The following is a 72,089-nucleotide window of genomic DNA, read 5'->3' as shown; positions in this document are numbered from 1 at the left end:
AGATTATTGTGTAAAAGTGATAGTTTGACATCTTACACAAGCCTCCTCATTGTCCTTGAGTTTTACACTCTCATGTCAATATATTAACCCCTTAATTTTATTTGGTGTTAATAAGAAGTGTGAATTTAGGATTATTTGTGAAATTAAATGCCATAATACTTGCATAGACTGTTTCTCTGCCTGGGGTTCAGAATAGAAATTTACATTCTGGTGCAAACTCAGAATTTTATCCGTGATGGATGGTGCTGATCTCCATGTCTGTTCCTTTATTTAACACCCTGTAGTCTAACAGGTTCCTGGCAGCCATTAGACAGAAAACTGGAAACCCCAGATAATTACTTCTGAAACAGTGATTTACTGCCGTATGGAGTTCTGCTCCACGGACAGCCACTGCCAATGGGTCTGAAGATGACCACATAAGTGGTCGAAACCAGTCACCACAAACAAATTCAAATTGTGATCGAGAACGATTTAAAGTAAATTATCCAAAATAAATATAAAGTAAAAGAGTATCTCATTAGCCTCCTCTCCTATAATTAATCATAATGTTTGGACTCAAGGATGCATGTACTGGATAACAGTAATGTTCATATTAAACAGATATTTAACTTTACAGTTATATGAACAGCTGATGGTGTTCTCTAAAAGTTATAAAATGGTTTGTATGAACTATTAGAGGAAACAACAGTTGAGTAAAAAAACTATTTTTAGCTTTCTGTACTCATAGTTCCTTCCTCTGGGAAGATGAATACATTTGGGAAGACTGGGAATGAGGGGAGTGCCGCTCAGACCAGAAGTTGAGAGAAACCCACCTGTATTGAACACTGATGCAATTCATTCTGGAGTACCACTTGAATTTTTGGGATCCCCACCAGGTCAGTTTAAGGAAGAAACCAAGCAGTTCAGAAGTGGACTTTTAGATTTCTTACTGGTAGACTCAATCAACATGCAAGTATTATGGAGATGCTTCATGAACTCAAATGAGAAAACGTTGGACAAACATGTTCCTTACATGGAACACTATTGAGAAAATTTAGAGAAATGTCATACAAGGTATCCATCACCACATACTGTATTGTAGCTAGCAGACTATGGAAAAGAACTATGAGTGAATGTCTAATACATTAAAACATACAGTATCACTCTGAAACTTTGTGATTTATTTCAAATGTTTTGTTACACGTTTCACTGTAACTGATAAACTGTGATTACCAGTGACCTACATCTATAACAGTCTCATGATTTGGAGATGTGAGTATTGTCTAGACCTATTAATCTATTAATAATTTCTCATTCAGAATTGTTTATCACAATGCCATATGAACATAACCCGGATTCTGAAAAACTAGATAAGGTATAGGAAGATGCAGTTCATGCATAACATTGACGTATAGTTCTTTGTTTACACAACAACGACCAAAATTGAAGCATAACACATACTTTGCCAGAAGAACAATGTTGGGACACCCCCTCCCCCTGGAAATCTATGGACTTCTCTATGAAGTTGTCTGAGGCCTAGGTTAGTTGAAGGGCGATAATTTCGTTAGTTGTGGAACTCGTAAAGTTTGAGTGCGGGATAATTGTTGTGGTGACAAACGGACATATGGCATTGCCTAATATTTACGTTTGCATTATATTTGAAGGTACCACATTTATCGCACTTCTCGCATTAAAACCTAAAAGAACAAGGTAAAGTCAGAAAATATAGTTAATGAATAAGCATTTAAAGCATATTTTGATACATATTATGAACAATATCATACATAAACTGCAGAAAATGCAAGGAATATGTATGTAACGTTTACATTTATTTGGACCACTTTTCCGCATTTGCCACAGCTGCAACTGGGTTAGTCTGTCACCGCATTTGTGATTATTCACATTTGAACCAGGTTTTTACATTTAATTGCCAGCGGGAGTGGCTGTGCGGTTCTAAGTGCTACAGTCTGAAACTGAGTGACCGCTATGGTCGCAGGTTTGAATCCTGTCTCGGGCATGGATGTGTGTGATGTCCTTAGGTTAGTTATGTTTAATTAGTTCTAAGTTCTAGGAGACTGATGACCTCTGAAGTTAAGTCACATAGCGCTCAGAGCCATTTAAACCATTTTCTACATTTAATTCCCATAAGTTAAGCTCCATTGAATAATCTGGACCTATTTGACGTTCCAAAATAACATCTGTGTGCAGATCTTCATGTAATGGCTTTTTAAACAACAGGTGAGTGACGTCGCTAATGTCAATAGAGCTCATTACACTTCTTGTCACCAGGCGGCACTGCTACACACGTTCTGTCTCACTGATTACGTCATGAGCAGACCCAATTCCTTGGCGTCCCCTAGACGCAAGTACCAACTACCGGCAGATTAATGTGCGAGAGTCGGGCACGGCGGCGGCCGGCGAATGCTATACCGACGGCCAGTGGCCGTGCTTTGCGACCCATTTTCAATTGTTTACTGCACAAGAACCAAGCATTGTACAGAGATCATAATATTTCATTTTGAAGAGAAACCCTGAAAGTTTTTTTTTTTTCATGTATACCGCCACAGCGTAGTTTGGTAATTTGCCAATAGACAGCTGTAGTCGCAAACACCCCGATCACCAGATTGCACTCCATGTGACTTTTTTTCTGTGGGGACACTTTAAAGATCTGGTGTATGTACCACCTCTACCACATGATGTAGCAGAGCTCCGGGAGAGACTACGGGAAGTGACTGCCACAGTTGATAATGCCATGCTGGGACAGGTATGGCAAGAATTCGATTACTGTGTTGATGTCTGCTGGGTCACTCATGGTTCACATATCGAATGTTTGTAAAAAAAAACTTCAGTTTCTCTTCAAAATTCAATATGTAGGATATACGTACAATATTTAGTTCTTGTGCAATAAATAATTGAAAGTGTCCCTAGACTTTATTTAAAACTTATATATATATATATATATATATATATATATATATATATATATATATGTGTGTGTGTGTGTATGTATATATATATATATATATATATATATATATATATATATATATATATAAACAAAAATTATATTCACAAGAATTAGCTGTTTTTTTTCTTCCCCACCAACAATTTTACAGGAACCACTAAAGTTGTATTCATGACATTTTGGCTTATGGTTACAATATTACTCATGAATCTGAATCATTCGAAACTTCATAATCCTACACATTTGCAGATTAAAACTATCTTGAGTACTGTGTATGAATCTACTATACACACAGCTGGAGAGGTCTCTCTCAAAGCACATACAACAATTATCCCAATCGACCTATCCATTCATTTTAAGAGACTTCAAATCTGAATGAAGGTTTCGTTTGCAATAACAATAAACAAGGCTCAAGATCATCTAGAGGGCTAAGCGAGCAGAGGGAAATGGACATAGAGGACAAGGAATAGATTTGACAGAGAGATGGGGAAAGAGTTGATGCAAAGAGAGAGGGAGGACAGGAGAAGGACAGGAGGAGATGGATAAAGAGAAGGTGAAGAGGGGATGGGCAAAGAGGGGGGGGGCAACAAGGAGTTTGAATTCACATACATATCTAGCAGTTGCAAGGGATTGCGAACTTTGAAATTCCTACCGATTTCTCAAGGTTACAGGAATGCATAAAGAATTGTAGTGAAGAGTGCACGTGAAAACAGACTGTTTGTAGTTGATGGAGAAGTAAGAAATTACCCAAAGCTGAAACGAATTGCACAACTATCGATTTTCCGTCATTTGCCACATTAGTTGACAACAGCTGGACCCTCATGTAAAATGTTATGTGATGCAGAAAGTTATAATTTTGGAAAATCAATCATAAGATACTTGTAAAGCAGGATGAATAAGAGAATGATATTAACAAATTGAGAGGGACATACAAATATTTTCCAAGTGTTACTTATATAAACTAGAAACAGTGGTGATGTATTGAGAGAGAATGAAAGATAATGCTGCATTTAATTGGTACCAGTAACAATGTAATACCCAACATCATTAGGTCAGTAACTGTTAAGACTGATCTGAGTGTCCTTTTTGTCTTGAGAAAGTATAAAATTCACCAGCATGAAATGCCCAATGCACCTGTGTCAGTAAAAGCAAAAGATATGACTGACAGTCTAATTAAATATGTTGAGTCAGTGATGTCTTAATAAGACACATCAAACAAACGTTTTGTAGTTCAAAACTTAGTGAATGTTTTAGAGCATGATTTTCCAGATGACAGGTGTTAACAGCTGTGATTAATAATTGAACAAATTCTGTTTCTCGCTAAAAATGAAAAGAGTCACAGGTATAGTGAATACCTTAATATAATTTTCAGTGAATAAATATGTAAATATGTTTGTGTCAGTCATTCACTCCCACTTCTCCTTTATGAAGAATATTTAACTATGAAGTTTGAAAAATCTTTCAAACAAAAAAGAGAATTTCCAGTTTGTGAACGAATGGTATAGATTTTGGGATTTTTTTCACATATCCTTGAATGCATCTCTCTCTCTCTCTCTCTTTGTGTGTGTGTGTGTGTGTGTGTGTGTGTGTGTGTGTGTGTGTGTGTGTGTGTTTGTCTGTGTGTGTCATCATCCAGCCATTAAGCTACTCTGTATTGATGTCATCAAACTGCATCTTGGCCAGGATCTCTAGATGCCTGTGTTTGTTGGGTAAATGGTCAGAAGACCTATCAATAGGTAGTAGAATACTGTAGTGTATTTCATCTGAGTGTAACTGAAATGTATTAAGAAACAAGATTTGAGTGTGACAAAGCTTGAATGTGGTGATAGACCAGTCACTAAACTGGATTATAAGGCAATATTCTGAAACCAATGAAAGTATAATTACGAATTATTAGTCAAATGACAGCCTGATATGTAGCATGTACCATGGTCTATGTTTCAATTTAATGCGAAAGCTGGAAAACTTAATTATCGCAATTTCCTCAGAACTCAGAATCACTTATCGATGCTTTAATTTTGGAAACGGCATAATTATGGTCAGTTTTGAGCCAGTACATGGTCATATAATCATAAAAATGATCTCCATATTATTACACTTTAATTATACACTGCCCTCATATTTTGGAAAACATTTATTGTTTTCCTTTGTTAAGAATATAAATGCAGTTAACTGGAACCTTCACTATAGCTTCACCAAAACGCAACGGAAATGTTACTATTCAGTCTAACCTTGAACTTGCAGTATACCACAGATCAGCATGCCACCACAACTAGGATATTGTATTCATGCTTGCTGACTGACACAAAGCCTAATTATAATCTTTTTAACATAATCTATACCTCAGGTTATGCCAGAAATTAGTCTGTCACCACAATCCACTCTTTCAGTATCAAATGCAGAGCACCTGCATGCAGGTGCCCAGCTACCATTAACTTTTCATTCATAGGCACTTTACGAGTATCCAATCCTTCAAGAGACTGCTACATAATTATTGACCTTTAAGACATATGTTCAACTGGAAATAGCTCAATTTATTAGTTTAGAGTTGCAAGCAGACAAGAGGGGAATTGGAAAAAGGATTCGAGTGTACTTGACAATTGTGAACTAACCAGTGCTAAAGTATATGTAAATTCAAGGTATTTTCCATATGATAAGTTACAGCTTGACTGGAAGAATAATACCGTTTTTCTACTGTCTGATATGGACACAAGGCTTCACTTTTTTACTCTGAAAGATATGAATTTGGATGCATGCTCAGTCCTAAGAAGCTAAAAGAATTAATGGATACTGTGGTGACTGAATGCTTCTATCAAACTTAAGATATTATAAATGGAACTGTAGACGAGTACACTGAATTTGTATCGTCGCAAAGCTTCCCTAAAGTCACTGCAGCATATGCATTATTGATAAACGACCATATAGTAAATTACTCACCTATTACAGGAATCACATGTGTTGTACAAATGTGAGGGTATTCCGCCTTATGTACCATATCTGACAATGATGGCTCAGAGTGGAAATATCATTGTGGATATGCAGGGGCTTCACTGTGAGTGTGGACAGTTCGTGTGTAAAGATGTTACATTTGCAGCATTCTCCAGTGAGGCATCCATGGCTTCAGTTGGCCATCGACACTCATGCCAAACACGTGTTGCATGCATGCGCTTAGTCCAGTCAGCACAGAGCATGGAGAAAAGAGTTTAATTCCCACATGAAGTATGTATATCGATTCATGTATTGGATGATTGGCATTTTACCACATACAGAGAGGCCCGCATTGGAATATGGCAAGGGAACTCTTTTCACCAGGCTCTGTGCTAACTGGCCTGAGGTGCAAGCACGCAACGTATGTCTGGCATGAGTGTCTATGGCCATCTGAAGCCATGGCTGCCTCACTGCGAGAAACTACTTGCAGTGCACAAACCTATGTACAGGCTGTGATTGACTCTGCAAGAACTGTACGTAAGTGCACAGCTAGAAATAGTGCAACAAAAAAGGAATACCGGCAGGAAGTGTTAAAACTATGAAAAATGTGGTATCTGCAAGCTGACTGAAGAAGAGCACTGGTGGCGTGGTTTGAATTTTCGAAATTATGCATATGCAGGCTGGTTGCTTTCGTACCACAAAAATATACTATCAAGCAATAGCATTTTTTCCTTTGCAGAGCATGTGATATGGTGAAATATGTGGTACAAGCAAACTGATAACTGTAAGATCACCATAAGCAGGATGGAACATGCATGCCGATACTGTATATAAATAAGACGTCCTGAATAGGTCGTCTTCAGGTTGATTATCGTTCTCTACTATTGTGCAAACATGAAGCGACAGTCTGGCAGTGCTAATAGTGACGGTGTGGTAAGCATCCTCTTTTATTGAGTGATGACGATGTACCATATGACTTTCTTCGGGGAATATAAGTATAAATATTTATGTGTTTTCTTTTTTTTTTTAAAGTACTTACAGGATGAATTTTTTCCTAGGTGATCGGAATTCCCTCACACATATGCCTGAGCAAGACAGTAACATGGCACCATTACAGCTTGACAATGGAGCTATAGCTTTCATAATGTGTGATTTGCAAGAGTGCAAATGTAAGCATACCTGTTTTATACATCTGGATGTGATTTTTTGGCTCTCATGACTGTATGCAGTTTATATGTGCTCATTTTTTTCTATAACGGCTGTTGACATAGAACTGCCACAGGTCTTGACGCCGTTTTCTAGCCAGATTTCGTGCAGGATGTCATCGAACGTTAAGGAGCGGATACATGAGTATTACTACTTATTCTACCAATAATAATTTACGTTTGCGTAGAGTGCTTATGACATAATTTTGTAGACATGCTTGATGACAACACAGCCAGTGACTGTTTCATTCTATAAGAAAATATATTAATATATGACTAATAATATCCTGATTGATGGTAATGCGACATGGTTAACATCACTTTGTGAACCACAATGTAAGTATCAGTTTGCAGTGTGTTTGTGCGTATGATACTTACCAGTCTCCCTCCTTCCTTTGCAGAAGCATTAGAGCCTTCTGGAAGCATATTTACCACAACACCAGTGTTGATGTACCCGGCACCCCAGCCTGCACCCTCGAATTGGTGTCTGCAAATTCAACAACACAGAAGAACAAGGACTAGATTAAGGAGATAGATGCATCAAAGGGAGTGTTAAGAGTATCTAAACAATGGTTTCGTATTCTGGACCATGTCGAAATGTTGCTCCTTATATGGGTAAATGGAAAGCAATTGCGAGGCGACACTATTAACGAGAGCATCATTTATGAGAAGGTGAGAATGATTTTCGCCGATCTCGTAAAGAAGACGCCAGGATCATCAGCGGCTAAAGATGTGTTTAAGGGAAGCCATGGGTGGTTTGAGAAGCTTAAGAGAAGAATTGGCATCCAGAGCGTTGTGAGGCATGGCGAAGTAGCCGGCTCTGGCACAAAGGCAGCAGAGACCTACGTCAGCAACTTCAAGATTCTCGTAAATTCTGAGGGTTATCTACCGCAACAGGTTTTTAATTGTGACGAGACGGGTCTATTCTGAAAAAGATGCTGAAGCGTAGCTTTATAACAGCAGAGGAGAATGCATTCCCAGTCACAAACCAATAAAAGACCGTCTCACACTACTATTCTGTGGCAATGCAAGCGGCGGTTTCAAAATTAAACCGCTAAATGTTTAACATTCAGAAACTCAACGAACCTTCAAGAAGTGTAAAGTCCAGAAGAGCAGGAAATGTGATGTGGGATTCCAACAACAAGGCGTGGGTGACACGTGATTTTTTTTGTGTGTGTTTGGATCAATGAAGTGTTTGTCCTTCAGTGAAAATAATATTTGTTTCAGATAAATCTGCCACGCCATGTCTTGCTTGTTATGGACAACACTCCTGCTCATTCTCCAGACCTGCAAGACCACCTGCTTGAAGAATTTCAATTCGTCGAGATCCAGTTTCTGCCTCCCAACACCACTCCAATATTCCAGCCTATGGACCAGCAGATTATTTCTAACTTTAAGAAGCTCTACACTGAAGCACTTTTCGAGCATTGCTTTCAGTTGACTTAAGTTAGTAATCTCACCCTCAGAGAGTTTGGGAAATATCACTTCAAAATCACTGTCTGCATCAAGATGATCGAAAAGGCGTGGGAAGGGATTCCCATGAGAACTCTCGGTTCTGCTTGGAAGAGGCTTTGACAGGAGTGCATTGCCAAATGTGACTCTGAGGCATTTGAGTCAGTACCTTTGCAGCCTTTAGTCAACGATATTGAGTCCTTGGCCAAGAGCATGGTACTAGAAGTTGATAACAATGATATCGACGAACTTATGGAAGATCCCAGCCAAGAAATGACCACCAAAGAGCTTATGGAGTTGCAGTGTATTTCACAGTAGGAAGTTGTCTAGAGGAGTTCTTCAGAGGATGAGGAGACAGTAAAAGCAAACGAGCAATCTCCTGGTGCAATATGAGAAATGCTGAAATCGTGGAAACTGGTTGCATCATACATCGAAAATCATCACCACAATAAAGCAGTGGCTACACGCACTACAAATTTGTTTGACGATAATGCCTGTATCGCATTTTCGCCAAGTGTTGAAGCATTGGCAGAAACAAATGATTATAGATAGCTGCCTAGTAAAAAAGAATTAGTTATGTATTGTGAATAATAAAGTACATAATAATGTATGTACAATTTTCTTTGAATAAATGGCATGAATAAGATCAAAGTTTTAGTAGCCCCTCTGCATGTAACGCATTATCATATTTTACATTAATTTATATTGGATAAATTGTTTCGCTTAGCGAGTGTTTCACACTGTCAGTAAGATTATGGAACGAATTATGCCCGCTGTGTGAGGTTCCACTGTAAAATGTGGTATCATCCAAAAATCGTGGTGCCATAATGAAGTCTGCACCTCGTGTTGATACCACAGAAAATAACGATATCTCGCTACATACTGCAACGACGAATGCGAGACGCTGGCAAAGCCACACCCTCTCTCAGCTTCGCAGCACCAGTGCAACGAGACACCGATATAATTATAGCCAAGCACAGGAAGGCTCAGCCCAGTTCGTCATCGACGATTAAGACGACATCGTCATCTTAGACAGGACATTAGTTTATTTCGCATCTAATGCTGAACTTTAACTGTGAACATTATGTACATGTACTCCAAGTGAAGAGTCTTGCTGTTTGTCTGTATCAAGAGATACCATACTTTAATATTCAGAGACAGGTGCAAATACTCTGATCATTCCAGTGGAAATGCATTTACAAAGTCAAGTAAATTTATCTTACAATAAAATGAACTAATTTTTTACATGTTCTAGTTTCCACTCGTTCTCCTCTCAGAGCAAGTAAAGAACATACATTTATACTGACGATTGTATTTTCGTCAGGTACAGCATCAAACATTAACGAAATACGACAGGATGAGAGCAGTAGAGGGCAGCATATTCGCTATGACCCAATAAAAGGAACCATCCCTGCATTCACCTTGGCGCAAGGGGAAATCATGGCAAACCCAAGTCAGATTGGCTGGAATAAATCCTAGTCCTCCCTAGTTCAAGTCCAGTACATTAAGACTGGAATAACCACCTCGCTTGGTGCACAATTGGAAGGGGAATCACAAAATACATCATCTGCATTGTGAGTGCAACATGCAGAATAAATAAATCAGTGAACAAAAAAATTTTAGAATAAGAAAACCACTGAAAAAGTGAAAACACATAAACAAATTACGCTACACCGCAGAAAAGTACAAAATGCACACTAAGACATTAAATGCAGGTAAATCGTAATACTCTGATTTAAAACATATCTCAAAAGCTAAGACACACGAGCACGTTATGTAGTACTGCTAAAAAGTATAATGGATGAACAAACAAAAATCTGCCGGCACCATAACCATAACAATTAGGCTAGCATCAGACCTAACCATCACAATTAGGTTAGCATCAGACCCCTTCTCAGCGGAGGTGTATTACACTACAGATGAAACAGAAAACCAAAAGCAGAAACATTATTTGCAAAGACGAACACAGCATAGATGGTACATCAGTTAACAGAACCAAATGAATGAAGATTACTAAATCCTACAAGCTAACATATTCATCTACACTGCAGAAAAACTTCTCAACAAGAAATGATTTTAAATCTTATCTATAAGCCATTTCTGCATCCTACCTCTTTATGTATGTTGGCACTGCGTTACAAAGAATGGCACCAAAATGGCTCACATGTCTTTGATTGTGGGTTGTTCTAACTTTTTCTATATGGAAGGGTCCACAGTTGTGAGCAGTAAAACTGTGGTAATCAGAGTTAGTTATCAGATCACCAAGTCTAGCTCTTGTTGTCAACATACATTAAGTATATGTACAAGGAAGGTACAATAAGCAAAAACAACTTTTTAAATAGGGGCTTGCACTGAGCTTTAGCCAAGCTGCATGACAAATTTCAAATAGCCCTTTTCTATAAAGTGAATATTTTATTTTATCGACTATTAATTTTACTCCAGAAAACTATTCCATACGCTACAAGGGACTTGAAGTAATCAAAATAAGCTTTTGTAGCACTATCTGGGGAGAAAACTTTAGAAACAGTTTTCCGAGGAAAACATACAGAATTAAGTCTCTGGGAGAGATTAGTTACATGGTCTTTCCAGTTAAGTTGCGGTCAGCATCCAGTCCTACAAGATTTGTGCATTGTCCCTTTCTAATTCATTTCCACCGAGTACCAGATGGACATCTTGGTTTTGATTCGTTTTTCCTGTATTTTATGTCGTTGCTTTTTTCACATTTAAGGTCAGTCTGTTGGCACTGAACCATGAATGCAAGGACTTAAGGACTTAAGTTGCAGTGGACAGAGATTTCTTAACATAACTCAATATAGCAGTAGTGTCATCTACAAACAACACGATCTTGGCTGCAATGTCTAAGGAGCGTATATACCTCTTGTTGTATCTACAATCGTCGAGCTGTCATTACTCATCACAAACTATGAGTGTTCTTAAAACACTCATATACACAGCCTTAGACGCAGATAGTTTGCTGAAAGAGCTCACCCACCTGAAGATAGTGTTCAATGAAAATGGATATTCTACTTGGCAGATTAAAACGCTATAATCAAGAACCAGGAAATGGATAAAGAGAAGAGCACGAACGCAAAATCTTTAGCTTTTCTTCCCTTTGTTGACAATATTTCGTTTACTATGAGAAGAACCTAAAATGTTCAGGTGAAAATCGTTTTCTGCCCACCGCATACGACTGATGACTTGCTGGGACCAGTAGAGGAGGAGGAGGAGGAGATTAGTGTTTAACGTCCCGTCAACAACGAGGTCATTAGAGACGGAGGGCAAGCTCGGGTTAGGGAAGGGCAGGGAAGGAAATCGGCCATGCACTTTCAAAGGAACCATCCCGGCATTTGCCTGAAAGGATTTAGGGACATCACGGAAAACCTAAATCAGGATGGCCGGAGACGAGATTGAACCGTCGTCCTCCCGAATGCGAGTCCAGTGCGCTAACCACTGCGCCACCTCGCTCGGTGGGGATCAGTAGAGGACAGTGATGCACTGTCTGCATGAAACGTTTATGAACACGTCAGCGTTTCACCTTTGGAGTTTGCTTTGGTAAGGGATCACTGCACTAGCAGTTTTCTGTGGTTTATTTATTATTATTTTAATGAGAGCTCGATACTGAAATATTGATTTCAGCCTTTCTGGATAAGCACACTGATAGATAATGTTTTTATAGACCAGGATATATTTAATCAAATTAAAACTTTTCCTGTTAAGAATGGTCTGTCTGATCATAATGCCCTGTTAGTTACAGTATATGACATAACTCCATACAATAATGCAAAACAATCCTCCAAAATAGTGTGTTCAGTTAACAATTTAACAACTGAAAATTTTAGGGAAAGCTTCCAACAGTTAGACTGCGTTGAAGTGTACAGGGAACTTGATGCTAATTTAAAATTTAACCTATTTCATGATACCTTTGTGAGTATATTTGAAAACAGTTTCCTTAAGAAAACAGTGAGATATAATTGTAAAAAACCATGTAGAAAACCATGGCTTACTAAAGGGACAAAAAATCTTGTAAACAGGAAAGGAAAATGTATCTTATAGCTAGGAGGTGTAATGATCTCAAAACAGTGAAACATTATGAGAACAATGCACTGTGTTAAGAAAAGTTATTAAAAAGTCAAGAAGTATATACATTATGTCTGGGATTAGAACAACTGATAATAAAATTAAAACAATTTGAAATATTGTTAAAAGGGAAACAGGGAACTACGAGCACAGGAAGACTGTATTTTTATCAAACTCAATGAAAAATTTGTTAACAAGAAGTCAGAAGTAGAAAACATTTTCAATAATCGTTTTTAAGTGTTTTAGAGAAAATATGATCCAGCTATTGATTAGAAAATGCAAGGCAGTATATGGAAGTGGCAATACCTGTGCAATTTGACAGAATTTAAATTCAGCCTACCTCTCCTATGGAAATTAGGAGTATAATAAATTTACTTAAAACTAAAAGCTCACAGGGAATTGATGGCATTTCGAATACAGTGCTAAAAGCTTGTTCCCAAAAATAAAGTAGGATTCTCAGCCACATATGTAGTAGCTCACTGAAACAGGGCATTTTTCCAGAGGGATTAAAATACATTATTGTTAAACCATTGTGAAAAAAGGTGATAGGTCTGATGCTAACAACTACCACTCTATCTCACCTCTGACAGCTTTATCCAAAATTCTTGAAAAAGTAACATATTCAAGAGTTGCATCACATATTTTTAAAAATGAAGCGCTAACAAAATGTTAGTTTGGTTTTCAGAAAGGCTTTTCAACAGAAAATGCTATATGTCCTTTCACTGATCAAATATTAAACAATAACTGAACATCATGCATTGGGATATTTTGTGTTCTCTCAAAGGCATTTGATTATGTGAATCATGAAATTCTTCTAGATTATCTTAAGTATTGTGGTATGAGTGGGACACTGCACAAATGGTTTAATTCATATTTAACTGGAAGAATGCAGAAGGTTGAAATTAACAGTGCAGATAATCTACCAAAATCAGCAGAGTCCTCTAACTGGGAAGGTATCAAGAATAGTGTCCCACAGGGTCCAGTCTTGGGTCCCGTATTGTTCTAAATATATAGTAATGACTTGCCACTCTATATTCATGAATATGCAAAGCTAGTTCTTTTTGATGATGATACAAGTATAGTAATCTCACCCAACAAACAAGAATTGACTGAGGAAATTGTAAATAACGTCTTTCAGAAACTTATGAAGTGGTTCTCTGCAAATGTGCTCTCACTAAATTTTGAGACAAGACAACAATTGTGTAGAGTAAATAGCATAACAGCATTGATAAATATAGACTATAAAAAGATGTCTGTTGCTAAGGCAGAATATTCAAAATTTTTGGGTGTGCACATTGATGAGAAATTGAATTGGAAGAAACACATTGATGATGTGCTGAAATGCTTAGATTCAGCTACTTATTCTATTAAGGTTATTGCAAATTTAGTAAATTAGCCTACTATGCCTATTTTCAATCACTGCTTTCATATGGCAACATATTTTGGGGCAATTCGTCATTAGAAGAGAAAGTATTTATTCTACAAAAGTATGTAATCAAAATAATAGCTGGAGCCCATCCAAGATGACCTTGCAGTCATTTATTAAAGAACTCGGGATATTCACAGTACCTTCGGATTACTTATGAAATTTGCTACAACACCAGAAGAAAGGATGATCTCCACTATTCTTGATTAAATCTCACTTTGGCACAGAAAGGGGTGAATTATGCTGCCACAAAAATCTTTGGTCATTTGCCAAATAGCATTAAAAGTCCAGATAGCCAACCAACATTTAAAAACAAGTAAAAAGAGTTTCTGAGTGACAACTCCTTCTACTCAATAGATGAATTTTTAGATATTATGTAGTAACTGTGTGTGTATGTGTATGTGTGTGTAAAGAAAACTTATGTTAAAGTGACACGTACCCACACCATTACGAAATGTCGTATTCATGATCTATGAAGCAATATTAATGTTTGTATGATGTTTCATTTTCACATTATCGGATCTGATCCATATGTAGCTCCATCAAAATCCAAAAAACCTCAGTGTCCGAATAATTCTTCTTAACTACGGTATTCGATGACTTTTTGTATGTCAAATGTAGATGACTGCTCGAAATTTAATTTAACCAGGTTCTGTGTACTCATTTTTCCCCCTTGAAATTGGTATTGAACACTAGCCTATATAGCATCTGAAAGTGGCAATCGGCATTCCCGTTAACATAGTTGTCTTCTAAACAAGCTTGAACGCTGAAAGATTTATGGTTTAAAATACGTTTCCGTTCCTTGTGTGTGCAATGCCTACGCATTTCAAAATGGGAAACGTAATCGGTTCATCATCTCCTTGCCAGAAGATTCGTTTTCACTTTTAACTCCTAGTTAATTATTATGTAGGTGAGACACAGTTTATCAGTACAATCGAATAGTAATTGAAAGAGGTAAGTTTTCATATCGAGGAAATAACAGAATTAACGTTTCACAAAAAAATTTATACCATAATTTCTTGTTCAAAGCACTAAATGCTGCAATGGTTTTTCTGAACTCGCACGTTCAAATGAAGTATTGGTATTATCAACGTTAACAACATGCGTGACAAATACGACCTTTGATGCCTTTGTTTGTTGTCGTCTTGAACTTAACCTAAAGACTTTGTTGATAATGTTATACAACTTCTTACCAACAAATAGGAAAGCTGATTCGGGCTCAGAGGTGTTGACTGCACGTGGAGAAGAAGTGCCTTGAATCTCTGAGTCTGAAAAGAGGGAGTTAGAGCCGGTATTAAGTTGAACGAGAAGGTAAAATTGAGACTACAGGTAGGTTATTAACTGTTTTGGGTATTATTAAATTTTACTGTAAGATAATCTAAATCATTTATATATATAGTTTTGTAATGTTCTTCGGGCGTATGTTTTGAAGAGGTGGTCACGAGGTACTTTGTAAGTTTTAATGGCGGATTGTGGCGTCGTGTGACTCTACAGTTGTTTAAGAAAAAGGATCTTACTAGCCTTCAGATTGCACCAGTTGTACGTTCGGGGTATCAGGTACAGTGCTAGTAGACGTTTTTATGGAAATATAATGTTAACAATTATCAAATATCGATAAGGCGGGAACATACCCCCCTTTGTTGTACGTTACCAATTGAATATGTGGCTTCTGCGTAGCAGCACGTTTTTAAGCATTGAACATGTAAAATAAGAACCTTGATCGTGTGTGTGATAGTAAAGAGACAGTTATGGCTTCTTCGTTGACTATGTTATTACAGCTCGAATGATGATATAGTGTTGTGTATTTTACTGCCTTTATCATTTTACGCCATGCTGTTGGATAGAAAAATACGTAACTAATAGTATTAAAGCCGCCTTCCAAAATCGATGCTCAGCCCGTTAAACAGCATGTCACACTAATCACCAAAAGAGTAGTCGTGGCCTCCTAAAGACTGCACTTTTAACTTATGCTGCAGCAGAAAATGTATGACAATGAACAAACTGATGGCAGTCCGTTTGCTACCGCTTATGCACACAGGCAAAAGTTTCGTTTGCTAGGTTTTGTGTAATATACAGGAGGGATTAATTCGTGTATATTAATCGATACTTATTTATGCATTTTATCAGTTTCAGTAAAACTTCTCCATATCACCTGGATTTAGTGTTTAGTGGGATGAAAAGTAGTTTCACAATGTCACAGTTGTCCACTCCACCCCCGCCATTGGATATTAACAGCATAGTAGTGTATGGAACTTTGTTTTATTATTGTGACTAATTCCTTTAGTGTTGGTCGTGTTACTCTCTCACCCAAATTCCGTGAGGAGAGGCACATGAGATACTTGATAAAAGTAATTGTGTAACACTAAAATTTTCATTTCAGTTTTCAGGGGAATCATCTGTTGTATTATTAAAATTCTTGCAATATTAACACACGTGTTACAGAATTTTTTGTTAAAGGCCTTCATGTTTTTGTGTGTTGCTGTCTGTTAATTTTTTTGATCCACATTATTTATTACTTATAAATCAACTTTACCAAACTATGTAGTAGGATATAATGATGAATAGTGGATCAGAGTAATAATTATAACAACTTGGTTATTTGTAATGAAATCAGGTAGATTAGAACAATGAAAACTCATTCTTTTTTTATAATGTAGGCATGGTGATTTGTAGCTTAGCATGAGGTATAGGTTAGGTTGTTAGTGACAGTTTGGATATGAGTTGGTGAAGGCAGTGAATGCAAATGACATCTTCGATGTGGTGACATACTGATCTGTATGTAGCGTAGCTCAGGGTGTAGGCTGAATTCAAAAATAACTGTTCATGAGTTGATGAAGCCTGGGAATGTGATGTCTTGAGAGTAACTAAAATTCTTGTTACTGTGTGTATTGAACCTGTGTTGGATTTCATTTAAGTAGTTTGTGTCCATTATTTTGATTTCATTATATGTCAAAGCAGATGAGAGGTATTGGCAGGCTCAGTAATTCCCATGTAAACACTACGTGACTGGTTCGGGCATTTGAAGATGCATTATAGTCCATTGTAGGCAACATATGCTTCATGTTTGATACACTTTTCTTGTAAATATGTAAAACTCCTATATAAATTTAGGAACACTATAAGCCAGTAGGAAAAACCTTTGAGTTTTCTGATTTTTATGTGCACATATTTTATACCAACGATGAACAATACGAAGGGAGCAATTTTAACTTATACTTTATTTGAAGTATGCCATAATACGTTTTATGGCTGAGCCAAGAACAAGAGTGCTCATATCCTTGTGGCGATGCTATAAGAGACAAGTGTGGGATCCAGCAGTTGGTACTTAAGTCTCCAATCCATTATGAGCTTCTGTGTAATATTGTGAGAGTTGTGTATGATAATCATTTTTAAAGATTTTAGTACTCACTATTGATCAGCCTGGAATGGATATTTTTTCTCATTGGACCATTCATTGTTATGTGATCAAAATAACAACGTATAATAATTTGTCTGTGGCAGATGTGCTGTTCAGATATATTATCAGATTTTGTTATATGACACTTTGTGTTTACTGTCATATCTATTAAGGAGTTTTTCCTTAATGTACACACCATTTTTAAATTACAGCAATTAAGTCTGAATGCAATAAGGGTGGCAGGGGTAACAGAGGCGTGCTTCTTACATTTAGTGCTGCAACATATGGAAAAAGTAATCAGGATGCGGATTCAGTTCCCGTTAAACTTTAATGTATTCCAGGTATAAAAGCAAATTTTTTGGGACAGTGTAACAAAAATTACTCCAGAATGGAAGTCATAAAATGGGAAATATTAACGTAGTAACTTTAGTTACCAGTTAAACATGATCCTGTTAACAGAAGTGAAGTGACCCCAGTAAAGTAGCCATTTGAACCAACTAATTGATCCAATTAGATTAGGACATACATTTTAAAATGTAAAACAGATAATGGTAAAATTGACATATTTCCACATACATAAGGAACTGACATTGATGGAAGCCATATCGGGACTACGGAAGTGTCTGGTTCCACCTGTCTGCTTTGATCCATGACATCATCAATATGGCAGAAATGGCTATTCTAAGAGTCTCCAATATGTTGCCTATGATGTCACTACATGCACATGGCAAAAAACATGAAAATACATATAAATAAGAAAATAACATCTCCCTCCAAAAATACTATCAAAGTAACGGGACAACTGGGGGAAATTAGGGGTTTTAGGGAGGGGGTCAAGCTAAATATAACAGTAAAAAAACGCACCACGATCCCAAAACACACAAAATGACGAGCAAAAAATTACAAAATCTATGAGAAACGCACTTCCCTTGACCTATATAGGTCAACTGCAGCTGACGATACCAAAATACCAATACCTACTTATAAAACTATACGAAAATTGTAATTGATCATTCCCCTTGATGTATATAAGTCAACCATAACTATTGATATGAAAAAACCAACACCTACAACTACGAAAAACAGAACCAAAGCCACAACACCTCAAAAATTTAAGTCAGACATCCCTACGTAAATTAAAATATATTGATACACAATAAATACACGAAACATTACAATTCGAGAAAAATGTCAGGGGTCAAAGCACACGGGTGGAATCAGACGCTTCCATTGACCCGCCATATCAAATGCAAGGGGAAAATGCCTCTATTAACAGGGCATCAAACCCTCAGCATTTGGTTTTGTTGTTTGGCATTTACTATTACGCCACCAATGGAACCTTACCTCTCGTATAAAAGTAAAAGTTTAATGTTTATTTCTTTAGATATTGCTTTCAGCCATATTTATGTGTTTCTCTTTTGGAGAACTACGTGTTTTTCACCTTTCTCTGTCATTAAAAAATAGATTCTGAGGGGGTAATCATCTTACAAGCAATTATGCATGACTGTTGCAAATAGTAGTTCGGTGTCAAGTTAACTTACCAGCTCAGACTTGAGCATCATTTTGAGGAATAATGCTTCCTTGTCAATGCTCCGTATCTGTTATGTGCTTATTAAGAATAAGGATGTGAGATCTGGTTTACTTCCTTCTCTTATAGAGCGCCTGCTCATAAGTTGGTTTTGAAAAATCCAGTAATGAGTTTTATGAATTGTGTAAAAATTTGAATTTAACATCACATTTCTTACGTGTTTATTGCTAGTCTTGACAGATACCCTACTTTTCTTTGTCACTGGTAAAGAGACATCTCTACAGATCTGCATATGTTTCACAGTGAACAGATCTGGCAGCATTGAAGTACTTGTACCAGACAAAAATAACTTGTAGGTACAGTGGTGGGTTCTTTTACTGTACTCTGGGAAGATATCAAGTGGATACTATTACACGTAAAATATTGGTTCAGTTTATTACAACTTAGACAAGATGAATTACTTAACTTTGTACAATGCAGTTCCACAGGGATGTAATGAGTATTTTTAACAGTCACTGAATAGTAACATATCACTTGATACTGACAAGGTACAAATCTCTTCACATGATGTATAACTGACAATAACTTTTATGTAGAGTTCTGAATAATTCAATGTTCACAATGCTAGCCTAGTTGGAAGACGATGCCATCATCTTCATTGATGATCGTGGATTGGGCTGAGCAATAATGTGTTCGATTTTGAGTGAGTGGAAGCAGCGGCTTATTGAGACTCTCTTGGGGACTATACCGACATTGCTCATTTGTTGCTGCAGCTGGCAGTGGCTGTCCTTATTTGTGGTTGCATCGTGAGGTACCAACCTTGCTTTGGGATCTTGCGCTTTGGGTGGCACCACTGTAGTTTTACTGACTTTATGAAGGTAACTTACAAACGAGCAGAAAGATTTGATTATTGACTGATATTCTTGTAAAGGCCTTTGAGAAAAGAGACTGCAGAATAGTTTGTATCAGAGTCTGCAATGTTTTGGACTGCAGATGCACAGTGCCTACGTCAGTTTCCAGTTAAAGAATGAAAGACATGATTTGTAGTATTGAAACGTGAGAACTTCGCGTGTTTAAATATATTAGTGTCAATTGCTAATACCTTTTTGATGATTTATTAATTTATTTTACAGACACAAAATATCATTCATGGCTTAAGAGCATATATCTTCACAGATCTGTAAAATTTCATAGTGAACAGATCTGATCAATTGCAAAGAGTTCTGCTAAGATGTAAAGTGCCACATGTGAAAATGTTTAAGATATTGATGTCTGGTTGCAAACCATTATTTTCTAAAAATGCACCTTGAAAGTCAATTCTGTGAAGAGAGATGATTAACAGTGATTGTAGATTGTAGCTGGTGAGCCTCTCTCTTATTGTGGTAGCCACACATTTCAATGAAGAGTGCACGCATCTCATCTTAAATGCTGAAAAGCGGTTACAAATATGAAATGTGGCACTCAGTTTTTCAGTATTTGTACAGTGGTTGAAATGTGTTTAGTGTTCTGCATGTTACATTTAATTTTCATGTATTTTGATTATTATTATTATTATTATTATTATTATTATTATTATTATGCCAGACTGAAGGGTAGTGCAGTCAGAGGCCTAAGTTAGGTTGGAAGGTGATAGCTTCATTGTCAGTTGGCATAGCCAATGAAAGTGCAATGATAAAAATCATTACACATTTCATATTTATGTTTCCACTGAAAGTGTCATTACCACTGTGGCCCAATATATGTTTTTAATACTTTGAAAAGTGTTAATAACAAAAATGTCCCAATAATAAAAATACGTATATTTCCTTGTTTTGTGTAAATTTGCATAAATGCTTGGTGTGACATAGGCCTATTAAATGAAAGACAGCATATTTACGAGGAGGAACAATGGCCTCTTTTTAGAGTAGCTGTTTTTCACCTGAAAATGTTCGTGTGTGTGTGTGTGTGTGTGTGTGTGTGTGTGTGTGTGTAGATGGGTTTATCTTGATTCACTCTGAATAAGAACACTGATACAGTCTCTGATGTCTGAAATATAATCTCTCCATTAATATTTTTTGTTAAAATTATTACCAGCATGTGTATTTTACTAATTTTATTTTATTTACTTTATGCAACATATTTGATAGCATTGGATAGATTGTTCTTCTTGGAAAATTATAGTGTCATTTAGCATATAAAACACTGACTCAACAACATATCTCCTCAGATTTATAAGGTTCTCACACATTGTTTCAGGCAGATTTGAGAGTATAAATGCCTGAATTGACTGAATTAGAGAAACCATCAACATCAAAAGGAAAAATGCAAGGTGATGACTCTGCAGGAGGCTCTGGTACCGAGTCAGATTCAGAGACATCAGTCCCTGAACTTGAAGAGGCTGGTCCAAGTGGAGGAGCAACAGTTTTCTCTCCTGGAACAGGGTTGCCAATTGACTTGGTCAGCAAAGCAAAACAAAGTCGTGGAGAGAAGAAAGCTCGAAAAATAATGTCCAAACTAGGGCTTAAGCAAGTGAGTATTGTTTCTAAGCTTTTAGAACTAACCTAACAAGGCAGAACTTTACATTAAATTCAAGAGGAAAAGCAGATGGGTACCTAACGTTCAATGCAGTGTGTACAGATGAGGCAGAAGGCTGTTGTGTTCCACGATTTGGTGGCCGAATGTCCGTGAAATACAATTTTGTATGGATTTTGTTCAGTAATAGACTGATACATATAAATCTGTGTTATAAACACAATTTCATATTTTTAAACTCAATACACAATGTGGAGTTCTACTGGATTTTTCATTGAATAATATTTTTCTTTTAAATGTGGTGTTTATTTCTATTACATAAAGCCACAAGGGACTGAGCATTCATTTGCTGGGTACAGACTTGGCGACCCTGGGGTTCCTTGAGCAGCGGACTGCTAAGCGATGCCATCCCTATCACTGTAAGCACTGAGCATGCTTCAGAGACCACCAAGCAGTGAGGCGGTGGAACACTGTGTGTCACAGGGACTGGGGATCTTGGCTTGACTGCCTGGATTGCGAAGATGCTAAAATCCTTAGTAAAAAACCCTTCAATCTCAAGGTCTGCTGCGAATCAATGAGATGCATGGGTGTTGAGGTGTAACAGTCATTAGCAGGCAACCTCTGGCGAACCTGCCACACCTCAGTTGTTATAGGTTTACCTAGGCATGTGGGGCTCTGTCTAGGTGGACTTTTTATTTCTCCAGCTGCCCCTGGGACTGGATGACACCCTCAAAATTCTGTCCTCCTCGTCCCAGCAGAAATTGCTCAAGAGGCCACATGTGACAAGCCCTCCAGATTCAGGAGTTTTTAAAAGTAGTTCAGTATTTAGTAACAGAATGCATTCTGCTCTACAGAATGTATTTTTGATAGTTAAAAGGTGAGAGGGAACTTTCGGGAAAGTGTGGCCTTCTTACATTGAAAGGATTTAGAGGGCATTGCAGGAACATTAAAATCAGTCAAGCGGTTACATAATGGTGCACTAATGGTTAAAGCCTGCAGGAATTGAAATGCCTAGGAGAGTATGGCATTGAAACTGAGCTACATACCACACTGAATTACAACAAAAGTTGTGTGACATGCAGGGATCTGGTGGATATTCCCAAAGAACCGAAAGGTGAGTGGGCCCAACAAGGAATATTTAACGTGCAGAATATCACGAAAAGGATGGATGGTGATCTTGTCAAATCCATCTTGTTTAATCTTTCAGCAGTATGAAACTTCCAGAGCAGATTAAGGCAGGTTTTCTTCGCCTCATTGTGCAGCCTGTGTCCTCAACACATGACACTTTTCAAATGTCAATACTTTGGACGTAGTGTTGTAAGGGTGTCGTGGAGAAGTCACTTAGGACAAGTGTTGTAAGGCTGCCCACAAGAGTCATTTGTTCACATCTGTTGAAGTGTGTGAGCTGCTCTGAGGCTCACCCTGTCTGTAGTCTGCAGCGTATATCTTGAACGTAAGATACTATGGCTTAAGACTATGAAGCACATCTCATACAATAAGACCAAAAAGATGTATAAAGCCGCACTGCTCCCATTGTTTGCTACTTCCTTTGCTGCATTTCTTTCACCTCCAGTGCAGAAAGTAGATGCAGCTATACAAATGGAGATTGCTAGTGTCAGCACTAGTACTTGCATTTGTCAATGCATTTGTGCTGCTGCATCTATTTCGACGCCTTCACCTCCCGCCAGAACTTTTGGAGGGTCAACAGAAGCGTCTGATCCCACGCGTCGGCTTTGACCCGTGACATAAGGGTGTTATGGTGTGTGACCGCATGACGGCGTGGAGTTTGGTTTGTGTGTGTGGCGTGTTTGTAGATGTTGTGTTGTGGTTTGTTGTGCCCTCTGGTGGTATGTTCAGGGCTTTCGTTTATGTGGTGTAATGGGTTCAGTTTGGTCTTGCTCATTATACAGAATTGTTAGTGTTGGCTGTGTTTGTAGTGGAATTCGTTTCAGTGAGTTAACAATTTAGTGGTTTTGTGTGAAGGTTAATTTAGTGTTGTTCGCTGTAGGTCGTGTGGTAATTTTAGTAAATTAATCGGTTGTTGTTTTTGTTCAGGAATGGATATGATGGATAAAATTAATAGCGCGCGTCTGAGGGAAATGATAGGAAACACCGCTTTGGAACTGATAAAGTTTTTGCAGCTGTTTGGTTTAATTGCCGAGATCATGAAGTGGTTTATTAGTGGCGAAGAAATGAAGTTGGCTAAAGTTCCGGCGTCTCGGACCAGGGACGGTTACATGTGGCACTGTCGAAAGGATGACATTTGGTGTTCCATATGGCGTGGTTCCTGATTCTAGGTCTAGGTTGAGCATGCACGAAATTGTACTGGTGACTAATTATTTTTGTTATAGATCCCCACACAGTTTTTGCGTGCATGAGACTGGTGTGAGTGAGAGGAGTGTGGTTGATTGGTTTTCTTTTTGCCGTGAAGTGTGTTCAAAGTTTATTAAGTACTGTGGTAAGTTGGGGGGGGGGGGGCATGGGGTTGTTCTGGAGGTGGAAGAGTTGCAGTTTGGGAAAAGGAAGTATGGGAGGGGTAAGTCTGTGGTTGGTGCCTGGGTGTGTGTGGGGGGGGGGGGGGGGGTTGTTGTTCCGAGGGTTGGGTGTTCTGAATGTGTTTTTAGGGTTGTGGAACGGAGGTTTAAGGCGGAATTAGTGGGGTTAATGGAGGAGTACATAGAACCGGGGTCCACAGTAATTTCAGATGCATTTTCTTCATATAGGGGGTTGGGTGAGAGGGGATTCAATCATTTAGTCGTTAACCATGGCTTAGAGTTCAAAAATTATGAGAGGGGTGGGCTTGCACAAATACAATGAGGGGATGTGGGGGGCTGTTAAGTCAGTTCTTGGGAGGGGGAAGAGGCGCTCTTCCAACCTTCAGTCTCATTTAGATGAGTACTGTTGGCGGAAGAGTGTCCCTGAGGGCTATTGTGTTTTTTGGGTTTTTTTAAGAGCTGTTAGTAAAATGTATAGGCTGAAAGTGGTTAGTTGGGGTGTTTTGGGTGGGTGGGTGGGTGGCTGCAGCTCAGGGTGGGGTGGGTGGTTTATTTCGTGTTAGTGTTTGTGAGGGGAGGGGGGGGGGGAGAGTGTGTTGGTTTGTGTGTTAGTTGTGGAGGATCTATTTTGTTGAAGCTATTGTTGAGTTGTAGTGTGTGATTGAGTTTTTTATGTTGCATTTGGTTTTTGTTTGTGGGTTTTTTATTTTAGGGTGAGGTGTGGGTGGATAAGTTGGTCGGTCGGGTATTTCTTTTGGTTGAGTATTTTTTCGTTGGCGTGTGTGCGCGGTCCTGTGTGTGGTTGTGGTGGCCAACCTAGTTTGTGGTGCTGGAACTTTTTTGTGGTAAGTTTTTATTTTTTTGTTTTTAGTGTGTCTGTTGGGGTCGAAGGAAGCGTTTTATTGCAATGTGTGGCTGTGAATGTTGGTATTGGTATCGGGAGATGTTTTTGAGCTATATAGGTCAAGGGAAGTGTTCGATCCCAATTTATGGGATCGGGAGCTGCTGTTGATCTATACATGTCAAGGGAAGTGTCAGATTCCAGATGATATTGTGTTTACTGGAATTTGGGGAGTTTTGTTGGCTCTGGGCACTATGGGACTTAACATCTGAGGTCATCAGTCCCCTAGACTTAGAACTACTTAAACCTAACTAACCTAAGGACATCACACACACCCATGCCCGAAGCAGGATTCGAACCTGTGACCGTAGCAGCAGCGCGGCTCCGGACTGGAGCGCCTAGAACCGCGGCCGGCGGGGAGTTTTGTGATGTCAGTTTTTTCGTCATTTTGCGTGGTTTTGTATGGGAGTGGGAGTCTAAATTCGCTTGTATTTAGTTTGTCCCCAGCCAAAAGCCCCCAATTTCCCACACTTGTCCCATTAGGCTTTTTGTTGTGTGTGTGTGTGTGTGTGTGTGTGTGTATTTTCGTCTTCATAATGTGTACGTAACGACTTCATATGCGCCATATTGGAATCGTGGTTTATGGTCGTTTCCACCATATTTGTGACGTCATGGGTCAAAGCAGATGGGCGGGATCGGACGCTTCTGTATTTCCCTTTCGGAAAGGCTGTGGTTGTCTACATTGCCCAGTGCTACAACCACATAGCTGCAGTTGTGGCTCTGAACTCTACCCAGGGCAAAAAATCAAAGGCAAAGCATCCACCACTGATACAGTCAGAAGGTAAACAGCCCAATAATGTTGATGTCATTCTCTCTGAAGTGTCTCCAGATTCTTCTGTACAGGCAATGGATCATGATGTCGGACTGGGGCAATCATCTCCCCCCAAGACTGGCCTCCACCCAATGCAGGCTCCCCTCCCTGGCAGAAAGTCAGAATGAAAGTGATACTCCTGTGTTAGGTGGCTCCCATACTGCAGTGGAATGTTAATGAGTTCTGGACATGTGTAGGAACATCCCCTGTATTTGTATTTGCAGGAAACATATTTTAAAGCATTTGATGTCCTTGTCCTACAGGACTGTACACACTACTGCAAGGATGACCTGAGTGGGGAAGGGTGAAGGGAGGGGTCGCCTTCTTTGTCAATAACGTGCACCACTCCTCTTCTCTTCTCTACCTACTGACCTGCAAGCAATTACACTTGTAGTTCATGTATGTCAGAGGATCACAGTTTGTTCACTATATTTACCTCCACATGATGCAATTGACTCTAAGGCACTAACATGTCGAATAGAACAACTCCCGTGACCATTTCTCATACTGGGAGACTTCAATTCCCGTCGTATATTGTGAGGTTTGACCTCTACTTGCCATTGGGGTTGGGTATTGGAAAATCCCATGACGTCTCACAAGCCGTGCATTCTCAACACAGGCACCTCCCACTCATTTCTGTGCTATTACTGGGTCATGCTCAGCCATCAACCTTTCTTTCTTCTCTCCAGCCCTTGCAGACTCTGTTCGGTGGGAAGTCACTGATGACCTTTGTTCCATTGACCACTTACCACTCCATATTCACCTTTTAGGCGGAGTTCTCTCTGAAAGGATGCAGCCACGGTGGAGGAGAAGAGCCAACTAGCTGTGTTTGAGTGCCATGACACCATCCAGGAGTGGGTGGACTACATCTCATGAGTAGTCCACCACACTGCTGACCTCTCCATCGCAAAGTCACATCGTCCTAAGAAGCCACCAGTCTCTTGGTGGACTAATGAGCGAGTGTCATTCGGTCACTCGGTCATTTGGGTCTGTGACAGTTTAAGAGCCACCTGGTGGTGCAAAACCTCACAGCCTTTCAGCTAACAAGGGCAAAAGCTAGATGTGTCATCAAGGAAAGCAAGAAAAGCTTTTGGCAAGTGTTCGTGGACTCTTATCAACCATTCCATGTGTTCTACTACAGTATGTGAAGCCATCAGTATGGTTTCCAGTAAAGGTAGTCGTCGTTGAATCAGGTGTGTCTCCAAAAAACACCTGGAGACAATGCACATACAGTGGCAGAGCATTTTGCACTGACTACTGCCACTGCCAGCCAGGATCCATTGTTCTGTCATTACCGTGCCACCATGGAGACACTGAATTGGACCTCAGGTCTAACAATTCAGAGTCCTACAACTGTCCGTTCTCCATGTGGGAGCTGTATTCGGCTCGTGATACTATGCCCGGTCACAACCCAGTAATTCGATGTGGTCGACAGGCAATTTTCCCAACTCATGGAGGGAGGCAATTTTGATCCCACTTCTCAAACCATGAGAGGCAGACGTCTCCCAGTAGTTACCAGAGTGTCGCCTTTAATGAGCTATGTAGAAAAGACCTTTGAGCGAATGGTTAACTGTCACCTGGTCTGGATGTTTGAGACTAGGCAGCTCCTAAGTTGCTTTCACTGTGGATTCAGGAGATCTCCGTCCAGCGTCAACATCCTGAACCTACTAGAGGTGGCTATTCAGCAAGCTCACCTTGATCAACAGCATTATGTAGGTATATTTTTTATATTAGTAAGGTGTACGATGCTACTAGGCACCACAGTATTCTAGGGCAGCTCCACCAATTGGTCATCTTTGGCTATCTCTCAATGTTTATTCAGTCCTTCTCATCAAAGTGATTTTTTCACCCGGTTTGAGGACCTGAAGGCAAGGACCCAGAAGGTGTTGAACATATGGTAGTGTCTTAACCATAGGTCTTAGGGAGCAGGGAGGGCTTTCATTTGATTGCGGCTGGACTATGGGTGCACATTGTACAGGTCAACGAGGCCTTTGTACTTGAAAATCATTGACGCTGTACACCGTAAGGAGATCATGCTTTCATGGCAATTGTTTGTGCCGAGGCTAATGAACCACTACTTACCATCTGATTGCGGCTTCTCATGGTGCATCAGGTATGTCAGTCCCTCGCTACATCCAATTCTCCAGCATAGCATACCGTTGCTCATCTGGCCTCTTTACCAATCATCTGCAGGCAACAAGACCATTTGGGATCTGTGCAAAGTGTGTGTTGGAGCCCTTTGGTGTGGGGCATGTATGGGCTCAAATCTGGGTCTTTAACCAACTGCCACCTTGGTTACTGCAGAGGCTCAGATTCATTTTAGGTCTGATGCAGTGGCAGGGGGGATTATTGCACTCCTGCTTCTGTTTTTAATAAGATATTTTCTGGGATTTTAAATGAGGAAACTGACTATGTAGCTGTATTTTTTTAATGGGTGTAAACAGGTGACGCCATCTGTTGCTCTGCTCTGTTGTCTTCACGGATCGTGTCCTCATGATTTGGTTGCCTCCAAAGTTCACTGTATTCAGTGCTGGAGCAGATGATTTGTCCCATGTGTGCTAAATTCCTCATCTGTTCGTATGTCCTTCAGTCTACACCACTTGTATCAAGTAGTCTAGGATATCCAACATGCCCTCCTCCAGCTATGAAAGCTTGGCAAACAGGTGTCCTGCTGGGTGCCAGGGCTCATGGGTGTTGCAGGAAACGAAAGGGCAGACATAGCAGCCAAGGAGTTGTGTTCCTCGGTTAGGTCAGTGTGCCATACCCCTGCATGCTATTGTCTCACTGTTGAGGTGTAGAGTCTTGCATAGATGAGAAATGAATGGCTGGAAGTGACAGACAACAAGCTTCATCTTGTAAAGCTGTCAATGCAGCTGTGGTGTACCTCCTTCCAGATGGGACGAGGTTGACCTTAGTCATTTTTGCATTGGCCACAGGCCTGGGACGCATGGTTTCTTGCTCTGGTGAGAGGACCCTCCAATGTAAGGTGCTTGTGGCATGCAGTTCACTGTGCACCACATTTTCATTAGACTTTGTTTTACATTCCATCCAACAGGCTGCGGCAGATTTTCTGACAGATCTGCCATCTGTTTTAAGTAATGTTCACACAAATGTGGTAACAGTTTTAAGGTTTTGTGGTTTGTCCAGCTTGCTTCCAAAAATTTTGATAAGTTTTTAATGTGTTACAGTGTGACTGCCTCATCCATGTTTTTTGTAATAGGTCAGCCAGTCACATGTCTCTGTGCCTTTCTTTTAGCTCATCTGTCATCTTACTTCTGTTTTAATCAAAGGCATACCACCTTTCACTGTTGTTGTAAGGCGTGTGAGGTAGTTTGACTGTGTAGGTGAAAGTGAGTGAGATGGAGTGAGTGCATGAGTGTCATTTTGTAGGTTTCCCCCTCACTCTGTGACAGCTATTTTCATTGCCTGCCTTGCTGTCGATTGCTTTTAGGACACACACACACACACACACACACACACACACACACACACACACACACACACACACACACACACACACACACACACACACACACTCTTTCTAGTTGTTTTCCTTGGTGATATGCATTTTGAGACAAGTGTCAGTATTGTCAATAAAATTCTTCTGGGTATGTGACTGCATTGTCAGTGTGTGAAATTTTCCAACATTCTGGTCACTGTTGCAAATGGCCTTCCTCAGGGTGTTTTGCTAACAGCTGAATGAGAAAGTTTTGGCTCTTATATACTGGCAGAAGACGTTGTTACCATTAACTGATAGGGTATTGAGGATAAGGAGGAGGGGTGTTAGATGTCCTTTATTGATGTGTGTATTATTTCTTGTTATTGGTGGAAATGGAGAGTCTTGATTGGTGTTTGCGTAATTGCTTGCCACTGGTGAAAATGAGTGAATGAGAAACTGGCAGCAGTTTACTTGATGCTTAGTGCCGATTGTGGTGTGCAAGTACTCTGTGGAAGCCGGCAGTATGTTGTGCTGTAGGTCGAAAATGTATCTCATAATTGTATCATGACAGGAAAAAAGCCCAGCACTGTAAGCAGTGTGTAGCTTTATCTGGCAAGGACGCCAAAGGGTTAAAAATAGACACCAGTGGTTTGTGGGCGATGATTAGGTGCAACTTCGGCCTGTAAAGAAATCATGAAATTTTTTCGGAGCATACATGATTGCCAAAGTCCCTTTCTCTATCTAAGAATAACGCTGTTGCACTGAATTTAATGGTGAGAGGCATATGTGATAGGCCGTTCAGATCTGTTCACATACTCATGAGCAAGGACAGCGCCAAGGCCAAACCAAGACCTGGGAGTCACTAACGCAAGATGCTGGCCCGGCCGATGAAATGTGACAAACAACAAGTTGACTACAGTTTATATTTCATAAACTTGAATGCTGTCTCACAAGCCCGGGACCAGCAGAAAGGAACATCTTCACATAATAATGCATGGCGTATAATAAAAATTACTCTAAAAATGCGTGTTGGTTGGGCCCAGTCGATCGTCTGGTGAGCTGTCAGTAATTATAATTTTGGCTTACAAATCCTTCCCTTAATACAAATGCAAGGTTCACAAATGTACAAAAATAGTAAAAAATCAAAGATTTCAAAATAGGCAAAAATGTAGATACCATATGCAATTATACAGGGTGATTTACATATATGCAAATATTTTAATATGTTATTTGTTAGGTGGAAAATAACTTACACGTCTGATCAAAAGAAAGACTTGAAGGTTCTTGTAAGGTGTTGAGGGGTTGAGCTGACAACTACTGATGCCCACGAGACAACAAGAAAAAGGGCTTGGACAAGTTTACGTCTGTTACTCCAAATGCCTGGAAATGTTGCTGCAGGTGTTTTTCGTAAGAATCCCCGTCCTGTGCATCGTTGTATGCAGGGAATGGTGGAGCATATGTTGTTGGCAGGGCTGCAGGTTGTGCTATTGTAAAAGGACCAATGACTGAAGTGGAACACATTGAGTCGAATAAAATACTCATCACTAAAAAAGTGTTCTTATCCGAGAACACTGTAATTTATTGCTCAAACAGTAAATACACATGGAAGACAAGGTGCAATACAATTAGCAGAGCCTAGTGCGCCACCCCATATAGACATCAGTTCCAGCAGGGGGGCGGTCAGCAGACTGCACACACAACTGCTGTCATATTAGCAGACCGGGTAGCATCTAGTGGCAGAAAACAAACTGTGAAGCGGTGCAAACATGTAATAGATAGTTACAGCACTGTTTCCATAAGTTTCAGGCAGTTTTTACCCATTGTAGTTCTGGACAAACAGATTATTTTGTTGCATAAAACACAAGAACCCACCCGTATGAAACTTTAAATTCTGATGGTGAAATACTTTTTGTACAAATTATTTTGCAGTCTTCAAACTGAAGCATTTCAGTTGTAATGACATATCCACACTTCCTGTTTTGAACTACAAAATTGTCTTATTTCCACATCTGTATATTTTCACTTTTGCCCCTGAAATGAACACTGATTTTATGAACTGTTTAAGAGTTCCTCTTCAGTTGCTCACCACTGACCAACTTTTTTTTTCATCAGCATGAAATCTACATCCAGCTTCCCACTTTCCGTGTTCCTTTGCATAGCTGATAACTTTAAGTTCAAATTTTACTGTGTAAATAGGCCTCTGCTCTTTTCCCATAGTCAATCACAAACTGAATGATAAACTTTTATCTCATCCTCAGCTTTGATTTTCCTTACACTGTGTCTTTAATTAGTCCCACCACCTGATCTGTCATGTTGGCGATGAGTTGTCCTTAGTTTTTTGTGTGGAGTATAAAATGTAGCATCTATTTTTTTGCAAAATTTGCTAGTGTTTTGGTCGAAAATCACATGTTTAATTTTTTTTAAATGATTAGATGCACACATTTAAAAGATTGTCACGTTGCATGAGGGAAGACAACTAAGCCTTCGTTCTTTGAAATTCACTGGTGGGTTTTTTTTTTAAAGGTACTGATCAGGAACTTTTGATTGGTAGATTTCATTATTTGGCTGTATTTAAGCTTTCAACAAATGATTGTTATATTGAAAAGAGTAGTGGTTTCCTACGAGTGAGCTGAATGTGTCTCTTATTGAAGATATTTCTGGGCATTACTTGCCTTTTCCTGCCCAATTTCATGATTCCAAAATCTGCAGAATATTAAATGTTACATTTTGTGGGAATTTGTTGCTGTGCGATCCATGCTTGACAATGTTACAGATAGTATCAGTATTTTAATGTCAGGGAAAGAATATTGGCAGAGTCGAGAAACAGCATTTTGTTTTCCAGTCACTTTAGTGCAGTGTGTGCACACTGTATAGATGTAAATGGCTGTGAGTGTAAACAAATTAGAATTCTGACTGTCAGAGGGGAGTAGTAGTGCAAGGAAACAAGTCCTGCCTCCCTCTTGCAGGGTAGCAGCCTACACTTGGGTTCTGCGAAAGCATAACTGACTCGGGGATCATCGATCTCTTCGGGTGTTGTAAGGGTCGCCCTCAAAATCCGTGATGGGCCAGGCGTAGTCACTTCACTCATTTCAAAATAAGAAAGAACAACACACAATACAAAGCATTCAGGAACAGTTACCATGCAATTGCTTGTTGAGGATGGTGGAGTGTTGTTAATGATGTAGTTCAGTCCAGACCTCTAACAGTATTTGAAGCAACTAAAGGGCAAAATATGTCATCTAATTTGCCACATTAGACTGTGTGCATTATACAAATTTTTGAACTTGGCTAACTAATAAACATACGCATTTCTTTGTTATAAAATGCTAAGTTCCATGGTTGAGTACTACATTGCATTACAAGGTGTGTATTTTAAATAAACCATCCAACCACCCACAGTTGTCACAGCAAAAGAGCATAAGCACATTGGTACATTGCATTGGTGCACATTTTATTTTGCAAATGGTTTCTTGTACACATTCTTTCCAAATTGGGTTTCGCCACATGATGTATGATAACAATAACTGAAAATTGATTACATTTTTTATATTTGTATGCAGAAAATAAAACTATTTCAAACACTCTCTGATAAAATAGTTCATTTGGATACAATTCACTATGAAATTGTGTCTGTTAAGTAATTCTGTTTTTTTTTTTCACCTTTAGGGGAAGAATTGGCATCTATTTTGCATTTATTGCAAAATACTAATTTTTCCTGTGCTTAGATATGTGGAGAGGGAAATAGATGCAACTCAAGGTTCTAAGTTTTGCTAGGCAGTTGTGAAGAACATTCCAAATGTTTATAAGAAGTTAATCAATTCCCATAAATTTTTGTATGAATTTGTTATTGACTTGCATTCTAGAGCAGTGTGTGCCCTAATTTCGCACACTGTGAAATACTAATAGTGTGTGAAAGATAAAATATAAATCAATATTTTTCTTCTTAAATAGCGTTATGAATACCGTGACTACACTATTACCAATACCTTGGATACATGTGTAAGCTGTCTGTGAGCTGTTCCCTTGTTAATATTCTTGCTGGGGTTTTTTATTCTAGAGGTCTTGTGCCTACTATTTGACTGAATAAGTACAGATCTGTGCCATTTATTCATAAAGGTAGAAGTAGAGAGAGGTGCAAATACTTTTTTTTTTTCCAGTGAACAAGTTTCTGTAGGTGTATGGTGTGGAACATGTTAACTAGTTCATGTAATTGTAGCAATCTTACTTTTAGTGTACAAGTTTGTGAGTAGTTGTTGAATTTACTATCATTAACTTAAGAATATTGGTTACAGATTTTGCAAGAAAGCCATTGTGTAGACATTTCTTGCGGAGGCTCTTAAATATGATGAAATTACAAAAATATGCAAAGGTGGTTTGGTGTTCATTAATTCATATAATTCTGTTTCAGGTGCAAGGTGTCAATAGAGTTACAGTAAGAAAATCGAAAAATATACTGTTCATTATAAACAAACCAGATGTGTATAAAAATCCAGCATCTGATACGTACATTGTTTTTGGTGAAGCAAAGGTAAATATTTTGAAACTGTGTTTGAATTTTTATGCTATAGTGTAATTCAGTTGCCACGGGTTCTGGAAATCGGGGAATATCAGGGAATTTCAAACACATGTGGGAAATTTGAAAAACACCGGTAAATCTTGTTTTTGTCTTAGTAAATGAAATGGTTTGTTTGAGGCATCATGCTGGCTTGGTGCTGCTGAGTATGTGCACCTCTTCCCTAACCCCTCATTCTTGCTGCTTCTCGCCTTCCTACCACTCCCCTCAGCTAGCAGTTAATGCTGCCACCACATCTTGCCACTAGCGTAGCAGCTGCCTATGAGAGGCAGGGAGGCATGAGGATTGGTTTGTTTGGATCTGATCCTCAGAAACTGTAGACACAGTGGTCAGAGACAGCAGTCGTGTGCGAGAGTTTTGTCTGAGTGATAGTGTGAATGTGTGTGTCTGCTCTTGTTTCCTGACAAAAGCTATGGCTGAAATTTTAGTTGTCAGAGTGTGTTTCTCTTCTATGTGGCTGTCTGCAGCTCAGGAATCATCTTCGGGGTGAGTTGCTACCTATCCACATTATTACTGATTCTCAGAATAATTGAACAACTTATCCATTGTATGGATTGATCAGCATGGTCTCACTTCATCCACATGCTGTCTGTGGCTCGTGAATAGCTGGCCACACAATTGAATTTCCACAACGGGCCAAAACCGCAGGCCATTTCTGATGGTATTTGTAACGTGCAGGCCCTGTCCATTGGATCTAGTTTCACCGATCTGCCCTCAGGCGGGTGTGTTTGTATGTGGCGTAATGCTGCGGATTTTCATGGTTTATCCATGTACCCAGGACTGCGATGGTCCTCAGCAGACCAGAGGCCACAAGCAATGGATTTTGAGAATTGCAGCTGTCTCACTGCAAGTACATTGTACAGTGTGGCATTCTACACTCCTGGAAATTGAAATAAGAACACCGTGAATTCATTGTCCCAGGAAGGGGAAACTTTATTGACACATTCCTGGGGTCAGATACATCACATGATCACACTGACAGAACCACAGGCACATAGACACATGCAAGAGCATGCACAATGTCGGCACTAGTACAGTGTATATCCACCTTTCGCAGCAATGCAGGCTGCTATTCTCCCATGGAGACGATCGTAGAGATGCTGGATGTAGTCCTGTGGAACGGCTTGCCATGCCATTTCCACCTGGCGCCTCAGTTGGACCAGCGTTCGTGCTGGACGTGCAGACCGCGTGAGACGACGCTTCATCCAGTCCCAAACATGCTCAATGGGGGACAGATCCGGAGATCTTGCTGGCCAGGGTAGTTGACTTACACCTTCTAGAGCACGTTGGGTGGCACGGGATACATGCGGACGTGCATTGTCCTGTTGGAACAGCAAGTTCCCTTGCCGGTCTAGGAATGGTAGAACGATGGGTTCGATGACGGTTTGGATGTACCGTGCACTATTCAGTGTCCCCTCGACGATCACCAGTGGTGTAGGGCCAGTGTAGGAGATCGCTCCCCACGCCATGATGCCGGGTGTTGGCCCTGTGTGCCTCGGTCGTATGCAGTCCTGATTGTGGCGCTCACCTGCACGGCGCCAAACACGCATACGACCATCATTGGCACCAAGGCAGAAGCGACTCTCATCGCTGAAGACGACACGTCTCCATTCGTCCCTCCATTCACGCCTGTCGCGACACCACTGGAGGCGGGCTGCACGATGTTGGGGCGTGAGCGGAAGACGGCCTAACGGTGTGCGGGACCGTAGCCCAGCTTCATGGAGACGGTTGCGAATGGTCCTCGCCGATACCCCAGGAGCAACAGTGTCCCTAATTTGCTGGGAAGTGGCGGTGCGGTCCCCTACGGCACTGCGTAGGATCCTACGGTCTTGGATTGCATCCGTGCGTCGCTGCGGTCCGGTCCCAGGTCGACGGGCACGTGCACCTTCCGCCGACCACTGGCGACAACATCGATGTACTGTGGAGTCCTCACGCCCCACGTGTTGAGCAATTCGGCGGTACGTCCACCCGGCCTCCCGCATGCCCACTATACGCCCTCACTCAAAGTCCGTCAACTGCATATATACGGTTCACGTCCACGCTGTCGCGGCATGCTACCAGTGTTAAAGACTGCGATGGAGCTCCGTATGCCACGGCAAACTGGCTGACACTGACGGCGGCGGTGCACAAATGCTGCGCAGCTAGTGCCATTCGACGCCCAACACCGCGGTTCCTGGTGTGTCCGCTGTTCCGTGCGTGTGATCATTGCTTGTACAGCCCTCTCGCAGTGTCCGGAGCAAGTATGGTGGGTCTGACACACCGGTGTCACTGTGTTCTTTTTTCCATTTCCAGGAGTGTATATACATTTCGTTTGTTCTAGTACATTTTTACACTTCAAAAGTAGTTTATATGTTAGAAAGTATGGACAAGAAGAAGAAGAAAATTGTCAGTCACTGGCACTGGCACTCACATTTCTTTAAAGAAAAATCACACAATACCCGTAAAATAATAGATATAACACAGTGGGTAATAACCCACTTTCAGTCACCTACAGTGTTGGTTTACACAATTCTTCCACAACTTTTACACTTCGTTCAAGAGGCCTACTTGTTTCTGAGATTCTGAAATCAGTGAAGGTATTTTAAAACTGTCTTGAAACTCCAAGGAAATGTGTATTTTTGTCATAAACGTGTTTTGTTTTATTCATTCATTTCATTTCTGTGTCTGGTCAGCATTTCCAAAAAATAGTTTAGTTTTATTGAAATGAAATAACATCATTGGTCTTAATGAAACACAATACCATTTGGCTTGCTTTCTCCATCTAAAAGCAATTCATTACAAAAGATGTTCATGTTACTACTTAAGATTTTTGCTCATGTCAGGAAATGCCATCTGCTTGGAAGTGTGTGTGTATTTTTTAAAAATATTTCCTTGTTTGCACTATTGTCCCTTATATTGTAGCTGCAAAGACAGATTGTCAACTTACAACCTAACTTACCCCTGAGATCTCAAAATTTGTCGGGGAACAATGCTAAAATTCGTCTGGAAATAGGGAAATATCAGAGAATTCCACTTGGGAAAACCTTTGGCAATCCTGATACTAATACTTGTACGAGCAATTAAATAATAGTTCAGATGAGTCTGTTTTGAATAAATGTTCCTTCTTGGAAAGTAAAGAGGTTAAGTGTGAAAGCTCATGTGTTAGGTTTTGTCAGTCCTAAATAATGACAAGGTATTGAAGACTGAAATCCATATGAAAAAATGAACAGAAAATATTCCAACAGAGTGGTAATTAGTTAACAAGTAAGAATCAGTGACAAATAATAAGTATTAATAGTGAGTGGATCGATGACAAGCTGTCAGTGATCCACAGAAAGGAAAATTGGAAATTGTTTTGTAGGAAGTTCTGGAGATAATTCACACAGTAACGGGAATATGCATTCACTAAGTTGTTGATTGTAAGAATAATTCTTAATATTACCATTCCAGATAGAAGACCTGAGCCAGCAGGCCCAAATGGCTGCAGCAGAGAAATTCAAAACAGCTGAAGTCTCTACTGCTGCAGAAGCAAGCACAAATGCAAAAGTAAGTGCAGTACCTTTAATAATAATTTGAAATACATTAATGTACACAGTATGTCATCATTATTTGCTATGAAAGTTATCACACCCAATAGTTAAATTCTTAGTTTTTTAGAGAAAACATGAGTCCTTAACTATTACTCATCTTCTTAACGTGTTATTGTTTTGCAAATTCTGCAAAATAGATCACAGTGTGAACAGAAAGAAAGTTAGTCTACCATGAAAATACATGTGGAATGGGAGAGAATTTCATCTTGAAGTGCATCTCAGGGTTAGCAACTTACAGAGTAAACTAATCTGTGGGCTATTCCCAGATGTGTGTGTCAGGAGTTTTTAATCGGAAAAAAATTAGTGAGGTTGGGGGGGGGGGGTAAAAAAGGAGTAAGAATATGACCTGCACTGTAAAGATTGATTCGAGTTGATTTATTACAATAGTGTTTTAAAGATTGAAAATCTGTTACGTTGATTGGACAATTTGAAATTATTGATGTTTTTCACTCATCTAAAGAGCTATAACTTATTTCTGCCTAAATTTGACAGACAGAAGTGACCTTTCAACTCCTTATTATAACAGCTTGTTTCCGTGTATGGTGAAGTGGCATTGAAATGTGCTGCTTGAACAGAGGGCCACATAAAATTCATTAGAGTTGGGATATGAAGTGTTATTTATCATATGCTTAGTATCAGTATTATTACCCCCTTTCAGTGCTGTGGGCGTGGTTGACCCTCCTACTACAGTCTCCCAGGTGCTGTGAACATTTATACGCATGCCGCTTGGGTTTATATGCATTCAACGCCCAGTGATGTGAAGTGGATTTTCTTGTTTTGAGGGTGCTGAAGGTGGGATCTGTTTTACGTGTGTGTGTGTGGGGGGGGGGGGGGGGGGGGACCATTCAATAGCCTGTTGTTGTTCTTGTTGTTGTGGTCTTCAGTCCTGAGACTGGTTTGATGCAGCTTTCCATGCTACTCTATCCTGTGCAAGCTGCTTCAACTCCCAGTCCCTACTGCAGCCTACATCCTTCTGAATCTGCTTAGTGTATTCATCTCTTGGTCTCCTTCTAAGATTTTTACCCTCCACGCTGCCCTCCAATACTAAATTGGTGATCCCTCGATGTCTCAGAACATATCCTACCAACCGATCCCTTCTTCTAATCAAGTTGTGCCACAAGATCCTCTTCTCCCCAATTCTATTCAATATCTCCCCTTTAGTTATGTGATCTACCCATCTAATCTTCGGCATTCTTCTGTAGCACCACATTTCGAAAGCTTCTATTCTTTTCTTGTCTAAACTCTTTATCGTCCACATTTCACTTCCATACATGGCTACACTCCATACAAATACTTTCAGAAACGACTTCCTGACACTTAAATCTATACTTGGTGTTAACAAATTCTTCTTCTTCAGAAACATTTTCTTGCCATCGCCAGTCTACATTTTATATCCTCTCTACTTCGACCATCGTCAGTTATTTTGTTCCCCAAATAGCAAAACTCCTTTACTACTTTAAGTGCCTCATTTCCTAATCTAATTCCCTCAGCATCACCCGGCTTAATTATACTGCATTCCATTATCCTTGTTTTGCTTTTGTTGATGTTCATCTTATATCCTCCCTTCAAGACACCATCCATTCCGTTCAACTGCTCTTCCAAGTCCTTTGCTGTCTCTGACAGAATTACAATGTCATCGGCGAACCACAAAGTTTTTATTTCTTCTCCATGGATTTTAATACCTACTCCAAACTTTTCTTTTGTTTCCTTTATTGCTTGCTCAATATACAGGTTGAACAACATCGGGGATAGGCTACAACCCTGTCTCACTCCCTTCCCAACCACTGCTTCCCTTTCATGCCCCTCGACTCCTATAACTGCCATCTGCTTTCTGTACAAATTGTAAATAGCCTTTCGCTCCCTGTATTTTACCCCTGCCACCTTCAGAATTTGAAAGAGAGTATTCCAGTCAACATTGTCAAAAGCTTTCTCTAAGTCTACAAATGCTAGAAACGTAGGTTTGCCTTTCCTTAATCTTTTTTCTAAGATATGTTGTAGGGTCAGTATTGCCTCACGTGTTCCAACATTTCTACGGAATCCAAACTGATCTTCCCCGAGGTTGGCTTCTATCAGTTTTTCCATTTGTCTGTAATGAATTGGGGTTAGTATTTTGCAGCTGTGACTTATTAAACTGATAGTTCGGTAATTTTCACATCTGTCAACACCTGATTTCTTTGGGATTGGAATTATTATATTCTTCTTGAAGTCTGAGGGTATTTCACCTGTCTCATACATCTTTCTCACCAGATGGTAGAGTTTTGTCAGGACTGGCTCTCCCAAGGCTGTCAGTAGTTCTAATGGAATGTTGTCTACTCCGGGGGCCTTGTTTCGACTCGGGTCTTTCAGTGCTCTGTCAAACTCTTTCGCAGTATCGTATCTCCCATTTCATCTTCATCTACATCCTCTTCCATTTCCATAATTTCCTCAAGTACGTCACCCTTGTATAGACCCTCTATATACTCCTTCCACCTTTCTGCTTTCCCTTCTTTGCTTAGAACTGGGTTTCCATCAAAGCTCTTCATATTCATACAAGTGGTTCTCCTTTCTCCAAAGGCCTCCTTAATTTTCCTGTAGGCAGTATATATTTTACCCCTAGTGAGATAAGCCTCTACATCCTTGCATTTGTCCTCTAGCCATCCCTGCTTAGCCATTTTGCACTTCCTGTCGATCTCATTTTCGAGACGTTTGTATTCCTTTTTGCCTGCTTCATTTACTGCATTTTTATATTTTCTCCTTTCATCAATTAAATTCAATATTTCTTCTGTTACCCAAGGGTTTCTACTAGCCCTCGTCTTTTTACCTATTTGATCCTCTGCTGCCTTCACAATTTCATCCCTCAAAGCACCCATTCTTCTTCTACTGTATTTCTTTCCCCCATTCCTGTCAATTGTTCCGTTATGCTCTCCCTGAAACTCTGTACAACCTCTGGTTCTTTCAGTTTATCCAGGTCCCATCTCCTTAAATTCCCACCTTCTTGCAGTTTCTTCAGTTTTAATCTACAGTTCATAACTAATAGATTGTGGTCAGAGTCCACATCTGCCCCTGTAAATGTCTTACAATTTGAAACCTGGTTCCTAAATCTCTGTCTTACCATTATATAATCTATCTGATTCCTCTTAGTATCTCCAGGGTTCTTCCATGTATACAACCTTCTTTCATGATTCTTGAACCAAGTGTTAGCTGTGATTAAGTTATGCTCTGCGCAAAATTCTACCAGATGGTTTCCTCTTTCATTTCTTAGCCCCAATCCATATTCACGTACTATGTTTCCTTCTCTCCCTTTTCCTACTGACGAGTTCCAGTCACCCATCACTATTAAATTTTCGTCTCCCTTCACTACCTGAATAATTTCTTTTATCTCATCATACATTTCATCAATTTCTTCGGCATCTGCAGAGCTAGTTGGCGTATAAACTTGTACTACTGTAGTAGGCATGGGCTTTGTGTCTATCTTGGCCACAATAATGCCTTCACTACGCTGTTTGTAGTAGCTTACCCACACTCCTATTTTTTTATTTATTATTAAACCTACACCTGCATTACCCCTATTTGATTTTGTGTTTATAACCCTGTAGTCACCTGACCAAAAGTCTTGTTCCTCCTGCCACCGAACTTCACTAATTCCCACTATATCTAACTTTAACCTATCCAGTTCCCTTTTTAATTTTTCTAACCTACCTGCCCGATTGAGGGATCTGACATTCCATGCTCTGATCCATACAACGCCAGTTTTCTTTCTCCTGATAACGATGTCCTCTTGAGTAGTCCCCGCCCGGAGATCCGAATGGGGGACTATTTTACCTCCGGAATATTTTACCCAAGAGGACGCCATCATCATTTAATCATACAGTAAAGCTGCATGTCCTTGGGGAAAAATTACGGCTGTAGTTTCACCTTGCTTTCAGCCATTCGCAGTACCAGCACAGCAAGGCCGTTTTGGTTTGTGTTACAAGGCCAGATCAGTCAATCATCCAGACAGTTGCCCCTGCAACTACTCAAAAGGCTGCTGCCCCTTTTCAGGAACCATACGTTTGTCTGGCCTCTCAACAGATACCCCTCCGTTGTGATTGCACCTATGGTACGGCTATCTGTATCATTGAGGCACGCAAGCCTCCCCACCGATGACAAGGTCCATGGTTCATGTAACATCAATAGCCTAGATTGCATAAAATGTTCCTTTTAAAACAATCAGTTTCAACAGATGTCACTGTCACCTTCAGGTCTTAAAACTCTTTGTGTTGTGAAGCATGTTCATTTTACGTTGATTCTCATGCTATGTTGTCACGTTCAAAAAAGTCAGCAAATTATGAGAGGTTTGTCGTAACTAAAATATTTAAAAACATAAAGTACTGTGTGCAAAAGGCCATGGGCACAGATGCTCATCACATCACAAAAACACAGCCCACAGTAGCACATCTGTTTAAATAAGCTGGACGTACTCAAGAAAAAGTTGTAAGGATGCTTTCTTAGGCAGCTATGGGGCAGCTCAGTTTGCTAAGTAAGTAGAATGAGCAAAGTAGGCAGTTGTGCCAGAATTTCATAAATAAAAATGAACTTTATCTTTGGTTTGTGGCAATATGTAACATCAAGATGGGGAGCCTGATGAGGAAATTAGATCCAAATAGAAACAGTTTTAGCCACAATTTCACTTTTTGTGTGTTGTATTTTTCTAGTCTAATGCAGAAATTGAAACGATTCCTTAATAAATTACTAGCCTTCAGATCCATATAATGTTTTCAATTAATACTCCAATTTATGTAATTGTGAATTGTGCTTATAGTGCTTTTGACGTGCTACATGGTCGTGGGCTAAGCAGGCAACAAACCGTACTCAGATTAAAATTACTTTGATCACATTTTCAGCAAGTTGAGTGGTAGGGGCCAGCCACTGGCCAGTCGTAGTTTGTTCTTTCACCACATGCTCACTGTGTTGCCTGGAATCTCTTTGACTGTACAGAATTGTTCTCAGTGATAAGTCCCACTTTGAATTGAGCCCCGGTGTCCAGCAAAGACATGTCTGGAGATGCCCCGGTCAGCAGTGGGGTACCAACCTTACTGTTGCACCCATACGGCCATTTCTTTTCATAGCAGGACCACTTACAACACAGTGGTATGTTGCTGATATTTTAAGCCTTATTTTGTTGCCCTTCATGGCAAGCCATTCTGGGCTTACATTTCAGCAAGATAATACCAGCCTACACGTAGCAAGAGTTTCTACTGATTGTCATCATGGTTACAAACTCTATGTTGACCAGAAAGGATGCCATATCTCTCCCCAATTGAGAATGTTTGGAACTTCATGGGTATGGCTCTCAAATCACCTTGGGATTTCAACAGTCTAACATGGCAATTGGACAATTCGGCACGATATCCCTCTTGAGGACACCCAACAAATCTATCAGTCAGTGCCAAGCCAAACAACTGCTTGCTTAAGGGTCAGATGTACACCAGTGCATTATTTACTTGGTCAGTGGCGAAGCTTTCGCTTGAATAAATCATCCAACTTTTTCTGAAATGGTAATAATTTGTTTGACTAAGTTTTCCATCTCATTTTTGTGGTTCCTTCATGGTGTGTCTTTTTTTAAATGTAGAATGAACTAATTACTTGGAATATGATTATGAAAAGTGGTGAATAACTTTTTAGGACTGTTATATAGGCTAATTTTTGTTCTATATTTTTCAGATTGTTGCACCAATTCAAGAAGAGAGTGAGGAGGAAGAAATTGATGACTCAGGTGTTGAAGAGAAAGATGTTGAACTTGTTATGTCTCAAGCAAATGTCAGCAGAGGAAAAGCCATAAAAGCATTGAAAAATAATCGCAATGATATTGTCAATGCCATTATGGTGAGTATCTTATTTATGTAATATGTGTGATGATATATCACTGGAATAGCTATTGAATAAGTTCATATGTTCAGATTTGAAGAACGTATACAAAGTTTGTTAATAAAACTAACAAATATTCTTTTGAAAATTATTATTTGGTGTTCTTCATTGTTGCAGGAACTGACAATGTGATTATCAGTGTTTTTTGATTCTGTGGAGTGTGTAATTTCAATGCGCAGCAACCTTTTATCATCTGGATGTGTGGCGTCAATGATGTCACTGTGTGCGTGATCATATCTGTTTAAGAAGACACTTCTGTTGACTTTTACTCATTAACTTCTATGCTGAGTGGAACACACCATGTGTTTTAAATCATTTTTGGGGGTCCCTTATTCACTGAGCATTGATTTTGAAGGAAAAATATACAAATACTTTGGATCCATGATACCTCTTAGTTCTAATCATAATTTGGTCTTTAAATACTTAATGGTTGTGAATCACATTACATGCATTAAACTATGCACACCCAACCCCATGTGTTCTTTGCTCATTTCTGATTCTGCTTATTTTATCTGTGTTTATGTTTTCGTTCCATGTTGCAAGATATCTTACGTCAGAAAAAGAAACAGTTATTCTATTTGAGTACAATGTGTTCCACAGTTCTGTCAGGTGTACTGTAATAGAAAGCCATCTATAAATGTTTGTGTAGGTAAACAGTTATTACAGTGAATCTTTGTACCTTGTGAATCAGCTCTTGCCTTAGGACTCAAAAGCTAGGTGTGTGTGTGTGTGTGTGTGTGTGTGTGTGTGTGTGTGTGTGTGTGTGTGGTGTTGTTTTCAGTACTTATGATTTGAAGCCAGAAATTGGCTACAATGTTGTTTTTTCCTCTGTGCCACTTTGTACGTTTTATGAAATAAAAACTGTTAATATTTATATGATTTCTCAGAGTGCATTGTTATTTTGACCTCATTTTGACTGCTGTGTTGTGGATGAAATTTATAAATATGTGGTTTGGGAAGTAAGAAGCATTATTTTGTTATAAATGTCTTGCATATGGATGTTGCTGTTATCTTTCAATTTCTAACAGAGATGGAGCTCCCAATATACGACATGAAAAAAGAACATAATCAGCAGTGCTTATAATATTTAATTTGCAAAATATTTTAGCATTCTCTCTTTACATGCAGATAATTAAGAACTGTTTAATATTTCAAGTGTTCAATATACGCGATGATAATCCATTTTGGGGTGAATTTGATACAGTGTCTTCTGATAGCTTATCTCCATGTAGATTACTTTTAGATCTCTGTAATTTGGACATCCAGCATTGTTACTTACGTGATTTTGATAGAGTAGTGACACAAAATATGGAATTACAAGACTGCATTTTGGGGGGGGGGGGGGGGGGTATAGTGGCATAGCCCTACGGCAGAAAAGTTTTTGACAGCATAGTGATGGATGTTTAGAAAATGGTTCCAATTTATTAAAACACTGTAAATGACTTGTTAGAACTAGTGACAATAAGTACCAGTGACAGATACAAAAACTAAACTGTTGGCCTGAGTCAGTTTAGAGTTCGAAAAATAGGCAGTATTAGTAACAGCAACACACAGGAGAGAACTGATGCCCACTGCACCTGTCATTGAATCAAAAAGTACTGTCACACCTTGTTTTTCATTTGTGGGCAAACAGTGAAAACTGTTGTATATTGTTTTTATATGGGGACAGTGAATAAGTCACCATTTCCAGAGATAATCATAGCAAACTCTTGAATTGTATGTATGTACATGGGTTTATTTAGACTGTCTTCCGCTAATCCTGGGGTAGACATGTATATAGTCCATCATAATTAGAGCAATCTTGGTAGTTCATAAAAAGGGTATCAGTCACATCAGAAGTGTTCCAGGTTCAGTTCCCAATCTATTATACAGATTTATTATATGGAACATGGTGTGAATTTTATATCTAATAGTTCTTAGTGTAAGTGAAAATGGTAAGATGTATTGCAATTGTGATTGTATTTTCAATGGTAGGTCTCCCTCATTGGGGCTGTTCTCAACTCGGACAAAGGCAAAATGCCATGTCTTCTAAAAAGTTGTGATGCCCAAACCAACCTTCAGCTTGTGATGGTTGGGTTGCTTTCAAATACTGATACATCCAAAAGTTGATTTAGAGTACTACTACTACTACTACTACTACTACTACTACTACTATCATCATCAAAAACAAAATAGCAGTTACAAGCTAAGTGAGCTCTCATTTAATGATCTGTCTCAGCCGTCTGAATGGGATTCCACCACCACCGTCTTGATGTATCAGTCTTCTTATGATCTCATTACATGACCAACCTTCTTAATCCTCTTATTTTTGCTGTAGTGTCATATTCTTTAAGTAGGTCATATTGCCTTACCTCTCACCCCAATCATCAGGATTCATCATTCTTCACCGACTAGGTCCTTCACTGCTTCCAAACATTTTCTGTAGTATTTCCCTGTTGAAAATATTCTCATAGCTTCATATTATATATTAAAGGTATTTGACATAGTGTAGTATGTTTTGTGTGTGTTCTGGATCACAAATTGTCTTGTTGTCACATATTTATGCCTTCCTGCAATGTGATCTCCTGCTGTGAGCCATTGGCATAAAAGAACTGTTTCAAAATATACTACAAAATTGCATTTCAACTGCCATCTTTTATTTCTCGTGTTTACCATAAATGTTTACTTGTATGTGAATACTGTGTGTGATTATAATGCTGTAAAATGCACCTCTTAGTCCACATATGAGAGGTTAACAGCATAAACTGGTTAGCCTTGTATTTAATTTCTTTAACTTAATTTGTACCTTAGCGAAATGTAAGATTTGGTTGTCGTAGTTGTTATAGAGTGAAACAGTGAGTGTTCACATTTGTGGCTATTTTTAATACTACCATATTGATTCACAGAGGTTTGTAATATGTTCATCAATGTCTGATGCGGGTTGATGGCATATTTAGAAATGAAGTACATTTTCAAGTTGTGGATACCACTTTCTTGTGTGATCTGGCCAACTGCTTATACAAATTAGCTACACACACACACACACACACACACACACACACACACACACACACACACACACACATACCAACTGAAGCATGATGCTGCATGTATTTAATGTTAGTAGAGCTATTTGTTATAGTGGAATAATTATAGTAGACTAATTCAGACCAAAAGGTAATGAGGAGGAGCAGAAATGGCAGTGTTGTCATAACTGCCATCTGTTTCACGTCTGCTGTGCAGCGAGCTACCTTAAATTAAGTATTAACTGTATTTTTCTTACTTGTCACTTATTCCGTGTGTTTTTGCTTTTAGGAAGCTTTAATTGTCTAGTGCTAGTAATAGTGTTCCATAGATTTCATGTTTGTTTTGAATACAGTCAGAGACAGTCCCTTTAGTCAGCCGTAGTGCCAGTAGTGCTAGTGTTTGTTTTCAATACAGTCCAGAGACAGGTAGTGCTATTTTCATTGTTTTCTACAAGAATTGGCTAACAACCACAGTTTAGTCAACAATCAGCCGTCTTTAGTGAATCAGCGGTCTAGTTAAAAGTTGATTAACTCTCTACAGTAAATTGATCTCTTAGGTGGATAGGGTATGTGACTGCTGTTTACGGACGCAGGAGGAGCTGGCCACTGTTCGCGAACAGCTGAACGTGTTGATGACCGCGGTCAGCCGTCTTCAGGCTGCTGCCTCGGAGTGTAGCGGCAGTGGGGAGTCTGGTGCGTCGCATGGTACACCCCAGGTGCTACATGCGTCACCCACTGTCCCTGCTGTCGAGACATCTTCGCGGGTACCAGGCACTGTTGGGCCACCCTCTCCCCAAGGTGAGTGTCAGGTTCAGCGGCATTCGCGGTGCACAAGGTAGAAGGTAAATGTGGAGGCTGGCCGTGTGGCATTGCCTGCTCTGCCTGTGAGTAGACACGTGGCTGCTCCTTCAGCAATGTCCGAGCAGGCACACGGGGGGAGAGGTTTATTAGTTATTGGGAGCTCCAACGTTAGGCGGGTGATGGAGCCCCTTAGGGAAATAGCAGAAAGGTCGGGGAAGAAGGCCAGTGTTCACTCAGTCTGCTTGCCGGGGGGGGGGGGGGGGGGTCTCATCTGAGATGTGGAGGAGGCCCTGCTGGTGGCGATAGAAAGCACTGGGTGCACCCGACTGCAAATTGTTGCTCATGTCAGTGCCAATGACTCCTGCCGTCTGGGTTCAGAGGTCATCCTCAGTTCATACAGGCAGTTGGCGGAATTGGTGAAGGCGGAAAGCCTTGCTCGCGGGGTGGAATCAGAGCTAACTATTTGTAGTATCGTTCCCAGAACCGATCGTGGTCCTCTGGTTTGGAGCCGAGTGGAAGGCTTAAACCAGAGGCTCAGACAGATTCTGCAAAGATCTGGGGTGCAAATTTCTCGACCTCCGCTATCGGGTGGAGAAATGTAGGGTCCCCCTGAATAGGTCAGGCGTGCACTACACGCCGGAAGCGGCTACAAGGGTAGCGGAGTACGTGTGGAGTGCACATGTGGGTTTTTTAGGTTAGAGAATTCCCTCCCTAGGCCCGACAAGACGCCTCCTGAGACGCGGCAAGGTAGGAGTAGGCAAAATGCAACAGGGAATAACAATATTAATCTGCTAATAGTAAACTGCAGGAGTGTCTATAGAAAGGTCCCAGAACTGCTCTCATTAATAAACGGTCACAACGCCAATATAGTACTAGGGACAGAAAGTTGGCTGGAACCAGACGTAAACAGTAATGAAATCCTAAACTCGGATTGGAATGTATACCGCAGAGACAGGCTGGACAGTGAATGGGGAGGCATGTTTATAGCGATAAGAAGTGCAACAGTATCGAAGGAAATTGACGGAGATCCAAAATGTGAAATAATTTGGGTGAAGGTCACAGTTAAAGCAGGCTCAGACATGGTAGTTGGATGTCTCTATAGGCCCCCTGGCTCAGCAGCTGTTGTGGTTGAGCACCTGAAGGATAATTTGGAAAGTATTTAGAGTAGATTTCCCCACCATGTTATAGTTCTGGGTGGAGATTTTAATTTGCTGGATATAGACTGGGAGACTCAAACGTTCATAACGGGTGGCAGGGACGAAGAATCCAGTGAAATTTTTTAAGTGCTTTATCTGAAAACTACCTTGAGCAGTTGAACAGAGAACAGACTCGTGGTGATAACATATTAGACCTTCTGGTGACAAACAGACCCGAACTATTTGAAACAGTTAACGCAGAACAGGGAATCAGCGATCATAAAGCGGGTACTACATCGATGATTTCAGCCGTAAATAGAAATATTTAAAAAGGTAGGAAGATTTTTCTGTTTAGCAAAAGTGACAAAGAGCAGATTACAGAGTACCTGACGGCTCAATGCAAAAGTTTTGTCTCAAGTACAGATAGTGTTGAGGATCAGTGGACAAAGTTCAAAACCATCGTACAATATGCGTTAGATGAGTATGTGCCAAGCAAGATCATAAGAGATGGAAAAGAGCCACCGTGGTACAACAACCGAGTTAGAAAACTGCCGCAGAAGCAAAGGGAACTTCACAGCAAACATAAACATAGCCAAAGCCTTGCAGGCAAACAAAAATTATGCGAAGCGAAATGTAGTGTGAGGGGGGGCTATGCAAGAGGTGTTCAATGTATTCGAAAGTAAAGTTCTATGTACTGACTTGGCAGAAAATCCTAAGAAATTTTGGTCTTATGTCAAAGCGGTAGGTGGATCAAAACAAAATGTCCAGACACTCTGACCAAAATGGTACTGAAACAGAGGATGACAGACTAAAGGCCGAAATACTAAATGTCTTTTTCCAAAGCTGTTTCACAGAGGAAGACTGCACTGTAGTTCCTTGCCTAGATTGTTGCACAGATGACAAAATGGTAGATATCGAAATAGACGACAGAGGGATAGAGAAACAATTCAAATTGCTCAAAAGAGGAAAGGCCGCTGGACCTGATCGGATACCAGTTCGATTTTACACAGAGTACGTGAAGGAACTTGCCCCCTTCTTGCAGCGGTGCACCGTAGGTCTCTGGAAGAGCGTAGCATTCCAAAGGATTGGAAAAGTATCAGGTCATCCCTGTTTTCAAGAAGGGACATCGAACAGATGTGCAGAACTTCAGACCTGTATCTCTAACGTCGATCAGTTGTAGAATTTTGGAGCATGTATTATGTTAGAGTATAATGAATTTTCTGGAGTCTAGAAATCTACTCTGTAGGAATCAGCATGGGTTTCGAAAACGACGATCTTGTGAAACCCAGCTCGCGCTTTTCGTCCATGAGACTCGGAGGGCCATAGACACGGGTTCCCAGGTAGGTGCCGTGTTTCTTGACTTCCGCAAGGCATTCGATACAGTTCCCCACAGTCGTTTAATGAACAAAGTAAGAGCATATGGACTATCAGACCAATTGTGTGATTGGATTGAAGAGTTCCTAGATAACAGAACGCAGCATGTCATTCTCAATGGAGAGAAGTCTTCTGAAGTAAGAGTGATTTCAGGTGTGCCGCAGGGGAGTGTCATAGGACCGTTGCTGTTCACAATAAACGTAAATGACCTTGTGGATAACATCGGAAGTTCACTGAGGCTTTTTGCACATGATGCTGTGGTGTATCGAGAGGTTATAACAATGGAAAATTGTACTGAAATGCAGGAGGATCTGCAGCGAATTGACGCATGGTGCAGGGAATGTCAATTCAATCTCAATGTAGACAAGTGTAAAGTGCTGCGAATACATAGAAAGGTAGATCCCTTATCATTTAGCTACAAAATAGGTCAGCAACTGGAAGCAGTTAATTCCATAAATTATCTGGGAGTACGCATTAGGAGTGATTTAAAATGAAATGATCATATAAAGTTGATCGTCGGTAAAGCAGATGCCAGACTAGGATTCAATGGAAGAATCCTAAGGAAATGCAATCCGAAAACAAAGGAAGTAGGTTACAGTATGCTTGTTCGCCCACTGCTTGAATACTGCTCAGCAGTGTGGGATCCGTACCAGATAGGATTGATATAAGAGATAGAGGAGATCCGATGGAGAGCAGCGCGCTTCGTTACAGGATCATTTAGTAATCGCGAAAGCGTTACGGAGATGATAGATAAACTCCAGTGGAAGACTCTGCAGGAGAGATGCTCAGTAGCTCGGTACGGGCTTTTGTTAAAGTTTCAAGAACGTACCTTTACCGAAGAGTCGAGCAGTATATTGCTCCCTCCTACGTCTATCTTGCGAAGAGACCTTGAGGATAAAATCAGAGAGATTAGAGCCCACACAGAAGCATACCGACAATCCTTCTTTTCACGAACAATACGAGACTGGAATAGAAGGGAGAACGGATAGAGGTACTCAGGGTACCCTCCGCCACACACCAGGTGGCTTGCGGAGTATGGATGTAGATGTAGATGAAGAGTGAAAGTCTAACATAAAAGTAGATAACTGGAATGGAAGCAAAAAGGTGTTCTGTGTATAGGGACGAGAATGGATGTAGATGTAGATGAAGAGTGAAAGTCTAACATAAAAGTAGATAACTGGAATGGAAGCAAAAAGGTGTTCTGTGTATAGGGACGAGAATAGTCTAGTAGTCTGCCATGAAAAATTATATCTGAGGGGACTTTACAGTAAATCTTGACTGTCAGTGTTTCATGTGCATCTGAGTGATGGTTTCAGTATAAGTTACTTTAAGTAACTGAGTAAGGTTTTTAGTTACTAATTTTGTCACAAATCCTAAAAATTTAAATGAAGCTTAGAAATTTTTTACACCAAAAGGCAGTAATAGGAGGACATCTTTAACTGACCAGAATTTATCTGTACAAATTTCATCTCAACATTGTGCGATATGTCTCCAATTACATTCCATTTAGACATTGTTTTGCCCACTTTCTTTATTCACATTTAAAATGAACTTCACTGGGCCATATTGCACGTGACACAAAGATAATGTGTTCAGTACATTGAATGATTTTGGAATGGACTTAAACCCTAAAACAAATCAAAACTTAATAACTAGGCTGCTATTCAGTGTCCCCATAAATATGAAAGCTAAGGAGACTTGTTAGTGTTAGGTTAATAGCCTCTGATGATAGCTGCACTCCAAACTGGTCAACAGAAATATAGAAGGTAGATGAAGTCCAAGCAGCAGATTCAATAATGTATCCAATTACATAATATTACTGATTCATTATATGAATGTGAATTTTGTCAAAATAATTGATAAACTGATCTTGAAGAGTTAGTTTTAAACAAGAAGAGAAATTCGTTGGTGAAATGATGTGGGTTCAGTACAACACAGGATTGTAATGGAAACTCTAGTTCCATTACAGAACATTATCGCGTTGATTATAGACTGAAAATTTTCTGTTACTTAGCAGCATAGCCTACTCAATCAGTTAATGTCATTAAGCAAATAATAAAGTTATAATCTCAGCAACATCACTTCACAAACAGCACTGGAATCATTTCTTGACATCTAATTGCACTGAACATTTAATTTTGTAATAAAGAGTAGTCATACCTGCAGGATTATTATTTTGAAGTTTGTCACACTACCATTTTACTAACATTTGTATTCATTCAGTGCTTAGCAAATGAGATGCCTAGTTGGACAGCCAAATACACAGATAATTACTGTGAATTATTGAATGATGTGACACTAGAAGGAAAACTTATGAAATGGCAGTCAGTCCATCAATAGCTCCAACTCTTTCTAAATTTCTTTCTTCTTTTGCATTGGTCAGTTCTCCCCCCATTCCCATTAGCATATGTAGGGTGTGGGCAGAAGGACAGCACATATCTTCTGCACAGAGGATGGTGTGCTGTGGTAATGACAACTTTCAGAGTAGTCTCCAATGCTTTATTCATTGAGCCGACACCCTGCTGGTAAGTGATTTTCCATCACCCACTTAGCCGATGAGGTGTTAAACTTGTAATATGACATTCTACAATAGTGAATGTAATCAGTTACCTGCATTCCAATGAAGGCAAAATTTTTTGGGAATAAATTTATCGCTGAAAGTCATAAAACCCTGACAATCAAAGATTATATTGTATCTATCAACAAAAATAGTATCAAACAGTAAGAATTTAGTTAACTGAAGAAATTTTCTTTCAGAATCATGGCACAAATACAGTCCAGCCTAGTGCATTATGCACTGCGAAGAAACGATTTAAGTAAAACAGACTTTTGATTGCAGTGAAACATCACATTTTGTGACCATACAGATAATCTTAAAAGTGTATAATCATTTCGTCTGATAGTCACGTTTCCTTTAATAAGCCCTTGCTATTGATAGGGTTGAAGACTGCTATTATCTTCGTAACACTGATGATCATGAGAATGATGTAAGCATTTCATTGCTCTGTTGAATATTGATCTGTATGGTAACCGCTAACCACTGTTTAAAGAAGGAACAATTTTTCTGAAGACAGTGAGTTGAGTTGACCTAAATAGATATTCTTGTGAGTGTGATGACTATTCAACTAGCAACATAACTCTTAACATATGCATCCAGTGATTGCCTGTTGGTAGACTCGTATAAGCTCATTCATGGACTGTGTGCATCAGTTGGATAAAATACATTGTGTATCAACGTATTTGAAGACATCACCAACTGTAAACACAGAAAAAACATAAGTACTTGCAATTGTCTCAAGCATAGTTAAGTACTAGCATTAAATTAAGGGAATATACACATCATATTCAAGATGGGAACCCTTCAATGCAGGATCTGAAGGCACTCAATAGAGCAGCTGGTTGCTGGAAGTCAATCACAAGACTACTAACTCGACAACCAAGCAAAGAAGTTTCCAGTGCCCAGAGTAAAAAATTCAATACATTATTCATCTATGCAGTACTAATCAGACCAGAAAAGGAAAAGGTGTTCCTACCTGTTTGCTTTGCAGACACGTACAGTGAAGATTTACAGTTTCTCATAGTGAAAAAGTGTTACGAAGTTATTGTGGGTTTATTAATGGTGCAGACACAACAAACTTCACTACAAGTTGCAGTATTAGATTTATTATATGTGTTATAGTTAGTAGAAATGCACTTAAAACAACAGTACACCATTTGGCTTAACACTGAACTACGATGGGAAAAGGTCTTCCTACTTGTTCTCTTCACCACTTACTTCAGGGTGGGAGGAATGGTGGATGGATGTGGGCTGTTTTGAGTGCTTCTTAACTTGTACTAGTCTGTTAGTTGTGTTGGTGTTTTGTCACTATTTATTTAGACAAAATATGATGGTACTTCTATTAATTTATTTTTAAGGGAGTTTTGGGGACAGCTTTATTATTTGGCCTACAACCAAACCAAAAACTCTGGTCAGACCTAAAGTAATGGAAGAATGACAACACACCGAATTTCACATTCTGATTAAGTGATATTTGTGAAAAATGATTACTTATTGAAATTTCCATCAAAGTTGAATATTATGTAGCAAATCGGACACACAATGAGAGTCAGTGTGGGTACCAAACAGAGCTTTTTGTGTTTTAATCAGAAGGAAAAAAAACCACACACACACACAAAATGTATCTGTAGTGATGAGAATTCTCTTCTTCAGTATGCTGAAGACCTCACAAAGGTCTTCAGACAGGCCTCACCCCCAAACCTAGTTCATAAATAGATTTCCTGTGCTGTATCATTACTCTCTCCCAATCCTCTCAACACTCCCAAGAATCAGCTACAAAGGACCCTGACCTGGATCAACTGAATAACATCCTTTGCCAGTGCTCTGATTCTCTCTCAATCAGCCCTGAAATCATGGCCATTCTACCCAAGATCCATCCCCCACGTCCTCAAAGTGACGTTCAGTGACCCACCCAACCTACAGAGCATCCTAGTCTGCCCTATGCCTACTCCCAACCCTGTGCCACAGAAATCGTATGCCTGTGGCAGAGCAAGGTGCAAAACCTGCCAATTCCACTCACCCAACACCGCCTACTCCAGTCCCATCACAGGCTTATTTTACCCCATCAGAGGAAAAAAAGCCATGTCATATATGAATTCTGCTGCAAATACTGCACAGCTTTTTATGTTTGCACGACTACCAACCAGATGTCCACAAGGATGAATGGCTGCTGCCAAACTGTTGTGAAAAACAAAGATGACAATCCAGTGGCACAACATGCTAAATTTCAGTGGCTGTTCTTTGAGTTATGAAGATTGGAGTTATTCTTAAAACACATTCTCCCGTCCTGTTATCATCCTGGCCTTAATGCCAGGTACCCCATCTACCCACACCATCAAGCCAAGTTTCCTCCCCTCCCCCCCTTCCCTTCCTCTTTCCTGTCACTCGTCACTCCCACTCAACTCACGTTGCTTCAGCATATGCTGCTTTCCAGTGGCTGCTACTGCTACAATTGTGCCAGCACGTGTACCACCCACACCCCCCAGCCTGTTTTCCTAGCTGGCAAACCAGCCACCTCCCTCAGAGCTGCTAAAACACACACACACACACACACACACACACACACACACACACACACAGTCAGTCCTACCTGCCACCCTCTCCCTCTACCTACCACTCTCGACGCTACTCCCAACCGCAACCAGTCCACCAGCAAAATATAGTGTTGGCAATGTTAGCCCAGTCCCTGCCATGTAGGGGACTAGGTTTTTGTTTGTTTGTTTGTTTGTTTGTGTGTGTGTGTGTGTGTGTGTGTGTGTGTGTGTGTGTGTTGGATATTTTTATAATAAAAGATTAAGGTTATGTCACCCTACTACCATATAATACCAAGAAATACAAATTAGTCACAAAATATTTTAAACTTTCAATTATTGATAAGTAGTGTAATAAAATAATTGATTTATAGACCCACTAGTTTTTTTGGCATGCTCCTTACAAATCAGTTTTGATAGAGACAGATAGGACGTAGTTGTGACACATGCTAGTGATAATTTCATTTTAGTTAATTCTGTCATAAAGGTCTCTTTCCATATGAGTATTTAACTGAGCCAATAAAGTTGCCATACTAGAAACATAACTACCTACCTCAAAGAGAGCATTTCAGAACTCTACTCACTGGTGATACTGTTACCAGACAGAGTATAAACATACTTGTGATGCATGGAGAGTTTTTTAGTGTAAGACTTCTGGAAATTACTAAAATATATACTTGCAATCTTGTTATTTCATTGACTGGTGTATTTGAAAACTTCAGGTTTTCTCTTGAGACTTATAAATTAGACCCTGGCCATTGTGTACTATCATCTTGGGATGTTAAAATTGCTCATGTAAGTTCATGGAGTTGATCACTGATGTTATTCACTCCCAGCTTGCTGAAAGAGGTCGAGGGATGTATTGTTCATTCCTGTGACACATATGCTGTAGTGAACAATAACCTTTCCAAGGAGATAGGCTTCATTACATAGATTGATGAAATAACTTGTATGCTTTGACAGTGTTGCAGTACTCAGCTGGTGGATACTTCAAATTGTTAAATGCTGATCAAATACATGAATTTAATGTAATGGATATTCAAATGAAGCAGATGCTGACTTGAAATAGTGAGAGAAATGTCATTATTTGCATTGAGATTTACTATTTGGGTCCTGAAAAAATATCATCTTCTAAGTGTAATAACAAAGCACAACCTTGATTTGTGATTTCTGTATGATAATAACTTACACATTATTTGCACAGAAACCTGAAGCAATATTTAACTTCTAGTGATAAGTTATGAAAAATTCACAGAACTCATTTTTTTTCCCTGAAAAAAATTTATGAAGCTATATACTGAAGTCAACACAAAAAAGGCCAAAGGTTATGAGTGCTACTGGGGAAAAAATTTAAACTAATGAATAACAGTACTTTTGTTGTAACCATGCAGAATATGATGTTCAGATCAGTTAGTAACAGCATGGAATGGTAAATATTTGGCGCAGAAAGTATTGTTCATTAAGCCCACTGTAGAAGGAACGACAATTTTTGACACATCAGACACATTTTTACAAGTGACATATACAGTGATGTTCAATATTATAGCATACCTCTGGATATATGATTCATAAAAAACACAGTACCTTCAATGTAATAAAAGTGACTGAACTGAAAAGAAGTCGTTTAACAGAGGGACTGGTCTATGAGCAAAAATGCATTCATTATAAACAGATTCCCAGCATGTATTGAAAAAGGCTAAAATGTGCACCTTTGAAGGCATTAAATAATGACTGTTCTACTTGTTAATTTGCATAATGTACTTAGAACTATTACAAAGTTAGCTATAAAGCCAAATTTTCACAAAGCTGTATTTAAAGGAAAGAAAATGAGCAGAGTTATATGATGAGGAGAAACATTACACAGAAGAAAATGGTGTCATTGTATTACCATGGGGTACTACAGGATAAAAAATTCAGCTAATGTGCCTCATAAATGGGGAGTATGGGAACCTGGAACATGTAATATCTGTAGACTTGTATTTGAGATAAATAAACTAGTAAATTCTCTTAATTTGTACTGTTTTTATTTAAAACAGTAAACCTGTTATCTACGTCCATTGTTCACGGTTACCTATAATGTCACTGAAGTGGATTACTATTCTGATAATATGTAAGTATGGATTGTTTTGTATACATGGTGGTCACCATTTAGAAACCTTGTGTTACAGAAATTAAGTTGGGTACTAATTTAATAGAAAATACATAATTATTCAAAGCAAGTAGGATTTGTTGTTAACCTAGCCAAAAATAAATTCTAAATACTGTTTTACAAACACTTAGTGATTTTAACCACTGTAATATCCCTTGGAAACCATGATGTTACAGATGCACCAGATTTAATATCTTTATATTACAGTAACTGTATTCCATGGATCCCATGGAGATGTGAAAAGAAGTCAGTTAAAGTGCAAAGTGTTGAAATAACTCAACTTTACTATATTACAGTGCTCATTCTTATTATACACTAACCTGAAGTGTTGAATTGAATAGTTTCTGTGAAGATTTTTCTCAGTGGAGTACTAAAACAGATCTTAAGAGACTAATCTTAAATTCCACTACATTATCTACGTGACCCCCCCGCCATGAACCATGGACCTTGCCGTTGGTGGGGAGGCTTGCGTGCCTCAGCGATACAGATGGCCGTACCGTAGGTGCAACCACAACGGAGGGGTATCTGTTGAGAGGTCAGACAAACATGTGGTTCCTGAAGAGGGGCAGCAGCCTTTTCAGTAGTTGCAGGGGCAACAGTCTGGATGATTGACTGATCTGGCCTTGTAACATTAACCAAAATGGCCTTGCTGTGCTGGTACTGCGAACGGCTGAAAGCAAGGGGAAACTACAGCCGTAATTTTTCCCGAGGACATGCAGCTCTACTGTATGATTAAATGATGATGGCGTCCTCTTGGGTAAAATATTCCGGAGGTAAAATAGTCCCCCATTCGGATCTCCGGGAGGGGACTACTCAAGAGGACGTCGTTATCAGGAGAAAGAAAACTGGCGTTCTACGGATCGGAGCGTGGAATGTCAGATCACTTAATCGTGCAGGTAGGTTAGAAAATTTAAAAAGGGAGATGGATAGGTTAAAGTTAGATATAGTGGGAATTAGTGAAGTTCGGTGGCAGGAGGAACAAGACTTTTGGTCAGGTGATTACAGGGTTATAAATACAAAATCAAATAGGGGTAATGCAGGAGTAGGTTTAATAATGAATAAAAAAATAGGAGTGCGGGTTAGCTACTACAAACAGCATAGTGAACGCATTATTGTGGCCAAGATAGACACAAAGCCCATGCCTACTACAGTAGTACAAGTTTATATGCCAACTAGCTCTGCAGATGATGAAGAAATAGATGAAATGTATGACGAGATAAAAGAAATTATTCAGGTAGTGAAGGGAGACGAAAATTTAATAGTGATGGGTGACTGGAATTCGTCAGTAGGAAAAGGGAGAGAAGGAAACATAGTAGGTGAATATGGATTGGGGGGAAGGAATGAAAGAGGAAGCCGCCTTGTAGAATTTTGCACAGAGCATAACTTAATCATAGCTAACACTTGGTTCAAGAATCATGAAAGGAGGCTGTATACATGGAAGAAGCCTGGAGATACTGACAGGTTTCAGATAGATTATATAATGGTAAGACAGAGATTTAGGAACCAGGTTTTAAATTGTAAGACATTTCCTGGGGCAGATGTGGACTCTGACCACAATCTATTGGTTATGAACTGCAGATTGAAACTGAAGAAACTGCAAAAAGGTGGGAATTTAAGGAGATGGGACCTGGATAAACTGAAAGAACCAGAGGTTGTAGAGAGTTTCAGGGCGAGCATTAGGGAAAAATTGACAGGAATGGGGAAAAAAAATACAGTAGAAGAAGAATGGGTAGCTCTGAGGGATGAAGTGGTGAAGGCAGCAGACGATCAAGTAGGTAAAAAGACGCGGGCTAATAGAAATCCTTGGGTAACAGAAGAAATATTGAATTTAATTGATGAAAGGAGAAAATATAAAAATGCAGTAAATGAAGTAGGCAAAAAGGAATACAAACGTCTCAAAAATGAAATCGACAGAAAGTGCAAAATGGCTAAGCAGGGGTGGCTAGAGGACAAATGTAAGGATGTAGAGGCTTGTCTCACTAGGGGTAAGATAGATACTGCCTACAGGAAAATTAAAGAGATCTTTGGAGAGAAGAGAACCACTTGTATGAATATCAAGAGCTCAGATGGCAACCCAGTTCTAAGCAAAGAAGGGAAAGCAGAAAGGTGGAAGGAGTGTATAGAGGGTTTATACAAGGGCGATGTACTTGAGGACAATATTATGGAAATGGAAGAGGATGTAGATGAAGATGAAATGGGAGATAAGATACTGCGTGAAGAGTTTGACAGAGCACTGAAAGACCTGAGTCAAAACAAGGCCCCGGGAATAGACAACATTCCATTAGAACTTCTGATTGCCTCAGGAGAGCCAGTCCTGACAAAACTCTACCATCTGGTGAGCACGATGTATGAGACAGGCGAAATACCCTCTGACTTTAAGAAGAATATAATAATTGCAATCCCAAAGAAAGCAGGTGTTGACAGATGTGAAAATTACCGAACTATCAGTTTAATCAGTCACAGCTGCAAAATACTAACGCGAATTCTTTACAGACGAATGGAAAAACTGGTAGAAGCCGACCTCGGGGAAGATCAGTTTGGATTCCGTAGAAATGTTGGAACACGTGAGGCAATACTGACCTTACGAATTATCTTGGAAGAAAGATTAAGAAAAGGCAAACCTACGTTTCTAGCATTTGTAGACTTAGAGAAAGCTTTTGACAATGTTGACTGGAATACTCTCTTTCAAATTCTGAAGGTGGCAGGGGTAAAATACAGGGAGCGAAAGGCTATTTACAATTTGTACAGAAACCAGATGGCAGTTATAAGAGTCGAGGGGCATGAAAGGGAAGCAGTGGTTGGGAAAGGAGTGAGACAGGGTTGTAGCCTCTCCCCGATGTTATTCAATCTGTATATTGAGCAAGCAGTAAAGGAAACAAAAGAAAAATTCGGAGTAGGTATTAAAATTCATGGAGAAGTAAAAACTTTGAGGTTCGCCGATGACATTGTAATTCTGTCAGAGACAGCAAAGGACTTGGAAGAGCAGTTGAACGGAATGGACAGTGTCTTGAAAGGAGGATATAAGATGAGCATCAACAAAAGCAAAACGAGGATAATGGAATGTAGTCAAATTAAGTCGGGTGATGCTGAGGGAATTAGATTAGGAAATGAGACACTTAAAGTAGTAAAGGAGTTTTGCTATTTAGGGAGTAAAATAACCGATGATGGTCGAAGTAGAGAGGATATAAAATGTAGACTGGCAATGGCAAGGAAAGCGTTTCTCAAGAAGAGAAATTTGTTAACATCGAATATAGATTTAGGTGTCAGGAAGTCGTTTCTGAAAGTATTTGTATGGAGTGTAGCCATGTATGGAAGTGAGACATGGACGATAACTAGTTTGGACAAGAAGAGAATAGAAGCTTTCGAAATGTGGTGCTACAGAAGAATGCTGAAGATAAGGTGGGTAGATCACGTAACTAATGAGGAGGTATTGAATAGGATTGAGGAGAAGAGAAGTTTGTGGCACAACTTGACTAGAAGAAGGGATCGGTTGGTAGGACATGTTCTGAGGCATCGAGGGATCACAAATTTAGCATTGGAGGGCAGCGTGGAGGGTAAAAATCGTAGAGGGAGACCAAGAGATCAATACACTAAGCAGATTCAGAAGGATGTAGGTTGCAGTAGGTACTGGGAGATGAAGAAGCTTGCACAGGATAGAGTAGCATGGAGAGCTGCATCAAACCAGTCTCAGGACTGAAGACCACAACAACCACAACAACAACATCTACGTGACATTTAATGCACTCTTGTATGGTGTTAAGTACATCTGTACCCATGTATCTGACTCCATTCTGTACTAATGTAAATCCCTTGAAGTTCATGTAGAAGATGTTTCTTGTTCTTGTGTTAGATTCATGCTTTTCATATCTTTTTGAGAAAAGAGATATATTGGTAATGACAAAGGACATTAGTGAATATATTTTGTCCAAGCGATGGTATACCTTCCCAATGGCCTGACCGTAAAAATTCCCCTCTCTGGATCCTAGCCCTTGATCACAATTACCTTCAAATTTTCGGATTTTGTCAATCCTTGTCCCTCACAAACCTGGTACTACAGAAACAAATCACCATTGAGATCCCTGAACCACCTATATTCCCTCTGCAAGATACTGTTACTGTGCAATTCCAACTGCCTACACACATACCGTACATCCGAAATTGAAACCGTTGCCCCCCCCACCCCCCACCTGCCCACCCCAAACACCTGGAGGAACACTCCAGATACCATCTCCAAAACTCATCCAATTTATCAACATCTTCTCCCACCTCAGAGCATCACTACCAATTAACACCTATACTAACCCCAGTGATTCCTTTCATCATTCCCTCATAGCATCCAACTGCTGATATTTTTCTGTCCACAGAAACTTCCTCCTAATATTCCATGAAACCCAGGACCTAAACAAACTCAAAACACTGTTGTCAACTGCAGACTTACTGAAGTTTTAACCCTGTCCAAAGGCCGCACCTTCAGGCCCAGACTCAAGTTCAGCTATGCTCTGGGCTCCTCAAACAACTACTCTGCTTCTTCCAATGCCTTAAGTAGAAACACTTCTTTGCTACTGGTCTCTCCAACCGAAGCCAGCCTAATCCTGAGACTGAACCTTGCCTCATCCAGTTCATAGCACCATCCAGCTGTGAGCCCCTGCCTGTCCCATTTAACCACTCCAGAAATTCCTTACTTCCAACTTGGCTTCACCATCCTTCCCCAGGCCTTTTCCCAAGAACAAAAATCTCACAACATAAGAAAGAATAGCCATCCAGAACCTCAACACAGACCCAGATTTAATCATCCTCTCTGCATACAAAGGCTCCACCAGTGTCATGGTGAATTGCAGTAGCTACCTGAAGGAAGGCATCTGCCAACTGTCTAACTATTCACTTAAAAGCTCTGCCATAGCAATCCCATACCAGAAGTCCGGAATAAGCTCCAATCCCTACTCAAATCCAAAGGCCTATCCCTGAGTCTTTTCTCTGAATCTGTTATCCTCCTCATCCCAAAAACCCACCTTCTGCATTCTTCCCAAAATCCATAAACCCAACAACCCTGGACACCTTATTGTTGCTGGTTATTGTACTCCAAATGAAAGTATCTCTACTCTTGTCTATCAACATCACCAACCAATTGATCACAGTGTAGCATCTGATATTAAAGACATCAACCACTTCAATCACTGACTCTCAGCCATCCACATCCTACTATCCCCCTGGATCCCTACTTGTCACTGTTGATGCCACCTCCCTATACACCAGTATCCCCCTTGCCCACGGTCTTGCTGCTGTCTGCATCTACATACATACCCCACAAGCCACCATATGGTGCATGGCAGAAATACCTTGTACCATTACTAGTCATCTCCTTTACTGCTCTAATCTCAAATAGAAAGGGCAAAAAACGATTGTCTATATGTCAATATCAAATTCATGTCGGGTTTCATGTCTATATGTCTCTGTACAAGCCATAATTTCTCTTATCTATGTGGTCCTTATGCAAAATGTACATTAACAGCAGTAGAATCATTCTGCAGTCAGCTTCAAATACTGATAAGCTAAATTTTCTCAATTGCGTTCCTTGAAACGAACTTTCCCTTCCCTTCAAAGGTTCCCATTCGAGTTCGTGAAGCATCTCCATAATAATTGGATGTTGTTCAAAACTACCGATCACAAATCAATGTCTTACTCCAATCTGAACTGGTGGGATCCCAAACACTTTTTGATGCATCCTCACAGCTTTACTTCCACCAGTACCTCATCTCCTACCTTCAGATCAGCACACACTCCACTGCAGAGTCACAATTTCATTCTGGAATATCTTCACTGCTCAACGCGGTGAAGCAGCTACTGGCCGATGCTGCGTACCCAACAGAGCAAGCACGGCCTACTACAGCTGCTCTACCACCTTTTCAACAGTTTAGTGAACAAGATGAGAAATGGCTCGAGTAGCTGCATCACTTCGATGCCCATATGCTAGCTCACAACGTCCCAGATTCTGTGCAACCTCCATATCTATTATCCACAATAGGAAGTGTAGTTTTCAGATTAATTCAAAAACTCTTCCCTAATGCCACTCTGAGTGAACTTGCTTATAATGCAGTGGTAGACTCACTATCAAACTATTATGAACAACAAGTGAATGTGGTAGCATTCTTCAATTGCAAAAAACGTTCAGAACAAACTTATTGCGAGTGGATAATAGATTTGCCGGGTATGACGAGGAGATGTAAATTCAAATGTGCTTGTGGTGCTTTATATTCTGATGTTATGTTGCGTGATGTGATTATGTGCAATGTACCTGATGTCAAACTCAGAGAACAGATTTGAAACAGTCCGATCCATCATTTCAGCAGGTAGTGCACATACTAGATTAGTATGATTCCGATGCCTTGCCGGCTCATACATTTGAGCAGCCAGCTATTTGCTGTGTTGAGTCCCTTGCTTGCGATCACCCCATTCCACACCGGCAGCTTGCGCTAGCCAAACCGAGTAAACAACGCTGCATGCCGCATAAGCAGTTTGCTACACGGGCGGCTACACAGGCGAACAGAATAAAATCTTGCCCTAGGTGTTATAGAACAAACATAAAAATTTGACCCACTGCTAAAAACCTAATCACAAGGCCCATGTCATTAATGCAGTATATTCCAAGTCTGTAATTGGAAAAATGATGATTGAAAACCTAAATCTGGATAGCCAGATGGGGATTTGAACCATTGTCCTCCCAAATGTAAGTTCAATGTGTTAACCATTGCACCATCTTACTTGGTGCACTTTGCTTGAAAAAATTTATGGCCTAGCATTTCTTTATCTAACTAAAGTATCTGGGCAAACTTATTTGGAAATACAGGACCTTTAGTTCCATCTACTTTTGATATCTGAAGTACAACTCTTTGACCTTCAGTATGAGCTATAAATGCTGCTTTTATAAGAGATCCTACCGCAGTTGTTGAGTAGACTGTGGTATCCTGCCCACTCGTGTCTTGTAGGGCACCTATGTAGCTGTTTTCTCAGATAGCTAAACAACACACAAGAAAATCCTATTAATGGTACAGTAATTGAATTAACAGTACTTAACTTTGGGTCGCAAGCAAATGGTGACATGCAAATAACCATTGTCATTCACTATATACAATGTCCAGGCAAGTAATGTACCCAAATTCATAAGTCACTGCTATTGTTAATATCACTGCGGTTCTTCTTCTAGTGCCTCTCTTCTAGTCCATCTTCTAGAGCCAGTCTACCAGTGCGCATCTTCTACTGTCCGACCGCAGGTAGGTAGTGCGTTGCTTTTATTCTCTTTGTGTAGATACCACTCCTTCCATGGTGATGTCCTAGTCAGCATGCTATTGGCTGACATCGTCTCACAACCCTCTGTGCTGTATCATTCTTGATCTTCGTATTGGTGCATGGCATTACGCCAGAACATAGACAATACTATAAACTTTTAGAATTGTATTAGCATTCTCAAACAAATTCACATCTACACAAGTTGCAATATTTTGTGATTAGTCAATGAGTATTACATTATTCATTCTGATACACTCCATTCTTTAGTTAGTTTTAACGATGTGGTGGGAGTTACAGTTTTGTATGTGCTTTATTGCACTGTTTTTACGGAGGGTCAAGTCAATGATGACATCATTTATCACAAACTGTATGCATTGTGTTACTGTTGAAAAGTTTGTTTCTCTCTCAGTCTTCAGATCAATTATTGAGCATTTTAATGATTCATTTTTATGTGAACAGTCAAATATAGGGTTTTTATTAAATTCAGTAGAGTTCAAAAGTAGTTTTCTTCATCCACAGTTCATGTAATATGATAGTTGAAATGTTAAATATAAATCTTATTCAAGTTTAGTTTTTAGCATCCTAAAGAAATTTCTCTTCTGGAGGTCCTGTGGAATTTGGGTATACTTTGAGATTTTTTATATGTGTGAAATTAAATTACTTTGAACCTTTGTCAAATGTTTCTCTATCAACCTGAAATACTAAAATCACATATCTAACATGAAACTATAATTAAACTGACACCCTATTGGCACACAGGTTTTGATATACAACATTGGGGACATGTTGAAAATGTGTGCCCAAACCGGGACTCGAACCCGGGATCTCCTGCTTACATGGCAGATGCTCTATCCATCTGACCCACCGAGGGCATGGAGGATAGTGCACCTGCGGGGACTTACCCCTTATTTTAGAGAAGGTGCACAGTCATAAATGGTATCTGTTCTTTCAGGAACAGATACTACCTTCGTATATAGTTAAAATATGGCTACCCAGTCATTGACCTTGTGCGAACGCAACTCGTATGGGACTTGGTAGAGTAATCTGCCACGAGTAATGAGTGTGATGGGAAAACATCTATTAGGCGCACCACGAATGTAGTGGTGTGGGAATGTTGGGAATGTGAGTCTCACAGGGAGCGTGCAAGGGATAAGTCCCTGCAGGCGCACTATCCTCTGTGCCCTCGGTGGCTCAGATGGATAGAGTGTTTGCCATGTAAGCAGGAGATCCCGGGTTCGAGTCCTGGTCGGGGCACACATTTTCAACATAACCCCAATGATGTACATCAACGCCTGTTTGCAGCTACGGTGTCGATTTAATTATCATTTCACTCTAGAGAAGCTGCACGGTCATCAACGGTATCTGTTCTTTCGGGAACAGATACTACCTTCATACATATCTTACCATTTATATAGATGTAGCGAGTTTCAGTTTGTTGTGACCAAAATTGACATCAGGTGCTAGACTTTCCTTTAAATCCAAGTGATGAAAAGTAAGTCTTAACCTTTTATAAGTTTTCAAGATATTTCAAAATGGAATCAGCATCTTATTTGACACATGCCTGTGAAGCATATTCCAACATACTTTATCCAATATTTTTTTTTTTATGAATCTGGTTTACCGAATATCAGTTAAGACATGTCATGACTCTTATGAATTAAAACTTCTTCATGCTGATAATTGAAAATAATCATCTTATATTGGCACAACTTGACCAGAAGAAGGGATCGGTTAGTAGGACATGTTCTGAGGCATCAGGGGATCACCAATTTAGTATTGGAGGGCAGCGTGGAGGGTAAAAATCGTAGGGGGAGACCAAGAGATGAATACATTAAGCAGATTCAGAAGGATGTGGGTTGCAGTAGGTACTGGGAGATGAAGAAGCTTGCACAGGATAGAGTAGCATGGAGAGCTGCATCAAACCAGTCTCAGGACTGAAGACCACAACAACAACAATATTCACAGAAACCAAAAATCAGTTTTATGGGAACCAGAATTTTAAAACAGCCATTGTCATCGACTAGATTTTTCAGGGTTCAGCTGATCACCATCTTTCATTCAATAGAATAATCTGATGTTAAAGATGTGCTCTCTTTCAGAAGCTCAAAAGCTAATGAGGCTTTTGTGGTCACTTGTTGATGTATTGTCTGTAGGCTTTTGTCCTGGAATTCTCAGCTAACATCTGTTATACAATTTTTCTGATATTTTGCCAGCACAAGTGTCTGGCATTGTCAAAGGTTCACCAGTCTGCCACCAGCAATAGAGGATGAACCTTTGAAAATGCCAGCCTCTTTTGCTGCCAGAATGTCAGAAAAATTGATAAACAGATGTTGGCTGAAGATCCCTAGATGAAAGCCAACATATAATGTCTTTTAGAATTGTTACTTCAGGACTGTGAACATGATCAGTACTTTGGTTATTAAGATGATACTGAAGTTTAGAAAATAAGTGCATTTAATTGTATCACCATTTATAATTTTTGTTTCACTTCTTTTTTCTGACGGTGGTAACTGTTTTTATTTTGTATGGTGATTGATACTAGTGCAACATATCCCAAAACAGCTTGTCCATAATTTTTAATGTGATGACTTGAATCGGTGTTTAGCATTTCTTGTACAGTTGTTGACATTGTTTAGAGTGTCAAAATATTTTTATTAGTTTTTAACACAGTAATTTAAATAATTGTTTACTATAAGCTGCTTTTTATTTACCTTCTTTTACTTTTTTCACATGTACCTCACTAGTTTTTCTAAAATAGGTGTTTTCATCATACACTATTCCCATTACTATATTCATTGCAGATTGAGTCTTTCTCATGTAGTGGTACACTAAATGCGTAGCTCTGCCAACTGTTTGCTTGCAGTTTTTCTTTCATTAACTGTTTTTCTTATTCCAAAAGTTCCATCTGCAAGGCTGAAAGAACTGCAAAAATTGTATAAGAGAAATGCCATCACTCCTTTTTTGGAATAAGGAGTTAGTTAGTTGGCTAGTAATTTCCATGTTCCGTGAATCATAATTGCAGTGTCTCGCTATTATGTAGTCAGTTTCACAGTTATAGTTCTTCTCCTCAGGAGCAAAAATGGTAACATGCAGATCATGTACATGATTTCTTCAATGTTTTTTATGACTCTCTCTCTCTCTCTCTCTCTCTCTCTCTCTCTCTCTCTCTCAACTTTTGTCATTCTCATCCCCAAGATCTGATGTTCTCCACAACATGACCATTACGTAGCTAAGGCTAATGACCTGTAACATGTGACTTGCAGTTCAGTTTCTTATCAACATAAACACTTAAGTATTTATCATATTTTGTTTCAATTATTGATTTACCTTCATGCATTATGGTAAGGCCATATGCTGTACTGAATTGCATGTATTGTGTTTTATCCAAATTCAGTGACAGTACATTTGCGGAGAACAAGTTAGTAATTTTTAAGAAACTGTTGCTTACATTTTCAAGTGTTGAAGTTATTTCATTAGGCTTGATTATAGTGATTGTATTGTCAGCAAAAAGAACTATATCTGCTGCCTGGATATGGGATAGCTGTAGTGATTATTCCCCATTCTGAAGATCTCCGTAGGGGTCCCACAGTTCTTTAGTGGGTATGTTTGTGGCATGCATGGCCCATGAGGTATTGCAGCTCCTCCTCTCTTTTGAGCAGTATTCCCTCCCCTTATTGACTCCTTCCCATCCTAGCTCCTTCCCATTGTGCCCCCCCCCCCCCTTCTTTTTCCATCGGTGTTTCCCTTTATGACAACACGTCTATTTCCTCGGTTCCACCGCTCCTTTTTGGTCTTGCATCTCATGTTTCCACTCTCCTTTTTTTCCCCCTCCCAGCTTGTTCCAGTCCCCCTTGGGGCTTTACTCTGTTTTTAAATTCTGATTCCTTAGCTTGAGCCATTTGGGAAGAATTCACTCCCTAGGATCTCCAGAGTGAGTTCCTCCTCTCCCCTACTTCACTACTTCCTTCATCACCATAGTCCCCCCCTCCCCTACTTCACTACTTCCTTCATCACCATAGTCCCCCCCCCCCCCCTCCCTTTCACTAGGTCACCAGCACACATAACCAGTCCATGTGGTGAGGCTGTTACGTACCCCTCTGGCTGAGTCCCCTGACAACACAGGGATCACACTTCTGGTACCTGAATGTCACCACTTTGTGTATATGCAGGAGTGGTTTCTCGTCTTTTATACCTAGGAGTGGTTGCTCATCTTTTCAGCGCATTAAAACTCCCAGCAACAACCACCGTCCCAGGCAGCCCTTGCCGCAGCTTGGAGGCGCCCCTGGTGTGAGGCCCTGATCATAGTGGGTTGTATGAGGGCAGAAGCTTTGCACATGAAGCATGCTAAGCTCCATACTTCTGGCTGATCTTCCACGACTGTTTCTTCAGACAGGAATGGTTCTCTCTTTGTTCCTACTTTTGCTTTATTAGCCTTCCCATCTGTAGTCACCACCTGGTTAGAGGGCCAGGGCAACCGGTTTGGGGCAAAACCCTTTCCCCATTACTTGGTTTGTCCCAAGATGGATGGGGAGACTCACTGCTACCATACTGCTCTTTTTTGTAGAATATAACAAAGATAAGTTTGGTGAAGTTGACACAGAGATTTACAAGTCTTATATCTCACTTTCCATGCACTGTTTCCAATATCTCCATTTTTGTCCGATATCTTTGCAATGTGAGGCAAATCCTATTTTCAGTGACTGTAGCTGCGCTCTTCATATGGGGAGTCCTTGCAGCCCACTGCCAAACTGCATAAACTGTTCAGTCCCACATTGTCCATGCTCACCGGATTGTCCAATCTATAAAAATGAAAGGAATATTCAGAAATTCAGAACTCTTGGCCATCTATCCTACTCTGAGGCCTGACAGAAACTCAACCATTTCCACTTGGTATCTTTAATGTGTACCTTTGCCTCTGTTGCGCCGTTTGCACCTCTTCCTCCTCCTCCTCCTCCTCCTCCTCCTCCTCCTTTTCCACCACCTCCACCTTAACTCCATCATGTACCCCTTTCCTTTTCTCCTCTCTGGTGGTGTCGTCCCCCCCCCCCCCCCCCCATTTCCTCATGGAACTGTGCCTTCTTTTTGTCTGGAGAAGAAACCATTTTCTCTGGCACCCACCAGAGATGGGAATCCTTCTAGGAACTCCATCCCTTGCGTCTCCAGGACAAGAAGCCTTTTAATTCGAGTAGGATGCAGAACCTATGTTCTATGGGCCTCAAGGCCACTTGTTCTTGTTCAGATCATGATATTGTTGTAACTTGCTCTCTTTCCAACTACATGTCCTCTTGCCTCTGAAAGAGAAGAAGAAGATGCAGAAGATGTAGAATGAGGCCCCACCCCTACAGGCATCACCTGCTCTGTCTCAATCAGGTTCTGATCTTACATTCGTGGCTGTCACTCTGTCCTTACTGGTGATTGACAATGACTTGGCACAGTGACCATTTCTGACCCATTCAATGTCCATCTGGCCTCTTGTAGTACTCTCCTTCACTGGATCTGAAATGGTTACTATTGTCACCTCTCAGAACTGTAATCTCTTCTCCCTCTCTACTCTGTAGCTTGTACTATGTTGCAGGAATCTCGTTTTGTGGTTACTCATTCACCAACTGTTCATGATTTCCAAGCTCTCAGCCAGAACTGGGTTGGCCTTTTGCAAGTCATTGGTGATGTGTGTACATTGGTCTGCATGGACATAGTTGGTTCCTGTGTTATTCTTCATATTGTGCTGGAAGTGGTGGCCATTAAAATCCATTTAGACTCTGCAGTAACAATAGGCAATCCTTACCTCCCACCAGACTGGCTCTTTCTTCTCCTTGGGTATTTTAATGCATACAACCTTCTGTGGGATGGTAGTGTGACCAATGACCGGGACAGGATTGTCGAAGACCTGCTGGCAGGGCTTGATCTCCACAACACAAGCCTCCACACACTGTTGTGTGACACATGCACTTTCTCAGCCATTGATCTTTCCATCTGTATCCCTTGATTCCTCCCCTTCATTCAATGGGGAGTTCATCATGATTTATGCAACCACGATCATTTTCCAATCGTCATATCTTTTCTTAATCACCACTCATCTGGATGCCCTCCATCCTTTCAACAGCTGCTTTGGTGATTCCTTCTTCCTCGGGTTCTCCCCAGCAAAAGACCATCCCTTGGTAACTCTCAGAATTGCTATGGCTGCTAGACTGCTGTCGTGACCTTCAGTGCTACAAATGGCATCCATCTCTTGACTACCTCCTGGCCTTTAAATGGCTTTGTGCACAGGCCCATTATCTTCTTAAACAGCATAAATGGATTTGCTACAACGTTATGTTGGTGCCATATGGTCACTTACACCCTCTTCGTAGGTTTGGGCAAAGATCAGGTGCATTTTTGTCAAGCATCCACCTGCATGTATCCTGGGAATTTCCCTGAATGGTGTTATCCTCACCATTGCAGATCCTGTCCCTGAGTGTTTTGCCCAGGCCTCAGTATAGGTCCACTATCCACCTGCATTCCATCTTCTCAAACAGTGTCTGGAATGACCCCCCTCTATCTTTTGTTCCCCACTGTCTCGAGCCTTATAACACCCTATTTAGCGAATGGAAATTCATCAGCCCCCATGCGCTCTGCCCCAATATGGCTCCCAGACTAGACTGTGTGCACAACCAGATGCTTCAGCACTTATCAGTGGCTAGCCAGCATCATATACTTGTGCTTTTTAACCACCTCAGGAGTGAGAGGGAGTTCCCTACCCAATGGTAAGAAAGTGTCATTATTCCAGTTTTGAAATCAAGTAAACAACCTCTCATGTGGACAATGATCTTATGATCTGTTTAACAATGCCCACTGCAAGTTGCTTGAAAATATGGTGAGTCAAAGGCTGTATTGGATTCTTAAATCCTGGGACCTTTGGGCTTTGATCCATGGTGGTTTTCCCCAAGTCTGCGCTACTGACAATATAGTCCACCTGGAGTCTATTATCCAAACAGATTTTGCCCAGCATGAACACCTTGTTGCACAGTCTTCTTATGTCTGCATAAAGCAAATGATACCACATGGGGCCACCACATCCTTGCCACTTTACATGGATGGAGCCTCCATTGCCTGATCCCAATTTCTATCTGGAACTTTTTTTCATGTCACACTTTTCCAGTTACGGTTGGCACCTCCCATAGCACTACCCCTCTGCAGGGTTCTGTTTTGAGTGTACCTCTGTTTTTAGTGGCTGCCAACAGTCTGTTGGTGGCTGCAGCACCTACTGTGTTCCCCTCTTTGTATGCTGATGATTTTTGCATTTATTTTTGTTCATCCACAATGGATGTTGTTGAATGTAGGCTGCAGGGAGCTACACACCCAGCACATTCTTGGGCCGTCACTCGTGGCTTCCAGTTTTTGGCTGCCAAGACCTGTGTTATGCATCTCTGTTGTCACCATAAAGTTCAACCCCATCTGGATCTGTACCTTGATGACCATTTCCTCTGTATGGTGGACTCCCATCGTTTTTTGGGACTGACTTTCGATGCCCAGTTGACATGGCTTTCTTATCTTTGTCAAAGAAAGCTGACATGTTGGTCTCACCTCAGTGCTCTTTGATGCTTCAGCAGCACCAACTAGGGTGCAGATCGCTCTACTCTGATATAGCTCTAGACAGCATTTGTAAAGTCATGTCTAGATTACACGAATCTCGCATACAGATCATCAGCACCATCAACTTTGCAACTCCAGTTAGCAGTTACAAATATTACTTTCAAGAATGATGCAAACAGCAAGAAAAAACATGAGATTTTGTTACCCAGTACTGTTCAGTGCATTATTTGTGGCCCTTCACACTATGAAAAGCCAATGTTATAAAGTTTCAGAGCCATGAAAATTATCTAAAATTTCAAAACCATTAGCTGTATTCAATTCCATTTCATTAGTCTCAGTATAAACTAATAAATGTTATCTGAAACTTCCTGGCAGATTAAAACCTTGTGCCAGATCAAGATGTGAACTCGGGATCTTTGCCTTTTGTGGGCAAGTGCTCTACCACCTGAGCCACTCAATCATGACTTGCGACCCATCCTCACAGCTTTACCTTCACCAGTACTTCATCTCCTACCTTCATCTACATCCACATCTACAT

The 72,089-nt window shown here is 40.1% G+C and overlaps 1 protein-coding gene across 4 annotated transcripts; it reads left to right on the top strand.

The window, feature by feature from the left end:
• The first annotated feature begins 15,109 nt into the window (after window positions 1-15,109).
• Window positions 15,110-44,021, top strand: LOC126183876 (nascent polypeptide-associated complex subunit alpha-like). Of its 4 annotated transcripts, none has more exons than XM_049926174.1 (6): window positions 15,110-15,361; window positions 21,193-21,465; window positions 33,523-33,642; window positions 37,117-37,212; window positions 42,939-43,100; window positions 43,260-44,021. In XM_049926174.1, the coding sequence occupies exons 2-6, from the start codon at window positions 21,211-21,213 to the stop codon at window positions 43,272-43,274; spliced, it is 648 nt and encodes a 215-aa protein (XP_049782131.1). In that variant the 5' UTR covers window positions 15,110-15,361; window positions 21,193-21,210; the 3' UTR covers window positions 43,275-44,021. The 4 variants fall into 4 exon arrangements, with proteins under 4 accessions (XP_049782131.1, XP_049782130.1, XP_049782133.1 ...); XM_049926173.1 differs by having other exon boundaries at window positions 15,111-15,361; window positions 21,197-21,465; XM_049926176.1 differs by lacking the exon at window positions 15,110-15,361 and adding an exon at window positions 15,453-15,589 and having other exon boundaries at window positions 21,197-21,465.
• The last annotated feature ends 28,068 nt before the right edge of the window (window positions 44,022-72,089 follow it).

This window comes from Schistocerca cancellata, chromosome 4, assembly GCF_023864275.1.
Source record: "Schistocerca cancellata isolate TAMUIC-IGC-003103 chromosome 4, iqSchCanc2.1, whole genome shotgun sequence".
Classification (NCBI taxonomy): Eukaryota; Metazoa; Arthropoda; class Insecta; order Orthoptera; family Acrididae; genus Schistocerca; species Schistocerca cancellata.
Note: the sequence above shows the minus strand (reverse complement) of the source record. Positions and strands in the feature narration are given on the sequence as shown.

Coding starts and splice junctions, on each gene's coding strand:
- LOC126183876 (XM_049926174.1), top strand. CDS start 21,211: ATGCCTGAATTGACTGAATTAGAGAAACCATCAACATCAAAAGGAAAA. Junction 21,466..33,522: donor CCAAACTAGGGCTTAAGCAA/GTGAGTATTGTT, acceptor ATTCTGTTTCAG/GTGCAAGGTGTCAATAGAGT. Junction 37,213..42,938: donor AAGCAAGCACAAATGCAAAA/GTAAGTGCAGTA, acceptor TATATTTTTCAG/ATTGTTGCACCAATTCAAGA.